At 37.4% G+C, this 69,072-nt stretch overlaps 4 protein-coding genes across 4 annotated transcripts in view; all 4 read right to left on the bottom strand.

The window, feature by feature from the left end:
- Positions 1-5,221: 5,221 nt before the first annotated feature.
- LOC131025690 (uncharacterized) lies at positions 5,222-8,164 on the bottom strand. Its single transcript, XM_057955481.1, has 3 exons — positions 6,898-8,164; positions 5,946-6,747; positions 5,222-5,549 (listed from the first exon to the last, which is right to left on the bottom strand). The coding sequence occupies exons 1-3, from the start codon at positions 8,162-8,164 to the stop codon at positions 5,222-5,224; spliced, it is 2,397 nt and encodes a 798-aa protein (XP_057811464.1).
- Positions 8,165-23,757: 15,593 nt separating this feature from the next.
- LOC131024166 (protein disulfide isomerase pTAC5, chloroplastic) lies at positions 23,758-27,752 on the bottom strand. Its single transcript, XM_057953667.1, has 7 exons — positions 27,261-27,752; positions 26,058-26,273; positions 25,229-25,324; positions 24,998-25,117; positions 24,418-24,658; positions 24,136-24,173; positions 23,758-23,991 (listed from the first exon to the last, which is right to left on the bottom strand). The coding sequence occupies exons 1-7, from the start codon at positions 27,591-27,593 to the stop codon at positions 23,890-23,892; spliced, it is 1,146 nt and encodes a 381-aa protein (XP_057809650.1). The 5' UTR covers positions 27,594-27,752; the 3' UTR covers positions 23,758-23,889.
- Positions 27,753-30,643: 2,891 nt separating this feature from the next.
- LOC131024165 (uncharacterized) lies at positions 30,644-36,746 on the bottom strand. The gene is made up of 12 exons (XM_057953666.1): positions 36,323-36,746; positions 35,117-35,328; positions 34,907-34,981; positions 33,557-33,652; positions 33,398-33,473; positions 33,214-33,309; positions 33,052-33,131; positions 32,868-32,975; positions 32,643-32,780; positions 31,948-32,053; positions 31,450-31,661; positions 30,644-31,056 (listed from the first exon to the last, which is right to left on the bottom strand). Exons 2-12 carry the CDS (start codon positions 35,183-35,185, stop codon positions 30,988-30,990), a joined length of 1,125 nt encoding a protein of 374 aa, XP_057809649.1. The 5' UTR covers positions 35,186-35,328; positions 36,323-36,746; the 3' UTR covers positions 30,644-30,987.
- A 26,843-nt stretch (positions 36,747-63,589) lies between these two features.
- The window catches only part of LOC131025689 (uncharacterized), a 12,336-nt gene continuing 6,853 nt past the window's right edge, over positions 63,590-69,072 (bottom strand). Inside the window, exons 3-4 of the mRNA XM_057955480.1 lie at positions 65,549-65,667; positions 63,590-63,821 (exon numbers count right to left, since the gene is read on the bottom strand). Of these exons, the coding sequence (XP_057811463.1) occupies positions 63,590-63,821; positions 65,549-65,667 (351 nt within the window). The remainder of the gene's footprint in view (positions 63,822-65,548; positions 65,668-69,072) is intronic.

The raw sequence follows: 69,072 nt of genomic DNA, 5'->3' as shown, positions 1-69,072 counted from the left end.
TTTTGAACTTTTACTTCCCACTATTCCTCTTCTCCAACTTTTTCGAACTCCTTCGTCTGCAATTTCCGGCGATCCTCCCTCCTGTTCCGGCGTGCTTCCAGCGACCCTTCCATTCCGGTATTTACAGTCAATCTTTCCTTGACCTAGGTAATTCGCGTACCTTCCTCTTCCAATATTTGTGATTAGTTATAGTGTAGTGATATAGTTGTTGGTGCTCTGATTGAGCGTGCTAGAAACCCTAGGATTAAAATTTTCGATAATGGCCTCTACTTCCGCTCCCCGACCTTCGCGATCGCCCTCTCCCCGAGATTCTTCGTCTTCCTCCCCCCAGCCTCAGGGTCTCGAAAACCTTCCTTCCCCCTCCGTCTCGCATGATTCTCAGGCTACTCCGAGTCCCTCTCAACCCAAAAAGAAAACTAAAAAAGCTCCCCAACCCCCTAAGCCTGTCCCCGAATCTCGCCTTAGCTTCGCGGCGATGGAAAAGATAAGGAGCAAATGTCGTTGCCCTGAAGGCTTAAGATTCGAGGCCTTCTCTAAAGCCTCGAAACCCCCGGAACAACTTCGTGACCACAAAACAATAGCCATCTGGCAAGCCCAGATAGACGTTGGCCTAAGGCTTCCTCCTCCTGCTCTCCTGGTTGACGTCTGCAACCATTTTCGCATTCCTTTTTATCAAGTTGCCCCTTCTGCCATCCGGAGGTTATATGCCTTCCATATTTTATGCCGAGCCCACGGTGTTGGGGACACCGCCAAACTATTCTGTCAGACCCAATCTCTCCGTATGCGGGGCAGTCCCTTGTATAGCTTTGCCGGTCTTCAGAAATATCCCACCTCCTTCCTTTCCTCCTTAAATTCTTTTGACAAGAATTTTTTGTTTAATTACTGTTACGTGCGCACCCTTGTTGGTTCCTGGCGCGATTACGGCGCCTTGGAGCTGGAGTGGCATAGTCCTCGGACCACCTATAAACCAGCCTCTCAGGCTGCTCCCTCCACTTTTGACCTGGGTGTTATAACTCACCTTAATGCCCTGAATGCCGTCGAGCCCCTCCCTTGTAGATATCTTGCCGAGAGCAATTCGGCTCTGGCGTATAATGGCCTATTTCCCCTATATCCAAAGAAATCAATAGGTAAAAAACATGAGTTAGAAAATATATTAACTTTTGTTACCCGGCTTCTAATAGTGTAGAATTTTTATTTGCAGACATGTCTTGGAGGAAACAGTGCGGGGTTAATTTGGATGACGCTGCTTCTCCCGCTCACAGCAGGGAACATGGCTCGGGAGGCTCTGCTTCCCGAACGGGCCCCTCAGAACAACCCACCGGGTCCGAGATGGTCACCACTTTCCCTATGGCAGAGGTCTCAGAGAGAAACGTGGAAGCCTCCCGCACATTCGATGCAGAGGAGGTTGATGCAGGTAGCCTTGTTCACAGGCGCAGACGCCCCAGTACTGGTGCTGCATCCGGTGCTGGTGAAGAAAATGTCCAGATTGTGGACATTACTGATGAAGTTCCTTCTCCCAACTCAGCCCAGGACATCGCCACTCCCGAGTTCTCGAAGAAGCGGAAGAGGGGCTCTCTGATCTCCGTGGGTGAGAAGGAAAGACAAGAAAGCCTGAAGAAGGCCAGCAAGTCCGCAGATCCAGCAAAGAAGTCTGCTGGTGGCTCGAAGGTCCTCCCTTCTGCTGGGGGAAAGGGCAAGGGCAAGGCTGTGGTCCCCCCTGTTGATGAGCCAGAGGATACTATTCCTGGCCAGATTTTGAGTTTGTCGGGGCAGGGGTTTATTGATGCCTTGTCATCTCGTGTCCACTCGAAGGACAAGGAGAAAGTAGAGAATTTGACACGAGGGGCTCTAGCAAGTCAGCTTGGCCAGTTGGCTCTTCAGGTATCTTGCAGCTTGTATTCTTATCTAAAAATTTAGGTTATTAACCTCTTGACTGTTCTGGTGGAACCCATTTCTCTGCAGAAAATTATTCCTTTGGTGAAGATTACTTCTTTGTTCTGACATGATCCATTCTATTTTCTTGCAGGTGGAGTCTCGGCTCTGGGGAGCTATCCAACGCATCCACGATTATGATTTGCTGGAGAAAGAGAGAGAGAAAGAGCAGGCTGCAGTAGCCAAGCGTGATGACGACGTCGCCGGGGTAGTGGAACGTCTGAGCGGAGCTGAGGCGGAAATTGCTGAGTTGAAGGCCAAGCTGGCCCAAGTAGAGGTGGAAAAGTCGTCCCTGGCCTCCGAACTGACAAGGGTGACGAGGGAGAGTCATGAGAGCCTTATCAGATTCAAGGCGGGGTACGAAAAAGACTACAGGGAGGCCAGGCGTGACTGGAGGAAAACACTCGTGGAGGCTCAGAACCGTGCCTATGTCCTGGGGGCACGAGACCAGCGTCTGGAGTACTTCTTGTCTCCTCAAGGCCAACACTTCCTGAGGGTGATGCTGGAGGACACCCTGGCGGCCTTCAAACAAACTCCGGAGTATTTGGAGGACTTCGGGCCCCTCTTTGTTTACGTGATAAAGCAATCCGCCATGAAGGCGTTAGAGATGGCGGGGGCGACCCCGGAGCAGCTTGCTACCCTGGATCTGCGAGCCTTGATGGAGAACCTCAAGGATGAAGACATAAACAAGCTGATGGGGATCCCTGCGAATGCCCCGGGGAAGCCGGGGTGGTGGTATCCGGTGCTGGAGAAGGCCCTTCCCTATTTTACCTTTGGGGTCGGGTCTGATTCACTGCCCTCTGCTCCAATGTATATGCCTGCTTTCTCTGTTTCCCTGGTGGGTTTCGTGAACCGGCTGCGGGATCCTACTGGCAACAGCACCCGAAAATTTTCTCAATACAGCATGGTGCCTCCCCTGCCTTCTGACTTGGCGGCCTCAACTTTTGAAGACTCTGCTTCCTCTTCCTCCGCAGTGGAGCAGCTTTTTATCCTGTATAGAAACGAAAAAACGTATGTACAAGAAGCTGTGAAGCTGCTGGACAAGGAGTCCCGTCTCCCGAAGGTGAAGGAAACTGGCATGCTGCCGGTGTTTACAGAGGGAGCCTCTGCTAGCCAGGTCCCCGCAATTGCCACCTCTGCTCCAGTCTCCTCTGCTCCTGCTGAAGATTCATCTGCTCCTCCCTCTTGATGTCCCCAATCTTCCCCCTCTGACTTTGACGGACATTTTTGTAATTCTTTAGTCTGTAAAAACTTGATACTTGTTTCTAATGTTTGATGTACAGCTCTGCCTCCTGTTGATGTTAAATTTGCATTCCCGGATCTCCAACTGTGGTGTATATTTTTGGTGTTGATGTTGATTTCTGTCTTTGTTGAAATCTAAATGACCTCTCTGCTGATTTTGACTGACTCCTCTGGCGAGTATTCTGGCTGACTCTTCTGGCGAGGATTTTGGCTGACTCTTCCGACGAGGATTTTGATGACTCCTCTGCCGAGGATTTTGATGACTCCTCTGGCGAGGATTTTTGATGACTCCTCTGCCGAGGATTTTGATAACTCCTCTGGCGAGGATTTTGGCTGACTCCTCTGGCGAGGATTTTGCTGACTCCTCTGGCGAGGATTTTGCTACTTCTCATCCAAGCATTCCTTTGCTGCTTCCCATCCAAGCATTCCTTTGCTGCTTCCCATCCAAGTTCTGAGCACTCTGCGCGGAGCATGGAAGACCCGGGGGGTGCAACCAACTTTCGCGGCTTACGATTAAAAGAACCCCCTGCACGGAGCATGGAAGACCCGGGGGTGCAACCAACTTTCGTGGCTTACGGTTAAGTGCAACCTCTGCACGGAGCATGGAGGACCCGAGGGGTGCAACCAACTTTCGTGGCTTACGATTATGTGCAACCTCTGCGCGGAGCATGGAAGGCCCGGGTGGCACGACCAACTTTCGCGGCTTACGATTAAAAGAACCCCCTGCACCGAGCATGGAAGACCCGGGGGGTGCAACCAACTTTCGTGGCTTACGGTTAAATGCAACCTCTGCACGGAGCATGGAGGACCCGGAGGGTGTAACCAACTTTCGTGGCTTACGATTATGTGCAACCTCTGCGCGGAGCATGGAGGGCCTGGCCGGCGCAACCAACTTTCGCGGCTTACGATTAAGTAGTAACCCTCTGCGCGGAGCATGGAAGGCCCGGATGGCACGACCAACTTTCGTGGCTTACGATTAAATAGTAACCCTCTGCGCGGAGCATGGAGGACCCGGGGGGTGCAACCAACTTTCGCGGCTTACGATTAAATAGTAACCCTCTGCGCGGAGCATGGAGGACCCGGGGGTGCAACCAACTTTTCCGGCTTACGATTAAATAGTAACCCTCTGTGCGGAGCATGGAGGACCCGGGGGGTGCAACCAACTTTCGCGGCTTACGATTAAATAGTAACCCTCTGCGCGGAGCATGGAGGACCCGGGGGGTGCAACCAACTTTCGCGGCTTACGATTAAATAGTAACCCTCTGCGCGGAGCATGGAGGGCCCGGGTGGCACAACCAACTTTCGCGGCTTACGATAGCTTCCTTCTGCGCGGAGCATGGAGGGCCCGGATGGTACAACCAACTTTCGCGGCTTACGATAGCTTCCCTCTGCGTGGAGCATGGAGGGCCCGGATGGCACAACCAACTTTCGCGGCTTACGATAGCTTCCCTCTGCTTTGACGGCAGCGTGATTCCTCTGCTTTTCCCTTGACTTGCTGAGGAGCAATTTTTGGATTTTTGAATTTGAAAATTGGGGACTATGGGTATACACCCTACTCTCCCCCTGGTGATATGTGCAATACTCTGTTATGAACATGTTGGCCCAATTACTCCTTATTCCATCTTCGGCCCATAAACTCGCGTGAGCCCGTTACCTCTTAGCCCTTTTCTTAAGCCCAAAACCATCTCTATATATACCCCCCACCCTTCATGACCTAGCTTAGAATCCCTTATCTTCTTTCTGCCGCCCCAATCTGATCTCCTCTCAAACCCTAGATCTCCTGACCCTTTGTCTCTCGTATCACGTATCCCTTCCTATCTTGGTTGTAAAGCACTCAGTCGGGGGAGTGAGTCCTGTTAAGAAAGTGCACAATGTTGGAGACTGAAAGGACAGGACTCTCCCCCGCCTGAGAGTTTTATCTCCAGGGTTCCTGAAGAAAACTTCCTCGTTACCCCCTTCTGACTTTAGTGTCCTACCCTCCTTCCCAATGGCCTCCCTGATTCATCCCTAGCTTGGTTATAAAGCACCCAATTGCGGGAAGTCATGTTCAGGGCACCCACATCTTTGAAGGCTCCGCCCTTCCCTTTGTGTTTCCGGGGTAGATCTCCGGTATTGTGGTTGCAAGGAGCAGGCTTCTGGCATTCGGGAGCATTATCATCAGCTTCCTGAGATCTGGATGTTGGTTGGTCTGTTCCTCTTCTGTACTCTTTCTTTTTGGCACTTTGACTTGTTTGTTTTTTCTTGGTGTTCTGCAGGCGTGGGGTAGATCTGGAGTAGATCTGAGAAGTGGGCATGTCTCAGCGGAGAAGAAGAGCTTGAAGTGTTGGCGCATGGAAGAGAAGTCGTCAATCCCTGATGTTTGCTTTCCCTTTGACCTGCTAAGAAGCAGTTTTTGTATTTGTTTCTCCCTTGTCCTGCTAAGAAGCAGTTTGTATTTTGAATTTGTAAATTATGGGCTAGGGGTATACACCCTACTCCCCCCTTTGGTGACATGTGCAATGCTCTGCATGAACATGTTAAGTAGCATATGTGATGTAAAAAAGCGATAATTTAAAGTAAATGAAACAACATCAGGGAATTCCCTAGAACCACATATTTGTTTTATTGATATTATGGCCCCGGACCTCGTTAAAACCCCTGTGGGGAAAAAGAGTATCCGGTCTACATTGGCATTAGTCCTGCTAAGTAGCAGTTATACATATAACTTTTTGAGATTGTTGATATTCCATGGTCTAGGAAGAGCTCTGCCGTCTGGATCCGATAATGTATACGCTCCACCACCTAGGACCTCTGTGATAATAAACGGGCCTTCCCAATTAACTTCGAACTTGCCCACTGCCTTCAATGCATCGGCTCTTTTGAGGACTAAGCCGCCCTTGGATAGCTTCCGTGCTCTGACCCTCTTGTCGTATCCTGCTTTGATAATGCTTTTGTATTTTACTGCTCTGACCCGGGCCTCATCCCTCTGTGCTTCCACCAAATCTAGCTCTGCTCGACGAAGTTCAGCATTGTGCTCAGTGTCGTAGGTTGTTATCCGATATGATTTCAATCTTGCCTCCGCTGGTATTACTGCATTAGATCCATACACCAGAGTAAACGGTGCTTCACCCGTGGCTGTCTTTGGGCTAGTGCGGTAGGCCCAAAGTACAATATCCAGCTCCTCAACCCATTTGCCTCTGCTCTGAGTCAGCCTCTTCTTGATCCCTTCGCATATTGTCCTGTTGGCCAACTCCACTTGGCCATTTGCTTGCGGATGAGCTACCGAGATGAATCTTTGAGTGATATCCATCCGATCACAGAAATCCGCGATCCTCTGCCCAGTGAACTGGGTTCCGTTGTCAGAAACGATGATCCTGGGCACGCCAAATCTGCAGCATATATTCCGCCAAATGAAGCGCTCCACAGTCACCTCATCGATTTTCCCCACAGCCTCAGCCTCGACCCACTTAGAGAAGTAGTCCACCGCTACAAGCAGAAAGCATTTACCCCCTGGTGCCGTTGGCAGCTTCCCGACTATGTCGATACCCCACTTGTCGAATGGACATGCAGCGTACATAACGCCCATAGGCTCCCCTGGAATGTTGATTCTCCCGGCGTGTCTCTGGCAAGCCTCACACTTGCGGACGAACTCTCTGGCGTCTTTGTTGATGTTAGGCCAGTAGAACCCTGCCCGAATGATTTTGCGTACAAGGTCCCGGAATCCCGTGTGATCACCACAGCAACCTGCATGAACTTCGTTTAAAGCAAAGTTAGCTTCCTCTGGAGATAAGCATTTTAGTAAAAGCTGAGTAAAGGATCGTTTGTAGAGTTGGTCATTAAGCAAGCAATAATTTTCATATCGGGCCCTCTGATTAGATTCCTTGTTCAACCGCTCTCCTGTCTTGAGAAAATGTATAATAGGAGCCCGCCAGTCGTCTCTGATCTCTACGGAGAAGACCTGTGAAGTCCCCATCTCTCTGGTATCACAGAGTAAAATAACTTCATCATTCCAGGTTTGTTCCACTGCACTAGCCATTCGCGCCAGTAGGTCTGCTTTCGTATTCTCTTCCCGGGAAATCTGCTCGATTTTGAATTCCATAAACTTGTTCTTCATCTCGCTGATCTTGCGGTGGTACGCCCTCATGCGTTCTTCTTTGACACTATAACCCCCTGAATATTGTTGGGCCACTAACTGGGAGTCTGTCTTGATGATGACACATTCGGCCTTGAGTTCTGACAAAATATGCGCCCCTCTGACCACAGCTTCATACTCCGCCTCATTGTTGGACAGTCGGCAAGTGAATTTGATTGCAAACTGATATGTACCATACCCCGGTGATGTGATGTATACCCCAATTCCGCATCCCTCTTTTGTCACTGATCCGTCCACAAAGGCAACCCAAAACTCCGGTACAGGACGGCGAGTTGTTTCTTGGATGAAATCTGCCAACGCTTGTGCTTTGATCGCTGTTCTTGGCTCATACTCCACATCATATTCCCCCAACTCCACAGCCCACTTCACCATTCTTCCCGACAAATCCGGGCGCCCCAGCACTTGTTTAAAAGGCAGGGCAGTGCGCACCACTACCCGATGTGATAAAAAATACAGCCTCAACTTTCTCGCCGTGACCATGACCGCCAGAGCAACCTTCTCAATCTCTGTGTAATTTAGCTCGGGACCTTGGATGATCCTGCTGACAAAATAAATCGGTCTCTGATGACTTCCCTCTTCTCTGATGAGCACAGAGCTCACTGATTCTTCCCCCACGGCTATATACAGATACAATGTTTCTCCCGGGACCGGCTTGGTCAGAGTCGGGAGCTTCGCTAAATATACTTTAAGATCCTCAAATGCCGCCCGGCATTCTTCTGTCCACAAGAATTTGGTTCCCTTCCTTAGGATTTTGAAAAACGGCATACTGCGCTCTGCCGACCGTGAAATAAACCTGCTCAGAGCAGTGATGCGCCCGTTCAATGTCTGCACTTCCTTGATCCCTCTGGGTGGTGTCATTTCCATAATGGCTTTGACCTTTTCTGCGTTGACCTCAATCCCTGCGGGCGTAATTTTGTAGCCCAAGAATTTCCCTGTTGTAACCCCAAAGGTGCATTTTGCTGGATTCAGCATGAGCCGATGCTTTCTAACCACAGTGAAGATCTCCTCGAGATCAGAGACATGGTCCTCTGCCCTTATACTCCGCACAAGCATGTCATCCACATACACCGAGATATTCTTGGAGAGCTGTTCTTTGAAGATTCTTTCCATCATCCGCTGATACGTGGCCCCCGCGTTTTTCAAACCGAATGGCATACTCTTCCAGCCATAAACCCCGCAACAGACGCCAAAAGCCATTTTAGCAATGTCTCTCTTGTTCATTTTGACTTGATGATACCCCTGATATGCATCCATCATGGATAATAAAGCACATCCCGAAGTGGAATCCACCAGCTGATCAATCCTCGGCAGAGGATAGTGGTCCTTTGGGTAAGCAGCGTTCAGATCTCTAAAATTGACACACATCCTCCAAGTATTTGTTTTCTTTGGTACCATCACCGCGTTTGAAATCCACTATGGGTATTGCACTTCTACAATGTGCCCTGCTTCCAACAATCCATAGACCTGCTCCCTTATTGCAGCGTCCTTCTCGGCCCCAAAATTCCTTGTTCGTTGCTTTACTGGCTTAATTTTAGGATCCACGTTAAGGCAATGCTCTGCCAACCCTCTGTCAATTCCTTTTAAATCGGCGGTGCTGAACGCGAACACATCCGCATTTCTGCGCAAGCAATTAACGAGCTCGTCCCTGACTTGATCACTCATGGAAGACCCAATTTTGGTCTGAAAACCCTCTTTCCCTGGGAACAATTCGATCATGTTGCAAACATCACTAGTAGACACCAGCGCGGTTTTTTCTGTACTATCCCTGTCTTTCAATATATCTGCCAATTCCTGGTGCTCCTCTGCCGAGGCATTCACTTCGCCCACCTTTCCCTTCTTCCGTGTATCCGATCCCTCTGTCACTCTTTCCCTTTTCTGTCCCGCTGAATGTGTAAGCATTTGTACATGGCAAGCTTTTGATGCTGTTTGATCACCACAAACTTCTCCCACTCTCCCCCCCTCGATGGGGAATTTCATTTTCAAGTGAAACATAGAGATCACCGCTCTGAATGCCATCAGGGCAGGCCGACCGAGTATTACATTGTAGGAGGGCTTTGGCATATCAACCACCAAGAACCGCACCATCCTAGTTTTGCTATTAGCAGTTGTAGTGCCGAAATTTAACGGTAACTCCACATAACCCAGAGGCATGACCATTTCTCCTCCGAACCCAAACAAAGGGGCATTCGTTGGCTCAATATGAACGTCGATTCCCATGTTTTGAAGGCACTCCCAATATAAGATATTCACTGCGCTGCCCGAGTCTACGAAGACACGGTGAATGATACAGCCGGCAATGTCTGCCATAATAACCAGTGCATCATCGTGCGGGTACATTAGTGTACGTAGATCCTCTGCCCCAAAGGTGATCGTCGGCTCTTCTGCCGCGCTTGTAATCTCCATAACCTGCTTATGGTAGTATCCTGACTTCACTGCTCTGACCACTTGTTTCTTAGCCCTATTTGATGTGGGCGTTCCATTCTCTCCACAAATCATATGAACTTCCCTCCGATACGGGGGAGGAGGTGCTTGTCTTTCTGGCCCTTCCCTACGATTATCCCGATTGTCATTTCTTTGATCCCTATTATTCCCCTGTTCTTATCGCTGATCCCGGTTATTTCTCTGATCCCTCTGATCTCTATGATCCCGCTGGTCCCTATGATCCCTCTGATCATTCCGCCTCTGGCCCTCGGTTCCTCTGTCAATGAACTGGTCGAGGTTTCCCTGGTGCACCAGTAGCTCTAACTGATGTTTAAGATGCCCGCAATATTTTGTATAATGTCCAAAAGAGTTGTGATACTCACACAGCTTATTATTAGGCCCCTCCTATGGCGGCCCATCCCGGTAGGTTCCCGGTGCCCGAAAGAATGGTTGATCCTTTACCAAATGAAAGATTTCCTCCTGTGGTTTATTTAAAGGCGTGTATTCAGTAAACCGTGTGACTTCGTTCACGGTACGTTGTTGTCGGGGCGGCATTTCTCCTTGGGGTGGCAGTACCCTCGGAGGTAACCCTCTGAATGGTGCTCTATCCTGGTGTCTCTGTCTCTCTGGTGCTTCCTCAGCTCTTTTAGCTTTATGTTTATCATTTTCCGCTTTTCTCGCCATCTTGGCGTCTTCCAACTGTAGATAGCCTGGAAACCTAGCCATAATATCGTCGAAATCCCTTGCTGGTCGGATCTGTAGCTCGTCAAAGAAGAGCCCCGGCTTGAGCCCTCTGACGTAGGCACAATTCTTGATCTGAGATTCTACCTCTGGCACCTCCAGAGCAGCGAGATTAAACCTTGCAGTGTACTCCCGCAATGTTTCACCCTGATCCTGTTTGATATCCATCAATGAAAGAGCTGACTTCCCTACCCTTCGCGAGCTTGCGAACTGTCGTAGAAAATGAGTTTGTAAATCTTCAAATGAGTGAATAGAATTTGGGGCAGCGTCCCAAACCACAACTGAGCTGGTCCAGTTAGAGTAGTGGAGAAGATGCGGCACTTGATGCCCTCAGTGTACATGTGCAGCGTGACCAATCCCTCGAACCGATTGAGGTGGACCTCTGGATCAGTGGTGCCATCATAATCCAGAGAAATGGGCTTGTAACTTCGGGGTAAAGTATCTGCCAGAATATCATCAGAGAAAGGACTACGGTTGCTGATGGAATGAAACCTTGAAGTCTTGGCCCTTTTGTCCTCCTTGTATCTTCCCTGCTCCCTTCTGTCCCTTGGCGCGTCATGGCCGTGACGCTTGTGAGCCCTGTGCCCTGGCCTGCCAGAGGAATACTCCAGCTCCCTTTCCTCTGATCTTTCGGTGTACCGTGATTTTTCTGGACGATGGGACTTCTCTGCTCTGTACGACCGCTCTGACCTCTGTCCCCTGTCGTCCCTCCGGGATTTCTCCCTCAACGATTCTTCTAGATTCTGGAGTTGGTGTTTCAGCTACGACACTTGGTTTTTCAACCGTGCCTTCTCCTTCGGTCTCTCTTCCTCAAACACAAGGGAGACGGATTAACTGTCAGACTCGTCAACCCTCTCCTTCCTAACAACACTGTTGAGCCTAACACGACTCCCCTCTGGTCTTCTTTCCACTTCCCTGTCAGCAGGGTCCCCTTGCATTTCCCCAGGCATCACAGCTTGTTTGTTGATTGCCAAGATGTTTGCCTCCTGAGCAGCGGGAGGTGGAGCCTCAGTGCCATGCGGGTTGGCCGCTCCAACCGAGGGAGCTACAGTGGGGATGACAGACATCAACGGAGTTCCCAGTGCCTGAAGCATATTAGCATAGCTGAGTAAAGCCATCATTTGCTCTGCCAGCCCGAAGTTAAGCGATCCCCCTCCAGACGTGGGGGCCAAGCTTGGCAGATCAGAGCCCGGTGTTACCAGAGCAAACCTCTAGGTGTTAACGTTCAACCCTGTTGTCGGAGTGGCTGAGATAGCCTGAAAACCCGGTGGCACAGTGAAGGTGGGGTTACCCTGAAGGCCATTGAACAGTGAGGTAGGCACCTCGGTAGTGATAGCAGCAGAATCGAACTCCTTCTCCAAGTTGCGGTGAGCATCAGAGGATCCCATAGTACCTGCACATAAACAAAGTGAGAAAGAATCCATATGGCCAATGAATAGATCCTCCCTTACTGATTGAAAACCCGATATGAGAAATTCCAAGCACCGGCGCAGAGGCCGTTAAAAAATTCCCTCAAAGTAACTCTATACACTGGGAAATAAACCCAGGGCATAGATTAAAATAGCAGAGCCCGAACAACAGAAATTTCCCCTGTAGATTCTTATCAAGATCCGACAGAAGAAATAGAGTGTCCAGAGAACCAAAGTAAGAGATCCGGAGATAGACATAAACAGAACAACCACCAAGAAGCTTGTTAGCACAAAATGTTAAGCATGATATACAGTAAGGAATTTGCAAGAAAATGAACATCATGACCCGAAATTAACACGATCGTGTGCTATTTTAACCGCGAAAACCCAAAAACAACAGAGTTATCATGGCAATCAGCCGGATTAGTAGTATAACGCGTTAAACAGGGCATAGAACGAGGATTAGTCGAAGAAAACATGGAGCACACCGATAATTATCATCCTCAGACGAAACACAACCGCAAATTAACAGTGCAAACCCAATCATAACAGAAACAGAGCATTACCCCATAATCCACCGATAGAAAACGAAGATTAGCCACAAAAACACGAAAAATATCGATAATTATTACCCTTAAACGAAAAACGTCCACAAATCAACAACACAAGCTCAATCGCAGCCAAAATGGAGTGTTAACCAACATTCTACCGATGTGAAACCCGTAAATCATCAGCAAAAACCCAATTCAAGCAGAAACAGAGCGATACTCCACAATTCACCGGTATAAACATCAGATCTATAAGTAAAATCCCGATTCTACGAAGAAACCTTGCATTCACCCATAATTAAACCGATCAATCGGTAAATAAACACATATCCCCCCAATTCATGATTTACGACTTTCGCCACCTTTCCCCATGCACCAAAAACGTAATTAAACACAGATCGTAAAGGACTAAAAGCACATCAACCCGAAAAAACGTAATTAACAACTCGCAATTATCTGGGTGTCCGAATTATTGGCTCAAAACGGTACCGACGCACGCAAACCCGATTGGAGTTTCAAATCTGCATGCGCCGGCGTCCACAAACTCACATCCTAACTCAGTAGCTTTCCCACAGACGGCGCCAGTTGGTGAATCAAGGACCAACACCTAATCTAAAACGATAAGCATAAATTATACCTAGTTTGATTAGCTGAAGAAGACGAAGAAAACAATTAGAATGCTAGAACACAAGGGAGAGTTTGCTGTTGTATTCGAAAATGAGAGATAACGTAGAGTACAAGAGAGCACGTATGTTCTATTTATAGGTTACAAATGAAGGGTAAAACGGTAAATTCGTCTGTGGTGCGTGCGCCTTGCGTGTTTGAGGGTAGAATGGTAACTTTGCCTTCACGCGGGAGACTTCCCCGCGCTTTCTAGTGACTCCGCTGTTGAAGAGTATTCCTCTGGCGAGAGCAGCTTCTCTGACGGATGTAGCTCCTCTGGTGGAGATGACTTCTGTGGCGAGGGTGATTCCTTTGGCGAACATGATTCCTCTGGCAAGAGCCATTCCTCTGGTGGGTGAGATGTCTCTGGTGAATGAGATTCCTCTGGTGGGAATGGTTCCTCTGGCACGTACGACTCCTCTGGTGAGGATGATTTCTCTGACGGGTGTGCTTCTTCTGCCATACTTGTTCCGCTGGTGGGGCCGATTCCTCTTATTTGCATCATTTCCCTACTCTGCATATATCACTCCTCATCAACTACATATACACCGCATGCAAGCGGGATTGAACCTAAGACCTGTCACAAAAGAGTCTTTGGATGTCTCACCTTTGTTATTTGAGCTAGGCCTTATTGGTGTCAATATGTTAGATCTAGATCGAATTTTGTTAGGTCCAAATTTTTATTCAAAAATTTTCACTTGTGTTTAAATTCGTCCAAAATCATCAGATTTTAAAATGAAATATAAATTCAAGGGTAATTTTATTCACAACCCTCAATTTTCTTTTTATAGCCTCTTATTAAATATTCACTCTGTCCCAATGAATGTGAAACTTCTTTTAGGCACGAGATTTAAGGAGCTAATGGTTAGTGAAAAAGTAAAATGAAAAAGTTATTGAAAAAGTAAAATAAAAGAGATAGTGAATGAAAAAGTAGCTTTAATTTATTCCAAAAAGGGAAACGACTCAATTTCATTGGGACGGTCCGAAAAAGAATACGACTCAACTTCGTTAGGACGGAGGGAGTAATATAATAAAAAAATTTTAATAAATGTTTATTTCACCCATATTAACTCTAAATTAAATTCAATAGCCTCCATAAATTTGTATGGAGCGTTATAATTCTAAATTAATTCCTTAACCTCTGTAAATTTGTATCGAGAAAGATCCTATAACTTTTCTCCATAACCTCTTTCTTTATAAATTTAAATTTGTACAAAGATAATTATTGTAGTCTTTCTGCTTTATTTCTTTATTTCTCCAAATTTAGTTTGAAAGTTATGATAATAATCATCAAATTAATCGAAATTCTTGAAGAAACACCAAATTTTGTGGATGCCTCTAAAGCTTCTGCGCCGATTCTCATCCCGTCGACGATGAGGCAGAGATGTTCAACGTCAAGTAGTCTTGAGAGGGAAGTGAGTGACAGAGGATTTTGGTTTGATGCAAAACAATCTCTTCTTACTTCTCCAAATTGCGGAACTCAACGCCAATAAAATCATCTTTTCCTCACACCATGAAAGCCACTTCTGTCGCTGTATCCAGAGTCTCCCTGCAATAGTCAAGCAACATATCTATCATGTTTTCTTCTTCAAATTTAAGGAAGCTATGCGTGTTCTTTTTCTGTTCTGTTATTTGGGCTATGGATAAAGTAATTTAATTTAGGGCTACAAAGGTGTAATAGCAAATTTACATATTTTTTTTTATAAATAAAATGCTACAAAGAGAAAATTGAGGGCTATAAATAAAATTACCGTAGATTCAAATTTTGAAATTTATAAGATTCACGTGGTTCACGGGTGTAGACTGGAATCCATATTTTGTTTCCTAAAACAATATTATAAATATATTAAAACCACAATAACACCATAAGGGAATTAAATTCTCCACTCCAAATTCAATTAGTAGATAAGAATGTTATGGTTAGGACATGAAGATAAATATTATGTATATTATAAAATTATGAAAGTGTTGCTTCGTTGGAACACGATGTTGTACAAAATGTGCCGACAACACTCCACAACACACAAAGTATAAAGCAACGAAAATTCAATGAAAAATGTGACACAAGAATGAATTTTTTCACAAGTTGTAATTATAAATTGTGGATGCCAATATGGCGAAATAATTCACTAAGAACACTCGGTGAATCTTTACAAAAAGATAACCTATCCTTGAGACTTATAAGATACGTCTCTAAATAGGTCTCTAAATAGGTACAAAGCTGACAATAAACAATGATGAAAATAAACTACAAAATATCTCTCACACCACTCGTGAACAACAACTCACAGCAAAGTGTTGTAAGGAATGTTATTAAAACAAGCTCAGCTTCAACGGAAAACTCTCAATCTTGATGCCCACCTTTTGATATGATCTAACTCCTATTTATATAGATTAGGAGCCTTGATAATTGATATGCACGACTATATCATCTATGTTTTAGCCCATATCCATAGTGAAAGTTGAGATATAGTTGTTCTTTGAAAATAGGAACCACTTTGTGATATGATTGTTCCTTGAAAATAGGAACTATTTCGAACAAACTTTAGTGCTATCTTCTTCAATGACTTGCAGCTCCAGATTCGTCCTTATATACATGAAATTCAGTTGGGGACCTTGGGGTTCCTTACTTAGTCATACCTGCAAAACAACCGTGAAAAAAGCGCAAACCAAAACGATAATGTTGAACCAAATGTCAACATAACACACACCAACAAATTAAATGAATCTATGGGTCGAATTTGGATCTCACAAATCATAGTCTAAATTTGTATTCAAAGTTCAACCCACCTGCAGAGTACTGAAACAAGACCAAACCAAACAAAATGTTGCAAAAACGCTATTCACACGTGATCACATGATTAAAAGCCACAAACATTAATGATGTAAAGATTAAAAAACATGATACATAAAAACGAACATACCCTCTATGGAGCCAAATACTTAAGACTCAAGTTATATAAAGTCATAGATATATAAATATAAAGATAGTCTCAGAAAACCTTATTTAATAAGGTTTGCAAACAAAGCAACGAATGCACACGCTATACATAGGCGCATGTCATATATATATTGGTTTTCAAACATATAAGAGAAGAAGTTATTTCTTCTTGTGCGCGAGCACGTCGGGATGATTTGATGCACGCATCCTTAGGGCAGTGTAGGCGGCTCCTCCCCTTCCACTGCTCTCGCCTCTCGCTCTTCCTCTCTGCCCACCACCTCGTGCTGGAGCCCCCAAACCCACTTGTTTTGCGCCTTCATCACTATCACAACAAAATTATTTTTTCAGTCTATAGATCTCAGATTTTGAGGGACTGCCAAATTTCATTTTTCTTTTAATGCAAATTCATTATTTTGTGCTATAAGGCTGCTTTCTATAACCCTATTACGTTAAACATTATGCTAAAGAGTTTAATTATATAGATTTTGTATGTTTAATATCATTGAAAATAATTGCTACCTCTCGTCATCGTCAGAGATAACAATAGTGTTGGAGGCAACCTCTTCCACTGGGTGTTCAGTACTTTTCTTCACCTGTGGATCATGAAAAACTTTAGTAAATAAGTAATAAATTATAAGTAATTTAAGAAAAAAAAAATGAGCAGTCCTATTGATTTGTAGCATCTAAATCGGGAGATTATGTTCTTCAAATATAACAAATTAAAGTCAAGACTTGCCTCATCGTTAGTTTTACCCTCTTCTGTTGCACCTGTGTGAAATAGTAAATCTGACTCAAAATGTGTAACATATATAAATATGTCAACAATGAAATGAAACAGTAATATAATTAAGAGATATCGATTCATAGGTTAAATACGTAGTAATAATATTACATACTAAAAAAAATAGCTTGTACTTGTACATATATGACATACTAGAAACAAGTATAGAGATTACGCATACAAAAAAAAAATTAATATTTAAGGTTAAACGTCTTACGTTCGAGTATATCGTCACGCAATCTTTAAAAATAACTTCTGGTGAATTTTGACTCCAACCTCGTATATTTTTTTTTTTTTTACCAAAATCAGTTTTCTTGGCATTGGTGGATTTTGACTCCAACCTCATATATTTTTTTTACCAAAATCAGTTTTCTTGGCATTGATGCTTAAGTAAAAAATGTTGGTCATCCAATTTTACAAATGGTTATATAAAAGAGTCTTATATATGTTAATATTACGAAATTTATTTTGTCTATGATATCCATTTTATGTACTTAATTTAATAACAATATTGTAATTTATTATTACTTATAATTAATCTAATCATACAATTTATAATATTTTATATTATTACAACTATCTAAGTAGTAGGTATATAATTATAATTCTTCATCGCACTATTTTTGTTGTTGTGTGAATTTAATTTTAGAATTGCAGTTCAAAGTATTTATTTAATATTCTCTTCGAAGTTTAAATTTCAATAATCCTGCCAAAATTATGTGTACGTAAAATCTAGCACATAAGTATTTCCATATCTATGTTATTTTCTCGTTGTTTTTTTTTTTTTCTAATGATGACAAAATAGGCAATCCTTAATTGATTAAATTCTATTTTTATTATTTTTTATTGTTTATAATTATAATGATGAGTTCTTTTCAAATTTATGAGCATTTAAATTAAAAGTTTATGGTTTTGAAAAATTATTTATACTAAACTGATAAATGTTACTATAAAAATGATATATATGTAAACTACACTTATCAAAACTTATTTATTAAATTAATTCATTTTGCATGCAGGGACAGATCCGAATTTTTTTATTATGGGGGCACAAAATAATTCTAAGGGTGTGATTGTTTTTTTATCCCTCTAAATAGAGGAATAATATAAATTTAATCACCACATTTTGTATATCTTGTTTGTTTGAATAATAATATAGTTATCCACTCACTCCTCGTAAGATTTTCTTATGTATAAAATTATTCCTCTTGAATGGAAAATATGATGTCCGAAAATTTATACCATCTACCCAATTTCTTTTATTACGTCAAAATAAACGATGTATAAGGTGGTAAATAAAGTGTATCTCTTCCTTATAGCGCAAAGCAAATACACCTTAAATATAAAATACGTTTAAAAAAGTTTCTACATATATAATAATCCAAGTCTATTGAGAATTGGGAGTTTAAAGATTTACTTATTTATTATATATTTTAATTATATATATATATATATATATATATATATATATATATATATATAGGGTAGGGTTAACATAGAAACCCCTCTTAAGATGAAAACTAGGAACCAATTTAAAGTCATTGATTTAAATAAAATAGAGGGCTGAGATTAAACTACATATGCACAATTTTGATTGCATAGATACTCAGTTTCAATTGCATAGATGCACAATTTTGATTTGCTTGAGTATTTTGCATTGTTGGTTTCAATTGCATAAATTGCATATTTTTTAAGTGCACAGTAAAATATAATAGATGCACAGTTTCTTTTGTTGACTAAATCCTAACCATTAGATCTAATATTTAAAAGGTCAAGATTAGGTTCGTAGTTCTCATTTTAATTAAAAAGTTGTGGGGCACGTGCCCCACCATGGGGCACGTGCGTCCGTCTCCTTTTGCATGCGAACGTACGTCATCTTTTGCGAGTAAAAATTAAATATCCATACATGCAAAATACTAAAAATAGTGTTACAACATCCTTACACAGTAAATTGTACAGATGCATGTCTTCGATTGATCGATCTGTCTTGTCATTTTCTTACTAAATAACGAGTAAATAAGGGTTTTTTTTTTTCTTTTTATCAAAATTTATAATCATCATGTGTCAGGAAATTTGCAACTTCTTGTCATTTGTTTATCTTCTTTTACTTTTCATGAACGTGCAAAATATGTTATTAGCTCTTCTATTTCGATCAACTAATTGATCCTCTCCAAAATGTTAAACGTACACCTCAATCCGTTCAATTTCAAATTAAAGTTGTATAAACTTATGATATATATTTATCGAGATTAAGGAAGGGCCATTCTTTCTTAATGAGCTAGCACATGATATATGTAAAGTACCAATGAAATTAAATTAATTAAAAAAAAAATTCAGTAGGATTTTTATTCACGAACATGAGTTGGAAACTCTTACCTTTCTTGCCGTTGTCACTCATTTTCAAACTGCAAACCTGAAATTAAACATTAAATCAATGATAATATTGTCATAACAAATTATGATAATATACTCCATCTATAAAAGTATAATGCAAATCGTACTTGACTGAAAACCTACCAAGGTCGATCAGTCTATATTTCTTTGTTTTTTTTTTTTGTGTGTTTTTTTGTGGAGTTGAGGTAGTCTATATATATACATTAATACATTTATTGCTTAGGGTTCATATTGGATTTTGTATATAACAATAGCTTTTGCTCTAGGTATAATCTTTCAAAATACATTAAATAATAGTTTCAACTTCACAAAGTGAGCATTGTTTAGTCTTCGGTCAAAGTTTAAATGTGCTAGAAATATTATTGTTTCTTGTCTTATATTTTGATAATGAAATCTCTAATGATGATGAAATTTTAATACTGCTTTGGAATTTAAAAAAATGCTAAAAATATAAGATACACATATTTGCTACAAAATAGCAACCAATACGGCACGTAAAGTCACTAAAAATGCTAACAATTGTAGAATTTCTATATACTAGGAAGGGAAAAATAAAAGAATATATATATATATATATATATATATATATATATATATATATATCAGTTTATCTATCTCTCTTTATGTTTGTTAACTGGTGAATAAAATTTTGATAACAAGCACATCATCAAACAAAAGGGAAACGGAGGGACACCTAATGTGTAAAATGATCTTCGTACATCTTACAAAAGAAGTTAATAACGTGCATCATACGAAAGAAGTATCAATTACTATATAAGAAAAATACAACTATACGTGTTTATATATTATTTGGTTAATGCACGTCTCAAAAATACGACTACGTGCCAACTGGTTTATATTAGTCGCTAAATCATGTTTTTGAAGCTTAACGCTTGGATACTTAATGTGTAAATGATCTTCGTAATTACTAAAAACATATATATACCGGCCACGTTTCGATATATAAATGCACAACTCGGAGGCTTAACACATGGATTCTTAATGGGTAAAACGATCTTCATGCATCGTACGGAAGAAATAGTACTAGTTGCTATTTGGAAAAATATATATAATATTTGTTAATGCAGGTTCGAAGACTAAACACGTGGATACTTAATGTGTAAAATGATCTTCATGCATTGTACGAAAGAATTAGTACTAGTTGCTATTTGGAAAAATATATATAATATTTGTTAATGCAGGTTCGAAGACTGAACACGTGGATACTTAATGTGTAAAATGATCTTCATGCATTGTACGAAAGAATTAGTACTAGTTGCTATTTGAAAAAATATATATATAATATTTGTTAATGCAGGTTCGAAGACTGAACAAGTAGATACTTAATGTGTAAAATGATCTTCATGCATTGTACGAAAGAATTAGTACTAGTTGCTATTTGAAAAAATATATATAATACTCCCTCCGTCCGCCAAAAGTGGACCACTTTGGCTAGGCACGGGAATTAATAAAATTGATGATAATTTTGATGTAGTGGAGAAAGGGTCCCACCACTTTATGAGATGTATGGTTGAGATTGAATTTGGGGTGGTTTTTTTGTAAATAAAGAGTGTTTGTAAGGATAAAAGATTAAAGTGAATGGTGGGACCATTTCTATAAAAGGAAAGTGGTATACTCTTTGCGGACGCCCGATATAGTAAAAGTGGTCCACTTTTGGCGGACGGAGGGAGTATTTGTTAATGCATGTTCGAAGGCTTAACACGTGGATACTTAATGTTTAAAATGATCTTCATGCACCGTACAAAAGAATTAGTACTAGTTGATATTTGAAAAAATATATACAATACTCACTCCGTCCACAAAGATTATGTATTTATTACTATTTTCGTCCGTCCACAAAGATTGTGTGTTTTTCTTTTTTAGAAACCTCATTCGCATTCAATATTTACAACATACCCTCCCTTTACTTTTACAATTTGGTGGGCCCAATACTACCCTTTTAACACTAAAATCACATCTCCCAACTTTTTTATTAAAACTCGTGCCCTCCACTCCACCACACACTATAGGTGGACGGAGGGAGTGTTTATTAATGCAGGTTCAAATGTTTAACACGTGGATACTTAATGTGTAAAATAATCTTTTTAGATCATAAAATGATCTTCGTACATCATACGAAAAAAGTATCGGTTACCATAAAAAATTACAACCACGTGTTGATATTTAACTATAGTTGTTAATGCACGTCATCAAAGGCTTAACACATAGATATTTAATGTGTACGATAATCTTCGTACATTGCACGAAAGAAGAACTAATTAGTATAAAAAAAAATACAACCACGTGTTGATATTTGACAATAGTTGTTAATGCACGCCATCAAAGGCTTAACACATGAATATTTAATGTGTACGATAATTTCCGTACATCGCACGAAAGAAGTACTAATTAATTAGTATAAACAAATACAATCATGTGTCGATATAAAAAGTCATTAATGCACAACTTAGAGACTTACCACATGGACACATAACGTAGCAGTATGCTAATATCCATGCATCGTACGGTAGAAATACTAGTTATTATGAAAATTACTAGGGATGTCAATTTAGCTCGAAACCCGTGGACTGGCCTGATTAACCCGCCATTCGAGAGGGATAGGGTTGAATATTTTCAACCCGATAAAAATTACAACCCGATTAGCCCGTAACCGAATAACCCGTCACCTGATAGGGTCGGCCCAACTAATCCGATGGGCTAGCCCGAAACCCGAATACTTAATATTAAATATTTAGATATAAAAAAAAGGACAAAATATTATAAAATCTCATTATTTCACTTTTCTGTATTTTTGAGATGCTTTGACTCTATGAATTCAAACTATTGTTGGATATTTTATTATTTTTTCGTTAACAAAGTTGAACATTTTATTGTTACCAACTTATTTTATATACTCCCTCCGTCCACGAAAAAGAGTCTCATTTCCCCTCTTTTTTTTGTCCACGAAAAAGAGTCTCATTTCACTTTTTATACAATTTTACCCTTTCTTGACTTATCTATTTACTTGATTTGCCACTCATGGACCCACAACAATAAATGCTAAAGACCCTACTTAAATTCTAATCTATTGCTTAATTAAATCCAAATTCAGTCAAATTAAAATCATTTCTCCCCTTTTTGGGTGAAACCCTAAAAGTCTTCTCGCACATATTTGCACCCCCTCCCTCTGGTGTTACCATCTCCGAAGCGCCGCCTCCCTTCTTCATCGTCCAAAAAGCGTCGCTCCCCTCAAAGCGCCGCCTCCATCTGAGCCTGAAACCCCAATCGCCGCCTCCCTCTGAGCCTAAAACTCTTAATCGCCATCTTTCTGCCTTCTTCATTTTTCATCTTCGATGAACCCTAAATCTTCCCTCTAAATCGCCTCCCTCAGGCGCCGCCTCTCTTCTTAATCACCGCCTCTGTAAAGGTGTGTCGCCTCCCTTAAACTTTCACTGACGCTTCGCTTCGCTCCTTCTTATTCACCCTAAAATGATGCCTCCTTCAAGGTGAGGAGCCACATGCACAGAAGGACCCGCTGCCGCCTCTCTTCTCCGGCGAGAAGCGCCACCACCGACTGCCTCTCTCTGCGACGCATCAATCAGCAACCGCAGGAGGACCCGCTGCCGCCGCCATCGCCCTTCACGCCTCATTCCAGGCCTAGAAATCACCCATTTCATTCTCAGGTAACAACGACAACCCCTCGTTGTCTCTAAAATTCCGGCAACCATTTCCGCCCCCAGCCTTGACTCTCTGTCACCGTTCAGAGAGACGACAACCCCAACCTCAGATCTTTTTCCTAGATGTTCATTTACTGATTTTGTCCTGAATTTGAGTGGTAAAACTGAATTTTCATTTGAAATGTAGCTATAGCAAATCTGAATAGTGAATCAAATTTAGTTCTTGAATTTGTTGATTTTGGTCTTGAATTTCGTTCTTGGATATCTGAATTTGGTTCTTGAATTTGTTGATTTTAATGAATTTGTTCTTGAATTTTGTTCTGAAATTTGTTGATTTTTGTTGAATTGTGGTTCTGTAATTTTCGTTGAATTTGGTTTGGAATGTTGGTTTTAAATTATGAATTGTCATCAAAAGTTAATTGAGAATTAGGGACTTTAAAAGTCATATTAACACTACCCCTATAAATTTATTTCTCTCTCCACTTACACCTACTTTAACAACTTTCTTGAAACCCGTGCCGAGTCCCAAATGGGACTCTTTTCATGGACGGAGGGAGTATTATTTTATTGATTTTGCATTTAATGATTGCTATATAATTTATATCTTTGATTTCTATGTATATTTTATACATTATACTACATTATACATTAGATCATTAAAAATAATAAAATACAAATGATTATTTTATTTTTACGCATTTAAGCTGACTAGCCCGATGGGCTAGCCCGAAACCCGACAAAATCTCCAGCCCGATTAGCCCGCACCCGATTAACCCGAAACCCGATAGAGCTGACCCGAAATCCAGTGGGCTGACCCGATTGACATCCCTAAAAATTACAACCACATGTCTATATACAATATTCATCAACATTGTGTTTCAAATGGAAAGTAACACTATCTTTCATATTAAACAAAGGGCAACACGTTGTACATACGTCCTGTTTCCGTAGATATATATAAATGGTATATATATTTACATGTCAAAGTTGTATGTGAAAATGGAAGCATCAAGTGGTGGTCTTCTTCCCCTCACATAGATCGCACACTGTGTATCCGAGTCCTTCACAATACGGACACTTGGCTTCTCCTTCATCAACCCATTCTATAAACTGCACCACACATCATTTCATTACTACTACATCAGTCTATAACAAATCTATACAAATCAAAGTAGATAAAGATCCATCTGGAATTAGAAACCACCATATATATGTGAGTCGAAAATATGAACAATTAATAGTTATAATTCTAACCTGTGGCTCAATATTTGGCTCCCCAGTTCCATCGCATTCTGCAACAAAACCAAAATATATTAGCACAATTAATAGAAATCATTGTAACTTACGTGTAATCACTGTTCAGCCCCCCTTGAAGCCTACTTGAATCAACCTAAGTCCAGGTAAAGCCTGCCAATAGGTCTAGAGTTTCTTCTTTAGGCCCTCATATTATGTGGTAGTTGTAGCATAATTTTATGAACGTAAAGCTAATGTTCCAATGCAGATTTAAAAATATGTAGAGATTGAGTAGAGTTTTACCCATGCACAATAAACGGCCTTCTCCACGACAGGTAAGGCACTTGGTAGTTGGATTTTCTTTTGTGTTTTTCGCTGACCTTTTGCTACCACCAGAGAGCCTTGAAGGTTCTTCCCACCGATTCTCTCCAAGAAGAAAGACTCTAGCTCGAGAAGCCCCACCTTCTGTTACACTTTCGTCTGTTACAATAGTCTGCTCAATTTCATTTACATCTGTTGAAGCAACTGGGGCTCCATTGGCTCCCTATGGAAAAAAGCAAAAAGCAAAAATACAATTATTAAGTCAAGTCACACAACTAAAGATGAATGTCCAGTACCAGGAAAATATGCTTAATTGGATAAAGACATTGTATCAACATTTTATTTCATTTCATTGCAGAAAATGTTCAAACATTTACAATGAGATAGTTATGCTGTATAGGGGTGCATTCTTGAGAAGCAACAGAAAATCATGTAAAATGGAACCAAAATCAATCCTTTGCAATCAAGAAAGAATGTGTAACGGCATAGTATTATGGAGAAATAGATTCCTAAAACTAGCTGCATAGAAGTGGTCAAACAAAAGGTTCGAAATGAGAAGTACTTTCTGTGGATCAGTTGATTTACGTTCTTCATTTTTGCTCAATCCCGATTCAGAACTTCCAAATAACCTGTGCAGAAGATCTGCAGTCATAATGCCATCTTCACGTAAGCCTAATGTGGCCTGCCAAGAATAGAGAACATAATAAGGTCTCAATTTATCAATCAACTCTCAATTGCTTATGAATTGAGTTGAAAAGGTTTCGAGTCCTATGTATCTTTATACGCTACATACTTGCCAGGTTTTTACAGCACGCTCAGTTCCACTTGAGAAGCTAGTAAACTCCATGTCCTCTTCACCAGAGTAAAACCCGAGTTTCTGCAAGGCTTCCTATCAAAGACAACGTGAAAAGCAACAAACAGTAGTGAGTTCAACAAGAAACTTTCAACAACATATATCAATCACAGGAACTAGATGTTCCCTAATAGAACAGAAAGTATCCAGAATTAAATACATGAGATAATGAATGATGGAACCTTGAGCTTATTCATGTATCTTAACAGTGAAATAAGTTATAAGATTACAAGGTAAATCCCACCTAGAAACTTGACTTCACTAACAGATGAAGGAGTGCAAACCCAACCAATCTGTTAATAAAATATTTGCACTATATGTGTCCGCGGCATTACAGACCAATAGTAACAAAGATTTTACCTTTTGCTTAACTACATAAGAGAAACAAGTATCATAGTAAAACCAACATTTGAGAATAAGTAATTTGGTTCGGGGATTAACCAAGATCTCTCCGTCTACAAAAGAGAGTTCCACCAGTTGGATGTCCACGAAGGGACAGTTCCAGTCTTCTAAAGCCATTACAACTAGCATTTGCTGTTCCCTTCTCTAAAAACCAGTAAATCGAGATACTTCTAAATTGAATAATTTTAAGTTTCCTATAAGTGTGTACTTTATGGTGATACCAGTGATGCTCACACAAGGATCACCAACGGCGACTCTCAAAAGCTTAATGTGATACAGGCGAAAATACATAAGTTGGGGATGGGGATGTGAAACATACAACAAGTTGCCTTATAGAACTTCAAAATGCTCGTAGCTACAACCATACCTGCATTGCCCCGACTTCATCTCCTTCTGATCCTATTCTCAATGTTACCCTGCTTAACACATTTTCCTTCTTTTCTGGAATACTGATTACTTCCTTTACGACTATTTCCTCCTCCTTTGTAGCTGTCTCAAAACTCTCAACCACTAACGGCACAGCACTAGTTCCGCTCTCAGCAATTCTGTTCACATTCTTTGTTACATCACTCTCCTTCAGAGCCTAAAATGAAAACTGGACATTTTAAACCATCAAAATGATTCTGTAATCGTTATCACACCAAGACTTGTTGTCTTGATGTGTATAAAAACATCACACACTCACAAATGCAAAGCACGGAAAGCTTTATCACCATGTGAAAGATGCATATTTTACAGCAGCCAGCTATTACGGATAAACAATATCGAATGCATGAACATTCCCTTCCGCAGCTCGTAAACACGAAAAAATAAAATAAGCAGTCCTAAGTACGATTGAAATGAAAATGATTGTTCTAAGCCTCCCAATATAACCATCAATGAGAATATATCAATTGGTTTCTAAGTGCAAGAAACTACTAGCACGAGAAACCACTTTCATGCATCTCAGTAAGGGATAGTTACAGTTTAGTACCCAAACTATTGGCCTTTTAACCGAAATGTCCCAAACTATACAGGATTACAATTACAATTAAATACCCCATCTATTGTCCTTTTAAAAAAAATGTCTACAAGTATACATAATAACGATTAAATACCCAAAATATCACAAACTAACAAAAATATTTTACGAAATTCAATTTCCAGTCACGAAAAGGTTTGTGGTTTGTCAAAAGTTGACGTGGATTTTAACACAAATATATTGCAAATAAGCAAGCATCAAAGAAACCATTCGCTGCCTAAAATTTAAAAAGCAATACTAATATTTTTTGACAAGATATGTAATCTTTCAATGACCGAAAATATAACACTTGGACATTTGTGTTAGTTTTATAGTTTAAGTAGTTAATTATAAATATGTATAGTTGAGGATATTTCCATCAAAATGTCAATAGTTGGAGTATTTAATTGTGATTATATATAGTTCAAGAAATTTCTGTTAAAAAATCGTGTATTAAACTACTTGATAATTTTACTTTGAGATGAAATGAGACAGAACTTGAAATCCACCGAGCACACTAATAAACTCAGTGAGAGCAGAATTAAGATGATGAGAAATAGAGCAGCATACCTGCAGCAATTTGGCAATATTTCCGACAGTTTCGGAACCCTGCAGAGAATTAAGGCGCTCAAGGTCTTGAATTCTGAGTTTAAGGCTGTTTATCTGTTGCAGCAGAGCATGGCGCTCGGCGTTCCAGCGGGACTCCTCCCTCAGCCAGCGCTGCTCCTCCCTCAACCAGCGCTGCTCCTCCCTCAGCCAGCGCGCCTCCTCGCCGTTGGATGGCGGAAATGCGAAGCATACGTGGGGTTTGGATAAGGGTCTGAAGTAAAGTGTATTGAAATGCGGTTTGTGAAGAAGGAGGAGTGTAGGGTTTGGAGTGAGAGGCAGCGTGGAAGCCAACATTTTCTATGATTTTGTGGAGATTGTTGAACAAGGGTTCATGCTGCTGATATTTCTCAACTTCAACAAGGCTCAAATATTAGCTACCTCATCCCGTCTTCTTCAATCGCTTAATTTTACTCAGCTGCGTTTGGTTTAGTCAAATACGATTCATTGGAAAATGATCGGATAAGAAATAATAGGAAAATAGTACTCCCTCCGTCCCGCTATTCATGGCACGTATTCCATTTCGGGTTGTCCCATTAATAATGGCACGTTTCTATTTTAGGAAAATAATAAGGGATAGATAATCTTAATTAAAGCACTAATTAAATACATAATAAAACCTACTTTAATTAAAAACTAACACTCTCACTTTAACTCTCTCTCCCTGTTTCAAAAAACTCTCTCTCACTCCCGTTTGCTCTCTCTCTCTCTCTCTCTCTCTCACACACACACACATGCTGCACCATCGCCGCCTCTCCTCATCCACGGCGACGGCGCGACGACTCCACATCCACCCACCGCCTCCGCATCCAACCACTCTCCTCCGCGACTTCTCTCTTTCTCCTCTGCGTGTCACCTTCACTTCCGCCGGATCTCTCTGTCACAGTCGTCTCGCCTCTCTCTCGCTCCAGCCGCCTCCACCATCACCTCCTCCACCGTAGCGCCACCTCCTGTACTGCGTCGGCCCCCATCCACCCCCCTCTGCCTCCACCCTCGCGTTGCCTAAGCGCCTCCGCCCGAGTAACTTCACTGGTGGCTTCTCTGTGTCGACCAGATCCGAGAGAGAGAATAGAGGCTTGAGTTGGGGATCTGAAATCGGCCGTGGTGGCGGCCTTATGGCCGTGCAGTCGCCGGAAATCTAAGAGGAATTCAACCACAATTTGAAGCCTAGGGTTTTAATTGCGTATGACTATTTCTTGAGTTTCTTGAATTTTAGGCGGCTGAATTTCTTTTTTGTTGTTGATGACGATTTCTTAGTTTTTTTTAAAATTTCAGGCAGCTGAATTTCTTTGTTCGTTGAAGATGCGGATTTCTTGGGTTTTTTAAAACACTGTTGGATTTGAATGATGGTGTATTGAGGGGAGCCGGCGCCGACGTTGGACTGTCCGGTGTTGAGTCAGCCTTAGGGTGTGTTACTTTATTAAGATTAATTAAATCAATTAACATGTGGGCCATACAACCTTTCTACTAATATAGCTCTCCTAAATACCCGTGCCGAAAAAAAACGAGCCATAAATAGCGGGACGGAGGGAGTACTATTTTTTTTTATCATATACTTCCTCCGTCCCCAAAATAAGTTCCTCTTTGGGGACGGCACGGGTTTTAAGGAAAATGGTAAAGTGTATTGATAGTGGAAAAAAATATGTTATAATTAGTATTGGGAGTGGTGAAAAGATGAAAAAGTGTTATAATTAGTATTGGGAGTGGTGAAAAAGTGAAAAGTAAGAATAAATAAAGTATTATTAGTGGTGGGGTAGTTGTCCAAAAATAGAAAGAAAGAAAGAGGAACTTATTTGGGGGACGTCCCAAAATGGAAAAAGAGGAACTTATTTCAGGGACGGAGGGAGTATTTATTAAAAATAAGAAAACATATCATCTAACATTGAACAGGAAATGAGCGAAAATAAGTTGTACAAGAAAATCTTCTATCTTGTCCGAATTTTTTTTTTTCATCATAATAAACATGTAAAATTGGTGAAAAAATGAGAGAAAATATATATTTTCTCTCATTTTCTATCAAAATAAACGCACCTTCAATTGTATACTTCTTCTCTTCCAACAAATATGACTCACTTATCATTTCGGATTATTTTATTTCAGACGACTCATTTTTATAAAAAAAATGTACTTCCTTCGTCTCGTTGATAATATATCATTACTTTTGAGCACGATTATTAAAAAAAAAGAGTAATTTAAGGGTAAAAGTGATATAGCTCACAACTTTTTATGAGATGAAGTGATTTTCTTTTATGAAATAGGCTATTATCAATGAGATAGACTAAAAAGAAAAGTGAGACGGAGGAAGTAATATTCAATAGGACAGATGAAATAGTAGTATATTATAGTAGAATTTTTTCTAATCTAGTCACAATTTTATATTGCACTCTATAATAAAATATTTTATTTGTATACTAATTAGTATATATCATATCTTTAGATACATTTATATTTGTAATTAAATATGATAAAATTAAAATAAATTATTTATATGAAGAGCTATATTTAATTCATTGAGAAAAGGATCAATACTTTTGCTAACTATATAAGTAAAATGATAATACCATGATATTTAAGAATTGGCTTTAGAATTAATTTTACACATTACTTAAGATAGCAATACTCCTTTCGTTCCCTAAAGTTATGAAATACTTTTAATAGTACGAAATTTAAGAAATGTTAAACAAGTGTGTAGTGTACGAGTAGAGAAGAACTCTTATTTTACTAATGATGTTTAAAACATACTAAAACAATAAATTACGCATATTTTTAGGAGTCGGAGAAAATAACTTTTATTCGTATAGAAATAAAACAATAAAGTAATATTTCATTCGTGCATAATATTATTATCACTTTATAGATGGCACGAGTTTTAAGAAATTGATGAATAGTAGTTGATAGTAGTAATTATTGTTGTAAGTAGAGTTTGTGGACCCTACTGCAAAGTGACAAGAATATAATGGACGGACCAAAACGGCAAAAGTAGCAACGATATTATAGACTGAAGAAGTAAAAGAGAAAGAGAGAAGAAAATGTAGCTTGTTAATAGCACTTGCTCCATGTAGCGATAAGGCCATAAATAAACAAAGTTATTCGCAAACTATTCGAAATTCGATTTAAAAAAAGCTCGTTTGGAGCTCGATTAAATAGTAAATGAATTGAATTCGAGCCTAATTTTATGCTTGATAATTTTTCAAGCCAAGCTCGAGCTCATTCGAATTTGATTGTTCACGAACATGTTTGCAAGCTTGCTCTTGAACCCTGCGACCATTGCCGTTCCTAATGTTCTAAACGTCATTCGCGGTAACCACAAGGCGTATGCAGAATTTCAAGGCGAAACTCAAACGTCATACAAGAATATTCAAGTAGAGCATGAGATTCATGCATTTATTGTCTACAGATATAAATATAATTACAAAACAGAGTGGTTCTCCAAAAAACCGTACCAGTCGATAAATACGCTCTTCTCCGTTTTGTCCATACGTCTAGGTTTTGAGCTTTTCAAGGACACATACATTTATGACAAATTTGAGCTACCCACTAAATAATCAATCAAAAAAGAAGCTTGTGAAGCTGCATAACATAAAAATAAATCACAAGCAAAACGACTGATCCGCACAGATAGCATCAGGTTTCATCGCAGGCGGCGCCTCCCATATTTCAGTTATAAACGCGGATTGCTACTGTGCTGACTTTAGTCGAGCTTGACATTCGAATATAAAAGGGTGTCCTTGGTGATTGGCATGTTCACAAGAAAGTAGATCTGCAACCAATATAGAAGATATTATCAGCTCATCTTTCATACGGAGCTAGCAAAATCACCCTAAAAAGGCTTAATAATTGAGAGGTTGAACTCTCTGTTACTATACCAAATAGGCAAATTCCAATGTTATTTATAGTGAATAATCCCAGTTGTTCCCATATTTGGTTGACAATATCTTGTCCTTTTTTTTTGGATAATTTAACAGTATTAATTAAATAAAGAAATTTAAAGGTCGCGCCACAGGGGACTCGAACCCAAAACCTTTGGCCTTAGGCATTAACCTCTTACCGTTTGGCCAACACACGCACGACAATATCTTATCCTTGATTGCACGTAGAGTGGATCAACTGAACAAAAATAAATAGTGTATGCATTTATCAAAAGAAATCTTACCCCCAACAGAGTGGCAATAAGAAGGATGATCCCTGTTATCCAGGCCAAGGTGATTCTGACGAAGGCTACTTCTGCGATTATGATCGTCTCAGGTGAGAGTTTTGTTTGCTGCAGCGAACGAGCAGATGGTCGAGTATTTACTGTGAAATGGAACATGTTCTCTTGCTCTGAATCAACCCAGCCCCTGTGTGCAATGACTCCAACAATTTTCCCTGCCAAGAGGCCAATATCAGTTTCTAATATCAACAATAAACAGGAGACACGAACAAATATATTCAGGCAAGAATCATATTCAAACAGCTCAATATCCAGCCAAACATTCACCACTACTCAAGATGAATATAACTTTACTCCTTCACACAAAATGTTCGGGGCATGAGATGTGTCTACTGGCAGGCAGATAAAAAACATACAAGCTAATTATGCTCGTTAAGACCATCAACAATAAAAGCTTAGGTTCGCACGTAGTTTGTTCCAATAATTAAAAATAGGGCATACCTTGGTATGCTGCCTGCAAGGAGTCGAGCATCTTCGACATGGAATTAACAAATACCTCCATTCCACTTTGAGCAATTCCTTCCTTTCCATAGCGATCTTGCAAAGCCTGCCATAATAAAACATCAAACAAGGCTTGGAATCATGAATTGCCACAATTATGTTTTGTTTGACTAGACAAGGATATCGCAATCAGCACTTTAAATAAGATGAAATCAGCAGATTCATGGACGACTTCGTTGTTTTACAACCAAAAAGATGCAATTTGCCATAATTGGAGGACTTAATAATCTTGTCCATTACATAACATCTGCGGAAGTACAATAAGATCAGTCAACTGTTTCAAGTGATGGTAACTTCCTTAAGCTTATCCTTTATTCAACACATACATCAACCTAAAAACAATAGACTGGTCAAAAATATTAGATACAAGACACTTCAGGTTATATTTTTCTGCACATTTACACTTGTTCTACTCCAGAAGAATAAAAGAGATGGAGTTATTGGGCTAAACCGACCCCTATCCAGCAAAAAATAATGATAAAGTTCCAGGAGTCTCCTGTTCGGGCCAGCTTATAAATAATTTAGCAGAATTAAACCAATCAGAAGAATACACTTCTGTTGAATTACTGGGCTTCAGAATTATTATAAGATTTAAACACTTATGAATCAGATGGTTTCAGTAAATTATGGATGACCTTGATTCCATCAAATCTGCCCGTCATAAGCTCTGCAGGACTGTGCTCGCTTTTTGTCAATACTTGATGCAACTCCATAGCCTTTTTCATATTACTTGTAAGCATTACAAGACTTGTTGCGAATTCTCTGTCAGCTCTCTGTCAAATTCAATAGAGATTCTTTGAGATATTTACAGGAACAAAGTAGCTACTAGTAACCACTGGAAAAACTAAAGAAGCAAGAACCTCTGACATATGAAGTCTCATAAAGGCACCATTAGCGATGGGAATGAGTAACTCCCCATTCAGTGACTGGGATGCATCTTCAACATATGATCCACCAAACCAGGAGGCCTGATTACCAAAAACCTCATTTATTAAGTTCACGAAACTGTAGGATTTGGTGGGTAGGGGGAAAGAGAGAACTAACAAAATCACTTAGTTCTTTGTCTAAACATTCAGCATTGCTCGAGGCTTCATTCAGTGAGACCATTGAAAGTTCAGCTTCATCTGATCATATAACACAGTAAATCCATAAAATATTCTAAGATTTCCACTGTTGAGGTATATGAAAACCACAAAGGTCCGTTACCTGGAAGCTGAATGTCCACTCTTTGGTTACCTTCAACCTTGATCCTGAGGGTGTTACCAGATGGAGATTTATCTGAGCGACCGACAAGTTGAGAATCTGTATGCATAACAGCATTGAGTGTACTTTACCACACAGAAGAACAATTGGAAAGCAGCTTCTTAGCAACCAATTTTAAGAAGCATACCTTCAGCTCCTGTAACTTCAACCATCAACAAGGCACGGGGCCTATCAAATGGGTTTGGTGCAAGAACCTCATTCAGCTATAAATTAGAAGTTAGTAAACATTGACAGCATAGCAACGGCTGGTATAGGCACAAGAAGTATTAATCATACTGGACTGTACCTTGGATGAGCTAGCGGCAGAGAGGGTAGAAGGGGGTGCAAAGCCAAGCAACACAGATGCAGTAGCACCAATTTCAGATGTGGAAAGTGAAACAGTCTGCACAAACAACAAGAACTCATCTCTCACAATCAATAACATTGATTCAAAACCAGGTAATGAAAAGTGCAGCATGAAAGTTAATCAGGTTGTCAAATTATATGCATCCAGCATCAAGAATATAAGAGTTTAAACTGTATAGCAGGTAAATATGATTGCATATTTTAGTTGAGAGCTGAACCCTCTAGCATACTAGAAAAATATTTCACTGTAAATTTCAACAGAGTACTTCAAGATACTTCTGAGGAATAGATCCACTAAATATAACTAAGGTTCGTGTAGCATTACAAATTTCCAAAGCAGGTGGCCTTTGGAAGCATCAAGTATTAAAATTAATGATCAGCGTACATGAAGCTGTAGATATTGTAAAATAAATGAACAGTGTACATGAAGCTGTAGATATTAAAATTAATAATCAGTGTACATCAAGCCAATAACTTATAAGCTCCCCAAAAAATATGTTTCTCAACCCCAACTTATTTTTTCGTAATCTTGTAAGCAACAATCATTTTACAAAAATAACTCTAATATGGTTTGTTATTTCCACCGTATACCCTTCCAATTTCATCTATCTTCAATTTCCTATCTCTAACTATGATTTTCTTTCTCTAACTCACAATCCTCTCTCAAGCTTATACTTATAAGCTCAATTATCCAAACACTTTGACAACTTATAAGCACTTGAAACATCTTATAAGTTGTTGAAGCTTATAAGCAGTCTAGAATAAGCTTATCCAAACACTCTCTAAGTACCACACTAACCCGGAAAGACGAAGGGAAAATCTAATAAAGGAGGCAACTGATTATCTGGATCCATATTTATAATAATAAAAACACAATTCGGTCATTAAAGAAAAATCTCAATGGGCTTATTAGTCTTCCAGCATGGAAAATTCAAAAAGCCAATCTCAGCAACCTAGTGAAGCTTAATGCAGTATCATATCGACCAAAGGAACTTTTTTTCAAGTATTCTCTATGGTCAATGACTCGACTTGGTACCACTGCAGAATTGAATCCATCCATCAAACAATCGCCAGGAAATTACATCATTCAGGACATAAATTTACAAACTTGATAACTGTAATCGCATCAGAACCCTTCCGAGCATTAACCTCTATGCTAATGATTCTCACCAGACTTGGGACGCTATATCAAATACATAGCATACATAAAATTGAATTCCAGACTCAATGGTGCACTCAAACATCATGTGCATACGAAATCCAGAGTTCACTCTTTAATCAGAAAACCTACCTGATCTAATGAAAGTCGAAGATATTGGCGAGTAGGACTATCGAGGAAGAGAACCGAGGAATCCCCATAAATTACCTGAAATAAATCAAAACAATTCAAATTCGACTTCAATCTATAGACAATCAGCATTTACGATCAGAAGATCCAACAAATTGATCAAACAAGCGTGCGTGCGTGCATATTGGAGGGGGGAAGGGTGAGAGAGCAGACCTTGGAGTGGAGAGAGAGAAGAGAGATGATGAACAGAAGTAAAAGAGAGAAAGCTCTCTGAGGATCCATGAGAGAGAGAAGAGAGAGATGCGCGATTGATCTGTGTGGTGTGTAACACGAAGATCTGGAACATGAAGAAGAACTCAACTCTCTACGACAACGTTTTGATGAATTCCTTCGATTTTTTATTTTCCTTTTTCACGTCTCTTGCTCTGTATAATAATTTGGAATTAGTGCTTTTTATTTTAAAAAATAGAAAATTTGTGTTTTCGATTTCGAGTAGAGTTATACTATCCCGTTGGATAACCTTCATCCAATTTATTACTCCCTCCGTCCATGATTCAGTGCCCTGTTTGGCCTTTAAAAAGTATCCACAATTGAATGCCTTGTTTTGCTTTTTGTACCCTTTTACTCTCTTACTTTTTCTATATTTACTACCATTTGCCACTAATGGACCCACCTTCAAACACCTTTTTCACTTTTATATTCTATATTTACTACACTTTATCACTTTATCACTTTAGTCAACTACCTTTATCACTTTAGTCAACTACCCTTATATTTCACCACAACACTTTTTTCAGCTTTCTTAAGCTCCGTGCCCACACCCAAATGGGGCACTGAATTGTGGACGGAAGGAGTATTAAAAAAAACCTTCATCCGATTCAACTTAATCCAATTTTTTAATAAAATACTTCATTATTGTTTTCTTTTTTGGGACGTTTGTAAAAAAAAAGTTCAACTATTTTGTACTATACTCTATCATGTATAAATATCTCATTTATTTTTATTTTTCATATTTTCTCTTTTTTACTTTTTTCATATATCTCAATACTAATTAAAACAAATTTTCATCAATCTCAATACCCCCGACAACATTTTCTCCACTCTTAAACTCTAACAACTTTTTTTTCTTTCCTAAAAAGTTCTTTTGGGACGGATGAAGTATTTATTTATTTCTCGTACGCATACATAACTTTTAGGCTGCGTTTGATAGGTCAATTTAGGGTAAATTGAATATGTATCATGGGTTATTCAAGCGTTTGGTAGCCTTGTTTGTTAAGGGCGGAAGCCCGAGTTTACACGATGCCTGACCTAAAAATATTGTTCCACTATAGTAATTAACCATAACCCACCAATATGGTCAGTTTATTTTAATAAGCTTCTACAGTAACCAATGTTAGAAGTTAAAATTAGTGATTTAACCTTGTAATATTCCATCACCACCGTCTGCCATCATTGACCTTGCTGCTCCCGCCCTTGCCGACCTTTGCCCATCCCTTGTGCAAACCCAGATTCCTTTCTCCAATTTTTCTACCTGCCATCATTTACCTTATTTTTTAGATTTCCCTTCTATAATCCGCGCAATTTCCTTTGAAGTTTACTTGTTTGCGATGGCAGTGACGACGATTAGATTGTGCGATTGGGAGACAGTGTTGAGGGACGACAGAGTCGACAGGTGACGTGAATTTTGGTGGAGGGAAGGGGAGGAAGGCTGAGTCGTTGGCAAGAATTGGTTTGTGGGGCGAGGTGTTCAGAGCGGGGAGAGGAGGGTGAAGGGTGGTTGACGTCTATGAGGAAGAAAGGGCTGAGAGGTGTCCGTGGGGGGAGGGGACGACTTAATAGGGTGGAGGAAGAAAAGGGGTAGGGGTTTCTTTTTCAATAAAGAAATAGGTGGGAGGCGGAACACCTATTGTTATTTTTTGTTTTGAGAATACGACATATATTGCTTGTTGTTGACTTTTTTTATATATATCAGTACACTCATTTTTTATATATATTAAACATAGTTCATAAATAGTTTTTTCACCTTAATGCACAACAACGATTTGAAAATTAAAATAATATTATAATTATTACTAATTTTACTATATATTATACATATACCATGTATACATAAAATGATATAATATTATGAAATTTCAAAAAGTATTAACATAACTCCAACATAAAATTTTATAATTGTATTACAAAAATATATAACTTTTAATAAAATTTATTAATAAATTGAATATAGTACTATTATAATTACATACTTGTAAAGAAGATGAAGACTTGAAAACATTTAAAACTAAACCTTGTGTGAATAGATAACAGTTCAAATTTCTATCACCATACGTTCAAGTGAAATAAATTTATATTAGTATAGATTTGAAAGTTACAAATATGGTTTTGTTAAAATTTACTGGGTTAAATACCAAATTCAATCTCAAGGTTGTACCACCTTGTGTAAAAATAACCTTAAAGCAACGTTAGTTGCATTTAACCCCTTACTGTATTATTTATTAAAAGAATTCGACCACTCTTTGAATGACTGTTACCTTCCATCAAGATTTTTTTTTATATATTACATGGGGCCCACTTCACCTTCCTCTCCACCACCTCTGAGTACCACACCCATTTTTCCTTCTCTCTCTCTCAGCCACCATGGCCACGCGTCACCGCAGCCTCCACCTCCTTTCCTTCCTGAGCCTCATTCTCCTCTCCACAGCCATGTCAAAGCTGTCCCTCTCTGGGGCCCCTCAGCTGATCCTCATCCGCCTACTTCTGCACCTAGAACAACGTCAAGCGCGACTCCACCAACGCCTTCGTCACCAGCATCAACCTCGACTTCCCAGTCATCTCAGACACTCTGCCTTTCGAAACCAACCAGCTCTCCCAACTCCATTACCTCGTAGTCCAGCAAAACTCCCTCATTGGAGCCCTACCTTCCTTCCAAAATATGACCTCTGTCGAGCAACTCAACCTCGACAACAACAATTTCACTTCAATCCCAACAACTTCCTCGCAGGCCTCACCAATCTCCAAGTTTTCAGCATAAGTGAAAACAACAAGCTCGCTTCCTGGAAAATCCAACTTATTTGACCGATAGTTCAAATCTCGTCAAGTTCTACGCCAGCAATGCTAGCATTAATGGCGTCGACATTCCAGACATTTTTTATTCCTTTCCTAATTTGCAGGATTTGAGGTTGTCCTACAACAACTTGAACGGATCTCTGCCAGGATCTTTCTCCGGATTAGAGATTCGGAATCTCTGGCTCAACAACCAGGACCAAGGCTTATCTGAAATTCAACAATCTCTGGTGGGAATCAGTGACGGGGGCGTACATCTCATTCGATGGGAACTGGCAGCGGAGACTGAGGAATTTGGGCTTTTAAGGCTTAGATAGTCTAGATTTACGAGCTCTGGGGCATCGTTTCTTGTTCATTGAGATAGGAGTTCTGCTGTTGCACATATAAAATTTATAAAAAAAAAAATCATAGATGGAAGGTAACGGTCGTGAGCAAGGGTGGACATATTATTTTAATAAATGGTACAATAAGCGATTAAATGCATAGTTTCCTTAGGGTTATTTTTGCGCAAGGTGGTACAACCATGAGGTTGTATTTGGTATTTAACCCAAATTTACTTTGAGTTTTGCTTCGAGATCCACATTTGGTTCATTGTCATCTCAGTACTCTAATCAATTACATATATTGAAATGATTAAAAAAAAAAATCCACAGCTCAACCTATGCTACTTAAGACTTGAGGAACCCATAATTGTACAAATTTAAACTCTAACGAGATGTTTGGCTTGAGTGAGTGCTAAACATGATTGATAAAATAATTCAACTTAATCAAATATTTTGTTTGCATGATTGGACAAATTGTAGAAATTTAAACTCTAAGGAGACGTTTGGTTTGAGTTCTAAACCTGATTGATAAAATAATTCAACTTAATCAAATATTTAGTTTGTATGATTGGACACATGATGGATAAATTTAGCCAGCATCTAATCATCCAAATAAATAATTATTATATCATCCCAAAGTTCATTGAATTATTTAATCTTATTTATCACATTAATTGAATTATTTAATCACACAGAGTTAAGGGAAGAGTTCAGAGCAGAGCATAACTTTTCTTTGCAGAGATCTGAGCTTTTGGTAGGCAGGGGGGTGTTTGCGGCGACGGCGTATAACCGGCCGTGTAGCTACCCTTGCTGCTTACCTGTGGTTTATGTCTTCTTGGTTTGTGAGTTTGAGGATGGTTTGTTTTTGGCAACGGAGTCTCACCGGCCAAAACTTTTTGCCTCAGGTTTTACCGTGTCTTGGGTTCACGGCAGTGGGGTGCTTACGGCGACGGCGTATAACCGGCCGGGTAGCTATCCTTTCTGTTTTTTGTGGGGTTGGCTGGGTGGTTGGTTGTGGGGATGCTTACGGCGACGGCGTATAACTGGTCGTGTACCTTTCCCTTCTTTTGGTTTGGGTTCGTTTGAGGTTGGCATTGGCGACGGCGTCTAACCGGCCTTTTTGCCTTCCGTTCTGTTTGGGTTTTGGTTTTCGTTGGGTTAGAGCCGAGATTGTTTGGGGACGATGGTTAGGCCGGAGTTCCGGAAACTTTCTCTTCCGCTCTTTCCAGCGTTCTTTTTTTGTCTTGTAGACGAGTACTTTTTTCCTTTTTACGGTTTTTCCCTTTAGGTTTTCCGTAAAAATGTTTTAATGAGGCTCGGCCCTTAGTCTGCTTTTCATGTGCTTTCAAGGGTTCTTTTAGGTTTTTCCTTTTCTTTTTTATATAAAATCGCAGTTTAATATAATAATTTATCACATTCATTAAATCGAACAAATCCTAAGGTAACCAAAAATACTCCAAACTAATCAAATACAACCACCGAGTCAGGTAGTGTACAAATGACCGTATGAGCATAGTCCAACAATTATTTTTTATTTGCAATATATCCGTACCAACAAACACAATGATGTTGTGATGCAAGGGATTGAGATATTGGTCGCCAATAATGTGAAAAAATATATATATATATATATAAAAATAAAAAAAATCCTTGCTTTGCTTCTCCATCATCATGGATAGCTTGCAAGTAGTACATTCAAATGTTTTTCCTACATTTTTCAATAAAACGATATGAGGTTTTATTGAATGAGTTAAGATATCCACACAATCATTGAATTACTTTTCATTAGGATGTGGATGATTTATGTTTAATGATATTAATTCTTCATCCACTTCCTTCCTACAAGAAATTGAGTTTTTACCCACACATACATAATAATGTGTGGGAGAAAAACAATACCTACACATAACCATACCTTTAGCCACATTTACGTGTGTGGGTGAAAACTCAATTTCTTGTAGCTCTGCCATTTACTCGTCACCTAAACCTTTAACATGACTGTTCCCAAACATCCCATAAACATCACATTGTCAAAACCATAGGCCACCTCCCATAGCATTTCAACTAAGTGTCTGAATGAATTGAATGTTGCTATATTGAGGATTTTCCGCTAATTGGAAGTAGAAAAATCCATACTATATCATTCAAAATCTGCAAGAATATTGCACATTTAAGTAAACATTGGACCAACTTTATCCGTCAAAATTCTAGTCTTTTCAATTACTTAATTCTTAAAAAGTAAAAACTCATAATGAAATGTACAAAACCAAGTAGTGATTACACTTCATACAAATAAAATTACATAAAACACAATTAAGCAAAGATTAGAGGAAAAAATGAAGAACACTTTTTGAAATCACCTTTTATTATTGTCACTATGTGTAACAAAATTGACGGAGGCATGTCCAAAGAAGTCTTCCCAATTGTGCAAGCCCATGGTTTTCAAATGAATTAATCAAAGTAGTAAAAACAATATTTTTTAGAATATTATATTTAGAAGACAAAATTCTATAAATTTCTTATATTATTATATAAAATAGCTTTAATAAAGATAATAGCTTTAAAATAAAGATGAAACCATCTTATAGTTGAAGGCGTATCAAATGAATGACCAAGATCTTGACAAAATATTTTTATCTAATGATTATTATTATCTATTTAAAAACTCCACCTAAATATCTAAATATTTTTTCTTTAAAATTTTCTATTAGTGTTGAAAGAGTTTTTAAACTATTAATTACTTTTTACTGATCTGCATTTCAAAACATATTTTTTTGAGGCATTAATTGTCTGTAAATCCACAAACTATTTGTGAATATTGGTAAAAAAAATTGAACTATATAAAGTTGTAATATAAATACATAAACTTTAGCCAATTTCGAAATTTGCCCTGAATTTTAATTTCGTCCAAATCAAAATATATATGACAAAATTAAAGCCGATATAATATGAGTCCCATTTCGAGATAGCCATTTTGAATAGTAAAAACAATATTTGGTCACCCATCTAAAAAACACAAATTTTGACCTTTTTTTTTACGTTTTAACACTCTTTTGCCCTTAATTAGGGCGGATCAGATTCGGGTTTGCGCGCAGGTTAGGTACACTTGGCACTATTAGTGCCAAAAGTACCAACAAGAAAAAAAAAACTAAGTGAATTGGTACTTTTGACACAAATGACAATATTAGTGCCAAAAGTACCAACAAAAATTTAAAAAAAAATCAAGTAAATTGGTACTTTTTGGCACAAATGGTAATATTAGTGCCAAAAGTAGGGCTGGTAATCGGGTCGGGTTCGGGTACCCTACCCGAAAAAATCGGGTACCCGAACCCGAAAATCCCCTAAACCCTATACCCGACCCCGACCCCGAAATTGAAATAGGGTACCCTAATACCCGACTCGGGTATCCGAGTCGGGTATTCGGGTACCCTAAATTACCCGATCTGTAGGAACTTTCAGATCTGTACAGAATTTTGGAGGAGGAAGAATCTGGGCAGATTTCGGAGAAGAAAAGGAGACTGGGCGTGGATCAAGTGAAGGCTTTGGTTTCAGAACCGCCGTGCGCGGTGGAAGACCAAGCAGTTGGAGAGAGATTACGGCCTCCTCAAAGCCAACCACGAAGGCCTCAAGCATAAATACGAGTCCCTCCACGACGACAACAACAGCCCCATCACCTCCTCTGGCTGGATCCTCCACCACAGCCCTCACCGCTTCGGCGGCGGATTCTCGGAGGCGAAGCGAGTGTCGTTGTAGACGCCAGCAAGATTTACCAAACGCGGTTCGTGAAGATCGATCTGTCGCGGACTGGGGAGGCTGGGAACGACGGCGACGCGCCGACGCTGGGCTGGCGAGGGGCGACGGCGAGTGGGGCGGCCGGCCGGGGCTGGACGTGAGAGCCGAGACAGCTAGGGCTGGGAGTTCACAGTTCAGTTTGGGAATTGGGATTTGGGAGGGATGAATTGAAACAGGGGGCGCGGGACGGGAGGGATAAATTGCTAGGGCTGGGAGTTTTTACTTTTTAGTTTTAGATTTCATATCATATGTAATTTAATTAAATAATTTAAATAGTTTAAAATTTATTAATTAAAAAAATCGGGTAATTCGGGTATACCCGATACCCGATCGGGTATACCCGATACCCGATTATTTCAACCCCTAACTACCCGATCCCGTACCCGATCCTGAAAAAATCGGGTATCGGGTACCCTATACCCGATTTTTTCGGGTCGGGTATCGGGTACCCGATTACCCGAACCCGAAATTCCCAGCCCTAGCCAAAAGTATCATTCGATGATTAAACCCTAAATGAGGAAACTAAACCCTAAATGAAGAATGTAAACCCTAAATGGAGAATCTAAATCCTGAATGGAGAATCTAAACCCTAAGTGGAGAATTTAAACCCTACGGGGAAGTGTTCAAAATAGTCATATAACTACACTCATTTATATAAGACAAGACAATGTATCAACGCAAGTATACGACACTATTGGCACTAATATGGTCACTAGTACCATTCGTGCATGACTCTATTGGCACTAATAATGCCAAGTTTACCAATTTACTTGAATTTTCTTTTTCTTTTTTTTTTTCTGTTCTACTTTTGGCACTAATAGTACCAAGTGTACCTAACCCGCGCGCAAACTCGAATCCGGTCCACCCTAATTAAGGGCAAAATAATCCTAAAACATAAAAAAAAATGATCAGATTTTGTGTTTTTCAAATCAGTGGCCAAAATTTGTGTTGCCTTCTTCAAAATGACCACACGGATGTATTGTTTCTATAATATATACTCCCTCCGTCCCATTGGCACGGGAATCAACGAGCTATTGTTTAGTTATTTAAATATGTTTTTAAATTTATGATTAAATAGTTAATTATATAAGAGTGGATTTTTAAAATGGCCACTTTCATATTGTAAAAGTAAAAATTGTCCACTAAGATAAAAATATTAAAAAAATGGCCACTGTTACCAAAATACCCTTCACATTAAAAATTAAAAAAATTTCCACTTCATTTTATCCTTTAAACACCACCCCTTTAAAAAATCCCGCATTTCACAACCAGTCGAATTCACAACCAAAATTTGGTTGTGAATTAGACTGAATTCACAACTAGTCGAATTCACAACCAGAATTTAATTCACAACCAGAATTTTTTGGTTGTGAATTCACAACCAGTCAAATTCACAATCAGAATTTAATTCACAATAAGAATTTTTTGGTTGTGAATTCACAACCAGTCAAATTCATAACCAAAATTTAATTCACAATCAGAAGTTTTTGGTTGTGAATTCACTGATTGTGAATTTACAACCAGTCGAATTCACAATCAGAATTTAATTCACAACCAAAACTTTTTGGTTGTGAACTCACAACTAGTCGAACTCACAACCAAAATTTAATTCACAACCAGAATTTTTTTATTGTGAAGTCACAACTAGTCGAATTCACAACCAAAATTTAATTCACAATTATAAGTTATTTTGGTTGTGAATTCAAGTAGTTGTGAATTTGTGTTTTTAAAGTTTGAATTCACAAATAAAACTATAATTTATTTTTAATTGTGAATTCATAGATCTGGTTGTGAATTCATGAATATTATGTTGTGAATTTATCGAGCTGGTTGTGAATTCAAGAACATTAAATTGTGAATTCATAGATTTGATTGTAAATTCAAGAACTTTAATCAATTATCAAAAATCTCTTTATCTTTCAATCAATCTATACACTCTCAAAATATCAGCTAAATATATTAATTAATTGTCAATACAATACAATGATACTTAAGCATAATACAACGAAATCACGTTACGCAACCCAAAAATGGTTGAATTTTCCTAAATCCACAATCGAGCACTAATGAATCTCATTATCAATTTTTAACTCCATAAAGAAAACAGAAGCCAAAGTTCAATTAACCATCACACAATTATAGCACCTGATAGCCTTATTGGAGATTATTGAGTGGAATCTCAAGTCGCAACAATTATAGCAGTAACCTCCAAATTTCTAGATCTGTAGCTGAAAACAACTCTCAAGGAACCGATTTTCATAGATTACTGGAGTTGAGGAAGTTAATGAAAGAACGGGCGATGCGGGTGGAGAGAGGGGAATCGATTTTCAGAGCTCGTCGCAGGCGAAGAAGTCGGCGTTGAAGCTTGTATCAGAGCTCTGCTCGTGGGGACGGAACCGGGCGAAGGTGGTGGAAGGCGGCGTGACCCGGTGGCGAACCAGCTCTGTCGCTACGTGGAGGGGCTAGCGGAGCTTAGATCTGAATTGGAGATCGAGCATGAGAAAGAGAGAGTTTGGTAAGAGAGGCCATTTTTTCCGGCGATGGACTGCTCGACCTCAGGCGGCCGAGAATCGCGGTGGTGGCAGCCTTGTAACCGCTGCTCGCCGAGAATCAGGGGCGGCGACGGGCGGCAGAGAGCTGAGAGAGAAGAGAGAGAAAGAGAGTGGAGAGAGAGAGAGAGTATGGACAGATTGAGATAAATTTTTATTTTTAGGGGAGGGGTATTTCCGTCTTTTTGTTCAAAAACTGGCTACTTTTTATTATTTTTATCTTAGTGGACAATTTTTAAGTTTACAATATGAAAGTGGATAGTTTTATATATTAACTCATTATATAATTAATTTTTTTTAAATGATTTTTAATATAAAATTTAAATGAATTAAATCTGTATATTTTTTTTAATTCAAAAATACACCCCCCAGCCGCCGCCTACCTGAACCCTAGATCCCCAAAAGTCGCAGTCTTACCCCATTATCGGAGTACGCTGCCGCCACGCCTTTCCCCGACCACTGCCTCGAAGAACGACACTGCGGTCCCCGGGAATCGAGCGGGAAAAATTTGGGGCTTAGGGTTTCAAACGAATAGGGTGGCGACAGGGCTGACCCTTATGTGTTGGAAGTGGGGCAATAGCCCAGGGCCCCTAATTTTTGTAGACCCCAAAATATAGGCCCAATACTGATATCATACCCTATTAAAAATGTCAGATGGAAGGCAAGGGGTGACCCGCGGTAGGCGTGTCACCGAAGAAGAAAAGAAAAGGCGAGTATGCGTTGAGTTTTTGTGTGTGCATGATTTCTCAACTGTGGAAGAAGGACAAATGGGTTGAAGAAGGACAACTGGGGGTTGAAAATGAGTTTTTAAAAATAAGGGTGTAATTAATAGCTTTAATTAGAGTATTAAAATAACTTATACAAAATTTCTACTGAAATATATACAATACTAAAATATGTACATATATATGCATACATATACAGGGAGAGGTTCAAGAAAGAACCACTAAATAAAAAAAGAACGGAGAACCATTTTCAGCCATTCGATCATCAAGATCTACGGTGGATGCATCATCTTGTTGGATGAATGCAGATCCTGAGTTCGAATCCTGAAGGGAGCAATTTTTTTTTATTTTTTGAGTGAATTAATTTTAACAGCGAATGCATTAATTTTCACAGTGGATGCATTAGATTTGATGGTTCTTACGTTCTCACAAATGATGTAGTTCTCTCTAGAACCACACCCTACATATATATATATATATATATATATATATATATATGTGGATGAGTGTGTGTTGTGAATGTTAATATTATATATATATATATATATATATATATATATTATATTTAATGAAGATATAGTTTGATTTTAAAATTTATTTTTTGATAAATTAATAACAAATACAACCTAGCAACAATTATCCTAAAATAGATGATCGAGGATCATGACATTTTTTTATTATAAGGATCGTGACATTTTAAATAAGAACTACACAGTAAAACTATGAAAATGTGATAAATTTTATCAATAGAAAAAATTATAACAAAAAAATATATGTATAATCTAGAGTAGACAAAATGATTAAAAAAATAAAAATAAAAAATTATTTCCAAAAATAATAAGGCGATTTTTGATTGAAAAATATAACTTACTATTTTTGGAAGTGGTTGTGCTTTTATATAAATATATAGATATATAGATATAGATTTTTGAATTTATTAATTTAAGGTTAAAATGGGAAGAGTGTTCACATTGGTGCTGGCTCATCGTCGGCTCGAGTCGATTTGAGCGATGAGCCACCCGATGTAGACGGGTGAGGCTCGAATCTTGGCTAATCCGCTCTTCTAGATGAATGCGTGTCTCAAAAGCATACATGTTTTGTAAAGTGAAGGAGAGGAAGGCGGAATTCGGTGAGCTTAACGAAGAACAAGGCGAAATTGGGGTTATGATCCTTTCTTAAATTTTAAAACTAGTGTACCTCCCGAGGTGATTATGATTTTAGACTCGCGTGAGCTATGCATATGCTTTACAATTATTAATTTAAATTAATAAAAATAAAATTTGATATCAAATTTATTATTTGCAAAATGATTTAATTTTTTAATATAGCTAGCTAATGTAATTTATACAATAATATAAAATAAATTGACTAAGAATTCATATGTAACATTTAAATTTATTGTGAAAGATGATGAATTACAAATAAGTAATAGTAAATTTTTGCACCCTATGACATTTGAATCCTCGACCAATAATTAATTCAGCAAAGCCATGAATTTACCCGGTTGATCCCAAACCATAGCTCAACACATATTTTGAAATTTTAATTAACACATAATAATATTTGAACTTACTTTAATACTTTAATACCTATCAAAGATAATTGTATGGATAAAAAACACATTAATAGAAAATAAAAGAGTTGTCATATTTAGAAATCAACAATAATTTTGAACAAATTCAATTATGCATTATTTTCTTTATCTCTTCTAACTTTTTATTCAATAAAAATGGATTATTTAATATCGAATTGATTATTCATTCATTTAATGATGAAATAAATATTTAAAATTAAAATTAAAATTAAAATTAATGAAATAATAATATCTAATAACATATTTTTAAATTTTTTTATGTAATTAATTTACACGACCTTCTTTATTTTACTTCAAATTTAACCGATTTTCAACTTACTTTGAAAAATTAAATTCTAAATAATTAATCACTACTCTTTATTTTTAAAAATTAAATGCTCGTAATTAATTTTTGTTGACTTATTAACTTAAACTAATTATTTTAATATTTATTGAGTTAATGAAATGATTCTTCAATTCAACAAAAATAGATCCACATATTATTATCATAAAAACATTTGCAAACATTTTTTTGTGACATGACAATGTTATACTTTCTTTCTTGACAGAAATTATAATATATAATATTATCTTTTTATAATATTGACATTGTATTTTATTACCAAAATTTTCAATATAAAATAAATAGAACTACGTAATATGAAAATTCCAAATGTCACAACTAAGAAAATAACGAAGAAAAAAATAACAAAATGTTAAGAAGATGTTTAAGTGTGTCAGTAGTCTCAACTTTCAAAAACAATAATTAAAAAGCTAATAAATAAATAAAATGTATTTAATATATAGAAATTTTAAACGGTCATAACTTGCTCTTTTTAAATTGATTTATACATTTCATGCATCAAATTGACGATTTGAGACAGATTTATAAAAATCAATTAATTGAATAAGAGTTTGCGAAAGTACGCATGCATGAATTGTAATTCATAATTTTTAAATTGATTTAATATTAAATTAATTGGATGAGGTTATTGAGTTATCATTTTTTTAATATAAATTGTAATATATAAGAATTGCATAGTGTAATATTAATAAATTATTTGAAATATAAAATAAATGTAAAATTCATAATTTGAATGATTAAAATATTAGAAATAAGACAAAAAAGAAAATTATAAAAGTGAAATTGCGGTTCTTCATTTTAAGGAAAACTCTACTTCCTAAAATATAAATTGTTAATTTGTTAAATTATGGGATAAATTACAAATTGATTTGTACTGTCTTCTCGAAAGAGGTAAACATTAAATTTTGTTAAAATTGAATTAGTTTTTTTTTTTTTTTAACCAATTAGTTTTGTTTTATGGAATATTGAATTAGCTTATTTTGTTTAGAGAAGCTAACTGGCGGCGGTTTTCAAGATAATCAACTAATAGGTGGTTTAGTGGTGGTTATAATTTTTTCCACAAATTCCAATTATATCCTTGTAATTGAATTAAATTACATTTACTTTGCTTTTTATATATATAAAGATTATAGTTTGAGCTTGGGCTTCTGTTAAGAAAAAGAGAGAAAATTTATAGTTGGGTTTCTTTTATTGATACAAATTTTAAAATCATAGTTGAGCTTCTTTTATTGATATTAATTTTTTACTTATTTTTATTTTTATTTTTTATAATTACTGTAATTTTCAATTAAATTACAAATTTTAGGATTATTGTAATTTTTTGAATTTTCAGTTTTTCATTACTATTGTTTGGGCTATATTACTAATTTAAGTTTAAGTAATTTAAACTAATGCAATTTTAAATCAAGTAATTCTATTATTTAAATTTGTGTCATTTAAATTTAAAAAAAAGGCAAAAATCAAAACTAATTCATATGAGTCAGACCAATGTAGACCTTGACTCTAACTGGTCACGAAGCATGGATGAGTAAGTAACTGATTCAACCAATGTGGATGCTCTAAATGTTAATTTAATCTAAGGGTGCATTTTCTTTGATTGTAAATTTATCATGAAAAAATGAGGGATAAACAAAATTTCACCCTTTAAATCATTCATTTCGTACAAAATATTAGAATTTAACCCTTACCTATTCTCCTTTTCATTACAAATGAGCGATAATATTATCTTCTATTTTTGATGTGATAATATTTTTTCATAAATCGAAATTAATGACTTTTTGAAAAATATTAAATAGAAAAAAAAAATTGAAGGTAAAAAAACTCTACTTTTATATTCCCTTAGTCAAGTGGCACAAATTTTTTGCGCACACAGATTAAGAAGAATGTGTAAATTGATTAAAAATTATAGGATCTATATTTTTTTAAGGATTAAATTTTATTATTTATATAAACTTATAACGGAACAACTTAAAATAGAATATAGGCACTGTTAATGGACTAAGCGAATATTAATATTTAAATTATATATTAGAATAATCATTTCATGACAACTGTAGATAGTGGAAAGATCAATAATCTAAATCGGATCCTAGTTCCTAGCCACACTAAAAAAACTATACATGATCACTTCCTATAAATATATTCACTTCTTTTTGTATTTAAAAGAAATATGACACAACGTGCAATTGTAAAGTTATAGTAGTATAAATTATAAAGTTTTTTATTGGAAAAAAATACTAACAAAATTATGTTTTTATTTCACTGAGATTTCAAATTTTTGTTTCCATGAGTCTCAGCACTCTGAATATAATATGTCCTTTTCAACGGCATTTTTGTTCAAGTCCACTAAAAAATGATTCATTGAGATAAAATATAATTGTCTATCAATTAATATATACTCCCTCCATCCCCAAAATAAGTTACTCTTTGGGGACGGCACGGGTTTTAAGGAAAATGGTAAAGTGTATTGATAGTGGAAAAAAATATGTTATACTAATTAGTATTGGGAGTGATGAAAAGATGAAAAAGTGTTATAATTAGTATTGGGAGTGGTGAAAAAGTGAAAAGTAAGAATAAATAAAGTATTATTAGTGGTGGTGGGGTAGTTGTCCAAAAATAGAAAGAAAGAAAGATGAACTTATTTGGGGGACGTCCCAAAATGGAAAAAGAGGAACTTATTTCAGGGACGGAGGGAGTAAAATATATTTAAATTTTGATGTTGGGTATCATAGGGTCACTGAACAGGTGTATGGGGAGGGAGGAATACATCTGTGTGGCAATTCTTCGCGAAAACTGAAGTTTGAACAAGTAAGAGAACTTAACTGATACTGAAAGGCTTTTGAAAATAATATCAATTGAAAGTTAAGTTAAGTCTTAAAACAGTTTTCAATTGAAGTGAGGCTAGCGGCTGATACTGATAGTAATATCAGTGGATGATTTTAGGTAACTAAATCAGTCAGATAACTCCAGTCCAGATAGGGCTTCAGTCGAGTTTGAACGTAAACAGATGAGTGTTATGAATCTTACTGATTATCCAAATATTTATCAGTTAGACTAATAACACTAGCAGCGGAAATTAAATTTAGTTCAAGTAGCCCTAGAAAAGTTTGTCACTTAATAAAATCCTTAGTTTCTCTTTTCAGTTAATTAGTTTCAGTTGTACGCTATTTGTTGTGCAAGTAAAGAATAACTAAAAGCAAATAAAGAACACAAGGATTTTTACATGGTTTGGAAAACAAGTTCCTACGTCCACAGCCAGATGATTAGTCTGACAAACACTCTGGGCTTGTGCTTATGGGTGCACAACAAACCTTAGTCTAAAAATTAAATTTCCAGTACCAACACACTAGGTTGGATTTCTCGTTCTTTCTTACCACGTTAAGACACAAAAGCCTTTTCCAGCGGGTGGCTAAGAACTTTGGAGTCATGGCACTGGTCTGAACTCCTCTCTACTCAAACACTCTTTTCGCTCGGTAGAAAAGGGGTTCGAAATACCAACTAGATTACAGAGAACAGACTCTCTATAATCGGGGACTTAGGCTTTGAATAAATTAAGGATTTGCCTAAGAAACTAAGAGAATATTTGTAATCAGTGAACTGATTTAGACTTTGATGATTCTCTTATTCGATTCAAACTTTTGAAGGCAGTGGAAGGTGAGTTGCGAATTTGGCAGAGGTTTAGCTTGTGCGTTTGAATCGATGAAAATTGTGGTGTTCCTCGAGCTCTATTTATAGGTGAAGTCTTGAATAGATCCGTTGGCTTAGATAGTCTTCAAGAATCCGTCCGTTGTGAGAGAGATTTGAAATTGGCTAAGGCTTCAATCTTCGAGGTTCCTAATTTGGTGAAAAACGACGTCTCAGGTACAGCAGGTAGGGCGCTTATGAAAATCTTGCACCAAAAAGGAATGCTATGCAGAGAAATGACGATCTTCAATATCTCTGCATTTAATACGGCTGTACTTGAAAGTGCGTGGCTTCCTTTTTAACGTTGAAACTTCAGTCCAAGGAAGAATGTCAACTGATACTTGACTTGATGTAGTAGCCCCACCGTATTTATTCTATTGTTGATTATATAATTAAGTTCATATATTAGATTCTAATATAGATAGTCGTCAAATAGAGGACTGTAGTAATCCAATTTCTATGTGGGATTAGTTGATTAAGTAAGAAATATAGATTCAATTATTTATATTATTATATAGGCAGCCCAATCTCTATATAAATTTAGCTTCAGCCCAATAGTGTTATTGTAAGGGCCTATAACTTTATTTGAAACCTAAACCCAGTTATTGTTTATAAATTCAGTTTTAGATTAGCCCAATAACTATTATTGGCCCAATGCGTAATGAAAAGCCCAAATCCATATATTATTTCAATAGGAATATCACCTTAAGACCCACATAAATATTCTTTAAATCAAATCCATATTATTTTCTCACTATTTATTTAGTTAGTTATTTTTTTTACACTGAAGGTCATATATCAAAGAAGAGAAGGCAATAGTTCAAAATCACCTATATCGTCGGACCACGATCAGGTGGGCTTTCTTATATAAAAATCAAAGTTTAGATTATGCTGCAGTTGAACAAAATCTTGCGAACTATTATCATTGCCTATCAATTTTAAGATTTATGTATAATACCTATCTGGCACCAGCAGTTAATCGAATTCAGATCTTGCTCTATCTAGATGTTAGATAGGATTAGTGTACACAAGGGACCGTGAGCCGTTTAGCGTATCGACCGGTTTAGGACCGTGAGCCGGTTTAACATATCGGCCGGTCAGTGACCGTAGAAGGTGGCCACCTTCTCGGCACACAGTTATCATTGCAGCTATGGTAGAGTACAAAGAAACATAGTCTGATCAGACGAACTTTAGTATAAGTAAATGACTAGTGGGTGCAGACTTTTTACTAAAATCTCTGTATTCCATGAGAAAAGGCATGATAATTTACAGTTTTAGTATGCATGTATGTAGATTTGGCTCGTGCCCACTGAGTATTCTGTACTCAGTCCTGTATGTATTTATAAACATGTAGGTTGAGCAGAGACGATGTAAAGATGATGTCGAGCGGTCTTTTGTTTCGATTGAATGTATATATAATGAGACGCGTGCCTTCAACATGCCTCTCCAGTCAGTCTTCCGCTACGAACACTTATTTTGTGTAAAGATCACAATAGGTCTTCTCTATTGTGATTCTCATATATAAATTACATCTTTGGCTTGTGAAATCCTTTCAAGTTTATAAAGAGTGACTTCTTTATACATTAGAATTTTCTTTCGGTTCAATGCAACTTTCGATCCGCTTCTACAGATTAATCCCTTTCTTTATTCCCGCTTCTTAATTCCCTCCCTTGGCCATGATTCCCCGGATTAACTATCCTTAGTTAAGCCCGGTCGTGACACTTGAGTATCAGTCTGCTAATTCTACGTGGTCCGCATTAATACTTCAGTCATCACTGATAGTTCAATGAAACTCTCGTCCAGTCAATACTTCAGTATTTGACTTTGTCTTTTCACAGCTATCTTCAGTTGAGGTCTTCAGTCTTCAGAACTGCAGTCCTCCGATCTTCAGTCTTCAGAACTGCAGTCTAACTAGAAAACATGAACTCTAACACTTGAGTTCGAAAGATTCTAGTCTATTACAAGAAGATCTTGGAATTTAGGTATCATCAAAATTAGGGATATGATATTTCATTAAGTTCTCAATATTTGATTTTTAATTAAAGGTGATATTAATTTTTTGATAAAAAAAATACATGTATTTTTACTTTTTTTAAAATTTAGTCGAATCAAATTAAAATTTCTGTAGTAATTAACTATAATTAATTATTTTTTTGACTTCTTTAGCATCAGGTAATCGTATGGTCATACTATTAAGTTTCAACGCAATTCTATTTCGAGTCGAATTCTAAAAATTTAAAAGTTCATGTACTATTTCTATCAAGAAAATCATGTACTATTTCTATCAAGAAAATTGTGTTGATTAAAAACTCAAAAACTTAAAAGTTCAAGTATTATTTCTCAAGAAAATTGTGTTGATTAAAAACTAGAATTAAGATATGTTTAGTGTCTTTATGCACAGTTAACCTGAAACTTAAAGATATATAAATTTTGTGTATAAACATTTTAAAATAAACTGAAAAGGAACAAAATATGATGATATGTTTAGATCAAACAACTACATGTAATGTATGATAAGTAGCGATGTCAGTCAAGTCAGTTGATTTGAGTTCCGATCAATTCGGTTGGATTGTTGGTCTATCCAATTACGAGTCATTCGGATTGTAATTTTTTTCAGTTAAAAATTCTCGATCATAATTCTAAACTTTTGAGTTTCGGGCTAACCTGTCGGAACAATCAGACTAAAAATTTATTAAAAAAATTAATTAATATATTTTTCATAATAATTCTACATTTGTAATAAACGAATACCACGTTAAATTAAAGGAATGACATTTTAACATCAACTTACAAAATAACTAATATGAAACTCTTAAATAGATAAGGATATACATATTTTTTTCTAAATAATTACCATTTTATAATATTTACATCCAAATATTTTATGTCAACCCTTAGAATATAAACATAGAGAATTGATATGATGAATATAACTTTTGAATATTAAATCAAAATATATTCCACAAGCATTCTTAAAAAAAATATTACTTTACCTAGCTTTTAAATGTAAATTAATAAGTTTAGAAACCAAATTACGAGAAAATTTTCAATTAATCAGATCAACTCATTCCTTTTTAGGTCAGTTCTATCAAGCTCGAGTTATTTACGTATCAATCTTATCGAGTGTTTTTGGGGCCAATTCAATTGAATTACAGGCCGTTCAAAGTGTATTTTTTTTTTTTTTAATTTGAAATTTTTACCATAACTCAGACTATTTAGATCAACCCATAAATTTCTGATTAGATTTAAATAAAGTACTTGTCACGTACTGTTGACATATAGCAACCTACAAATTCACCGTCACAAATTAATTAATCATTTTCAAAAATCGGAAATATTTTTTTGGTAAAAGAATAGCCCAACGAATTGCTAATTAAATCCAACTGCGAACAGTGCAAGTATTCCCTTCGCTTGCACCGAAGCAACAGGTAACGTCAGGAATATTAGACGCTTTTTAAGTTTTAATTCTATCAACTTTTTAGACTAAAAAAAAAAAAAAAAACTTTCAACTTTTGATTTGGGTCTCAAATTGGATTTAAAGTTTACTCCATCTGGGAACATGATTATTACTATTAATCACTTGTAAGGTCCCTCTTTCTAACTAGTGGATAAACTAATGATTATATATCTTATTAATAATTGAAGCGAAAATGAGGAGTATCCTTATATAGTAAATGGAATCTTCTTCACAACAAGGGTTAATAATTTAGTAATAATGAAGCAATATAAGTAAACCATGGACTTATATGTATAATTGTTAAATTTGGAGGGTCTCGAATAGGTATATGGGGGGAATACACTTATGGGCTATTTTTCTCCTCTACAACAGAGGGATCTCAAGATAGAGATCAATACGAAACTTTACAAGCAAACTGTGACACCTATTAACTGAAAAGAGTTTTGACCAAACAGGGATGACGACTGATATTGAAAACTCTTCAGTAAGGAGTTATCAGTTAAGTTACTGGAACTAAACTGATGCACGTAAGGGCTTCAGTCGAGTTTGCTAAAACAGAGATGATAACACTCTTCCTGACTATCAGAGGATAGATCAGTCAGACTGATATCATACGCAGCGAAAATAACTTTGTTTCGTAATAGCCTCGGTTGAGCACGTTGTTAGTCTTATGTTTCTCTTTGCAGTTATTCAGTATTCAGTTAATCAAATGAAACAACACAAGTAAGAATGTAAAACTAAAAGTTGTAAATAACACAGAGATTTTTACGTGGTTCGGAAAACACTTCCTACATTCACGGTCGGTTGATCAGACCAACAATCCACTCCGCAGGTGCTTAACTGGTGCACTGCAAACCGAACCGTGTGCTTGCCGGGTGCACACAACCGTACCACTGAAGATTCCACTCTTCAGTACCCACACTTCACTCGTGTCGGATTTCTCACTCCTAGCACAACCCGTGCTAAGATCTCTCAGAGTCAGAGTACCTTCCTGAACTCCGAAACACTCAAACACTCGATTCTATCTCTCGAAAGTAGGTTTGAAAACTGGCCAACTATACTTCAAAGAACAAGTTCTTTGGAGCAAGTTTGACCTAGGCTTCTGGGTAAACAGAGGTTTGCCTAAGGTCTAAGAGAATGTGTGTAATCAGCAGTGACTGATTTTAGGCTTTGGAATTCTCTTCTTCGATTCAAGCTTTGGGGAGGTTTAGCTTTTGGCTGAGAAACTATTTTGGCAGAGTTTCAGCTTATGTCGTTGAATCGGTGAAGATTGAAGTGATCCTCGAACGCTATTTATAGGAGAGGTCTTGAATAGATCCGTTGGCGGAGACCGTCTTCAAGATTTCTTCCGTTGGAGAGCATTTCGAATTTAGGCTGAGGCTTCAATCTTCGAGGTTCCTTGTTTGGTGGGAACGACTATGTTGAAGAGCAGGAGATGTGACGTCTCTGATAAAGTAGCCACCAAATAGGAATGACCTCTGCAGAGAGGGATGATCCTGAGATCTTTGCATTTAATGCGGCTGTACTTTTGTGAGTACATGGCTTCCTTTGAACGTTGGAAGTTCAGTCCGAGGAAGAATGTTTAACTGATACTTGACTTTAGTATCAATCCGCTGAGTCCACGCGGCACGCATTAAGTAATCAGTTCCGAACTGATTCTTCAACTGATACTTCAGTTGGTATCTTCAGTCTTCAGTCCTTCGTCCTTCAGTCTTCAGTCTTCAGTCTTCAGAACCGCAAGCTAAACTAGAAACGAACTCTAACACTTGAGTTCAAACAGTTCTAGTCTATTACAATTAAGACCTATGGATTTTGGTATCATCAAAACAAGGATTAGGATATTCCACAAGGTTCCTAACAATTATATATTATATATATTAAATTATATTTATATGTATTCTGATTTATATTATTATAATATAATAATGTAATATAAATATATTTTTTTATTTCCAGTATTCTGAATTATATATTCTGATAGTCAAGAAGAGTGTTATCATCTATGTTTTAGCAAACACGACTGAAGCCCTTACGTGCATCAGTTAAGTTCCAGTAACTTAACTGATAACTCCTTATCAGTTGTCAACCATGTTGGTCAAAACTCTTTTCAATTAACATGTGTCATAGTTTGCGTGTAAAGTTTCGTTTTGATCTCTATCTTGAGATCCCTCTGTTTTAGAGGAGAAAAATAGCCCATAGGTGTATTCCTTCCCCCCCATACACCTATTCGAGACCCTCCGAACCTAACAACAATAACTATATAAAAATATTAATTTAATAATAATTGAAAGTATCAAAATAGAATATTCCATTGTAGAGTAAAATATAGAGTTGATTGTTGGAGAGCAAAACTAAATTACTCTACATTTCACTCTACAATAGAGTAAAGTTCACTCTAATGTAGAGTGAACCATTGGAGTTGCTCTAAGTATGGCTCCCTACTCATGCTCTAAAAAAAAGTATGGCTCCCTACTTTTGGGCACGATAATTAAGAAGAAAAGTAATTAAAGGATAAAAGAAAATAGTTTTCTTTTATAGAAGGAGCCATTATTAATGGGATAGATAAAAAAAGGAAAAGAGGTAATGAGATTGATAAAGTACTACTCCATATAATAACACGAATCTATAGGCTAGATCCAAATTTTAAAAAATCAATTTTCAAATTCAAATCCGAAATTGAAAAGAATGGTCCTGCTAGCTCTGATGATCTAGACCCAGCTGATCCTCCAAATTTCCAAATCCAAAAACTTGGATGTGGATTGGATCGAAACCTAGCTACTCTTATTCTTATGAAGGTTAAGCCTAAGCTTTGTTTCTCAAGTATAAAAAGAGATGAAATTTTTTCTTCATATATTTTTTTATTGAAATTAGGGTTCAATCATAAACAACATGCTCAATTTTGTTAACAAATCTAAAATACGACATAATTTCATGTAATAATTAAAGTGCAACCTCACCTCTCTATTTTTTTTTTTATAAAAACCAGCGAATTACCCAATTTTTCCACACAATTTCTTAAGATTGTGATGACAAATACATGTCAGTTTTTGGCGATACACATCAGATTACCAATTATAGGCAAGTAGATAATCTGCTAAGGCATATATTATGATTAAAATTTTAACAGATGGGGTATTATATTCCACATAGTTCATAATTAATATTTCTAAACGCATAGCTGCCTGAATATAATTACAATAATATAATAAAAAAGTTTATTTATTTGCAAAAATCCATCGCGATAATATAAAAGGGCCTTTGGAGCAAAATCTACACCTAGCTTGTTTTATTTAGTTGGACTGATGGTCCATCCCATGAATCTTGAGTCACTTTCCTTTTTCGGTCGTTCCACGAATCTTGAGTCATTTCCTTATATGGCAAAAAAATCCCCTTTATTCACTTTTTCACATATCAAACTTCACGCACTAAATACTACTCTTGTGCCGAAAAGAATTGACTGAAGATTCGTGGGATGGTGGGAATAATATATCCAAACTTCATACTCAATTGGCTTATCACGATGGACGTAAGATAAAATCATGCAAATTGCAGTTTGATACACATGAATATGATAATGGTAGCGTTGATAAAAATCAAAATAGTGGGGGACCTATATGCATCCAATCAAGCAGACATGCAAGTGATGAAATTTTCACAAGCAAACCCTCTCGCTTTGTGTGCACACGATATCATATGGAAAAACACATTTTTATTTGGAAAAATGCTCAAATACACTTTTTATATGTTTATCTCAAGCTACAAATTCTTTCAAGTTTCTTAGGATACAAATTAATACACTATTAATGTAAATGCTCTTTCTAACTCTTACCATTAACTATAGTTATAAGTTCTGAATTTCTGTCATTATTCCAGTTTTTTTTTTTCATGGGCAACATACTAATATGATGCTTACTTTTAGTATTTTATTACAAATTTACCTCTATCACCTAATAAAACATTTATATAAACCCCAAAAGAAGCTACTCATCACCTCAATGTGGAAAAGTAAATGAAACATCAATTTTTTTTGGACAGTTAAACATCAATCTTACTCCTTCAAAACGTCAACTCTATATCATGCGTGTGATTTTCTACACAATTATATAATTATGCATTGTTGAGTATTGATACTCAAGTTTGATTGTTGTCATTATATAGACAAATTTGCTAGTTTTGCTCTCATAGTATCTGTCAGTGTTGATACTTCGGCTGGTATTGTCCAATACGGGTTTGCAGCTATATATTCGTTTTTGAAGTATATCTCGTGGGTTTTAGATATACTTGCTTCCTGAGTCCAGAGCATGCACGTCTCCTTGGTTTTTCGAAGATAAGGAGTGATCTACAAGAGTCTTTGGTTCATCACATCTCTTCTAGGGTTTACATCTGCCTGCATCTATAAAAGGGTGAAGAGATCATCACATGAAGGGGGCTGCATTTTATGACTCTACTTCAGTTCGTATAGAGTGTTTTGTTGAGTGCTTAGCTTGTTCGTTTGTGTGAGAACAGGCTCTTCGTTTACCTTGTTGGTTGTTAGCAAGCAAGATCGTGGGTGTGCTTCTTTTGTGTTGTTTCATTTTCACCAGGCTATTGGTGAAGATTTAGATTGTGGGTGTTGGTGGTGAATAAGGTTTATTCACGCTTAGAGAGTAGATCGTTGTTCTTCTCTCAATTATTTATCGTTGTGAGGGTTTGGAAAGATATTGAGGCTAGAAGGCTAGAGAGTCTGTCGAGTAAGTCCTGTATATATTATTTACCTTGGGCGTGGCCGCCCCCTAACCGAACTGGGTGAACAACTCTTGTGTTCAGTCTTTTCTAGCGTATTTTGTCCTCATTCGCACGCTCCCTGAGAAACTTCCCAGGGGGTCACCCATCCTGGAATTGCTCAAAGCCAAGCACGCTTAACCTTGGAGTTTCTTCCACGTGGGTACCAGAAAAGAAGATGCATCTTGTTGATATGAGTAGCACCTATCAAATCATTTAAGCTCTCCTCGAATATGCAGTCTCATACCTGCATATTCTTGGAATCCCTCTCGTTCGGGTGTGTTCTAGTTCATCCCTGCGCCCCTCCGCTTGGAAGTCTTAACCGGAGCCGTTTCTTGTCCGTGCCTCTTTGCATCTGCGATCACTCCGTACTTCGTCCCCGAGCGTCACAGGCCCACCAGCTTCCGCTTGGTTCATCCCCGGACCACACCGTACTGGAAGAGGTTCGACTCTGATACCACTTGTAACAGCTCGGCTCCAAACTTGACGGCTATCCCCACAAACCAACACGAGTCTTTTCTAGCGTGTTTTGTCCTCACTCGCACGCTCCTTGAGAAACTTCCCAGGGGGTCACCCATCCTGGAATTGCTCCAAGCCAAGCACGCTTAACCTTGGAGTTTCTTCCACGTGGGCACCAGAAAAGAAGATGCATCTTGTTGATATGAGTAGCACCTATCAAATCATTTAAGCTCTCCTCGAATATGCAGTCCTCTTCTCGAATATGCAGTCCCATACCTGCATATTCTCGGAATCCCTCTCGTTCGGGTGTGTTCCGGTTCATCCTTGCGCCCCTTCACTTGGAAGTCTTAACCGGAGCCGCTCCTTGTCCATGCCTCTTTGCACTGGCGATCACTCCGTGCTTCGTCCCCGGGCGTCACATCAAGAAGGCTGAGTGGACGAACAAACAGAACAAAGGAAATGATGATGTTGATACTTTGTTGAAATATGGGCCAATCAATCAGCCTAAACCAACTTCATACAAAAATCTTCCACCGCAGAGAAATAATCCTCCACCACAAAGGAATGCTTCTTTAAATCAGTGGAACAATAATTACAGATTTTTTTCTACTTGCTATTATTGTGGTAGACGAGGACACATTCGACCAAGGTGCCGATTTCATTTTGGTGACATGAGGATGAATTCAAGGAATTTTCACAGGAGCTCTCATGTGAATCATAGAGGATTTGTTGGTCACAATTCACTATGGTCTGGAGTTCAATATAAATGGTATTTGGACAGTTGATGCTCTAGGCATATGACTGGAAATAAGAGTTTTTTTTATAAATATCAAGACTGTATCTGGGGAATGAGTTACTTTCGGTGATGGAGTTCAGGGTAAAGTCATTGGAACAGGTACGTTGAGTGTTCCATGATTACCTAAGCTTGATAATGTCATGCTTGTTGATGGTTTAAAGGCAAATCTTATAAGTATCAGCCAACTGTGTGATAATAAGATGGATGTTCGTTTTGACAAGGATCAGTGTTTGGTTAAGGATGGAGAAAATGATTTCATTACATGAAAGCGTTCGAATGATAATTGCTTTGTTATTGTTCCTGATGCATATTCTGATATAGACGATGAGGCTGATATGGGTGGCAAAGGTGCTGTTAGTATCTCTCATTTTTTTGATACTTTGTTATTTTTTTTTTAAAAAAAAGGTGAGATAAGTGATTTTTGTTGTGGAGTGGTATTCGACGTAGTGTTGTTTTGGTGTGAACTGCTTTTGGTTTTCATGGCAATGGTCTTCTAATTGCTTGGTCTATATGCTCTTGATGTGAGGGAGAGAAGTAGCGTTTGGTACACTACTGCTGATGATGATCTCCTTTGTCCTTGATGTCTGACAAAAAGAGGGAGTAAATGGATTGCTAGCTGGTTCGTCTTGGTGTGTTTTGCTGGTTGATGGAGGTTTGTTTATCTGATGCTATCTTTTGGTTTATGTTTTATGATTAAGAGGGAGCTATTGATGATTTAAGGGATAGCTTATGATTAAGGGGGAGATTCTGATTTTATGATGCTACTGCTGCTGCTGCTTTTGTTGAGTATTGGTGATACTCATATTTTTGCAATTTGGTGTTTTGGTGTTTTGTCTACATCAATGACAAAGGGGGAGTTTGTTGAGTATTGATACTCAAGTTTGATTGTTGTCATTATGTAGATAAATTTGCTAGTTTTGCTCTCATAGTATCTGTCAGTGTTGTTATTTCGGCTAGTACTGTCCAATACGGGTTTGCAGCTATATATTCATTTTTGAAGTATATCTCATAGTATATCTCGTGGGTTTTAGATATACTTGCATCATGAGTCCAAAACATGCACGTCTCCTTGGTTTTTCGAAGATAAGGAGTGATCTACAAGAGTCCTTGGTTCATCACATCTCTTCTACGGTTTACATATGCCTGCATCTATAAAAGGCTTAAGAGATCATTACATGAGAGGGTTTGCATTTTATAACTCTACTTAAGTTCATATAGAGTGTTTTGATGAGTGCTTAGCTTGTTCGTTTGTGTGAGAACAGGCTCGTCATTTATCTTGCTAGTTGTTAGCAAGCAAGATCGTGGGTGTGCTTCTTTTGTGTTGTTTCATCTTCACCAGGCTGTTGGTGAAGATTTAGATTGTGGGTGTTGGTGGTGAATAAAGTTTATTCACGCTTAGAGAGTAGATCGTTGTTCTTCTCTCAATTATTCATCGTTGTGAGGGTTTGGAAAGATATTGAGGCTAGAAGGCTAGAGAGTCTGTCGAGTAAGTCCTGTATATATCTTATCTTCACTAGTGGATAATTTACCCTGGGCGTGGCCGCCCCCCAGACATAGGTTGTTTAACCGAACTGGGTGAACAACTCTTGTGTTCAGTGTTCACTACTAAAAAAAGCGCTCATACATAACGGTAATTTTCCGTTATCTATGTACCAAAAAAGCGTTGTATATAGTGGTGTTATGTATGAGGGCGCTCATACATAACGATAATATACCGTTATCTATACTATGTATACATAACGGTACTAAGAGGATACATAACATATAAAATACCGTTGTTACTTTCTGTGATACTTTTGTTGTTTTGTGTGTGCGAAGTATATACGATTGGATAGGCGATTCTTTCAATTGGTACCAAAGCGGGTCACCTAAGTTATCAGTGTTAGATTTTGGTGTTTTACGCAATCTGTTTCCTTGCCGTGCTCGATGGCCTCACAGAAAGACAGTGGGTCAATTGTTAGACCACCACTACTGGATGGAACGAATTATGTTTACTGGAAGCATCGAATGGCCTCATTCATTCTAGCTGTGGATGAAAACTCATGGACCTCTGTTGAAGAGGGCTGGACTTCTCCTGTGGATGATGAAGGAAAAGAGAAGCCTAGAATAAAGTGGACGACCAAAGAACTGACTGCATCGAATGCAAATCAAAAGGCGATAAATTCTATTCAGAACCACTTCCATCTACGAAATTTTTCATTTTCATCCATTCATAAAAATATGTTCTAACTCGTTTTGTCATTCATGGATTGACCACTTTTTTATTTATGGGGACCTTTCTCCATTCCCTAAATAAACAACTAACTTTTCTTAGAATCTTAGGACATATTTTTGTGAGCTGAGGAAGTATGTTTTACTGTGTTACAAGATTTTTCTTGCTCCTATTAATTTTTGAATTGCATTGAACGCGAGTAAAAATAAAATTTAAGTGATCAACGAAACAAAAAGTTTTCATTAGGTTGAAATATAAAAGTTCGGTTTTTTAATTAAGTGTTAATATATATTAGTAGCCTAAAATATAAAAACAATTTAAAAAAAAGCCACAACTATAAAACTATAGTAAAAGTAGCCATTTTGTAGTGAAAAGACAAGTATATCCTCAGTGGGGCCCACAAATCCCTCTCTCTCTCCTCTCCTCTCTCTCTCTCTCTCGATTTTTCCTTGCTTTCAACTTTATTTTGTTCCTCAACTGACATCACAATTAATATGTAACTTATTTTGCAGAAAATAAGAAAATAGAAGACGTTTCTCTTCTCTCTCCGCTCCTCTCTCTCCGGCGCGACTCTGGCGCTTCTCTCTCCGGCGCGGCCAGGACCCTTCTCTCGCTCATGGGTTGGGAGACGACGACCGCCTGAAGCCCCGCAGACAGTCTGCATGAATCGGTGGAGACCCTCGGCTTACCCACTCCATCTCGCACTCACCCCATGCAGCACACCCCCTTCCCTCACGGCTCCATCCCCCTCAAGTTTCACTCCCACACTCCTCATATACATATATATATAGGTATATAAGCTCTCTCTCTCATCTACTATATCTCTCACTCTCGCTCAGCTCTCTCTCGCCCAAACTCTCTCAATCGCCAAGCTCCAGCCGCCGCCGCCAACTTCCACCGCTGCTGTCGAACTCGCCGATCACCATCAGCCGCCTCTTGCCGGCACAACAGCAGCTCCTTCAAGACAGCAGCAGCCGAGCAGCAGCAGGAGCTGGGAGTCGTAGCAGCTGCTGTCAGCAGAACACGAGAGCAGTAGCCGCGCGCAGCTTGGCCGCGCAGCCCCCGTCGCGCCGCCGCCTCGCCTATTCGCGCCATCACCGTGGAACACCACCACCCCTCCCTCCTTTTCCAGCTCCAAGCTCCCTCTCCGATCATATCTTAACAGCAACCGTTAAAGCAGGATAGCAGATGTTCTGCTTAATCACGTCGCCACTCCAAACTCGCCAATAGAGCTCCGCCGGCCACCGTCGTCGCCGCCATCCTCGCACAATCCGTCGTCGCCGGCCAATATGAAGACAAACGTGACGGGATATTTGATGATTTATAATTATAGATATTCGGCGATTAAGCGAAACTCGTGGAATCATACGAGTTGGAGACGATCGGAATTCGTCGTTTGCTTACGAGGCTAGGTAAGCATGGAAATGAAATATATTTTTTATTTTATTTTATTTTATTTTGCAAAGTTATTTGAATGGTAAACTTTGCATGGGAGTAAAGAAATGATTATTATATATTTATATGCTATTTATATGCATATAATTATTATTGAAATTTGTAAAATGGTGGTGAGACGATTTTCAAATTATAATTGTTAAGTCATTTAAGAATTATTGATTTCTAAGTTTTCAATAACGATTTCTTAAACAAAATTTGGTTAAAACGGTTTAATTGAGTAAACATTTAATTCATTGATTTTATTACGTGGATTGATGGATTGTTGGAGCTTTTGTTGGTTGTAGGATGATGTCAGGTTTCGTGTACGTCTTTGTGTTCTAATTTATAGATTTCGTGTAGTATTCGTGTACTGAAGAAATAGGTTTTGTGTATGACTTCGTGTACTTGATATTAATAAATAATAACAGCTTTCGTGTACTGTTTCGTGTTATGTTTATAGGTTTCGTGTAGTGTTTCGTGTATATATTTACAGGTATTGTGTACTATTTTGTGCACTTGGGATAACCAGGTTTCGTGTACTATGTCGTGTATTGAAGAACATGTTCAAGTGTGCACGAGATATTGTATACGGCTATGATCTTTTAGACACGACACTAGACACGAAATCAAATAACATACTTTTAAATGATTTGGCATCGATATGGATGTTAACATTTTCATTTTCATTGAGAATTATGCTTCAAATCTCAAAATAAACTTACTTAACACGATTTTATTGAATTCTCTATTGAATTAGTGAAACTTAAAACTTATTATTTTGTAAGAGAATGCACATAAATATTAATGAAGTAACTTAAGATTTATACGAATAATAAGTCATATTGTTGTTTTAAAGACATTCTTAGTAAAGATTATAAAAACTACTCAATTGGCTCAATGCACCAATTTATAATGATCGATCAATTCAAAATTCGATCTAAAATCAGTCATCCTATACGGTGCACGAGATTAGGGTACACGAATCATTCGTGCAGTGCAGTGGTTCGTGTTGTGTTTCGTGTACCCTAAGGATTCGTGTACCCTAATCTCGTGCACCGTATAGGATGATTGATTTTAGATCGATTTTTGAATCGATCGATCATTATAAATTGGTGCAATGAGCCAATTGAGTAGTTTTTATAATCTTTACTAAGAATGTCTTTAAAACAACAATATAACTTATTATTCGTATAGATATTAAGTTACTTCATTAATATTTATGTGCATTCTCTTACAAAGTTGTAAGTTTTAAGTTTCACTAATTTAATAGAGAATTCAATAAAATCGTGTTAAGTAAGTTTATTTTGATATTTGAAGCATAATTCTCAATGAAAATGAAAATGTTAACATCCATATCGATGCCAAATCATTTAAAAGTATGTTATTTGATTTCGTGTCTAGTGTCGTGTCCAAAAGATCATAGTCGTGTACAATATCTCGTGCACACTTGAACATGTTCTTCGATACACGACACAGTACACGAAACAGTACACGAAAGCTGTTATTATTTATTGATATCAAGTGCACGAAGTCATACACGAAACCTATTTCTTCAGTACACGAAATCTATAAATTAGAACACAAAGTCGTACACGAAACCTAACATCATCCATAGTTATCAAGTACACAAAACCTGGTTCTTCAATACACAAATAGTACACGATTACATAATTTAATCACAATTTCATCCAACATCCAACAATTATGTGACATTATTCTCAGAATTATAATGAATCCTTACAATTTTTCTAATTTGTTCAAATTTCAATTTTACTAATGTCTGATACTCACTACATCTTGATAAAAGTGACCTGTTTTCTATTCTGATCCGTCCTGCAGTTCCTGCTAAAAGTGACCCTTTTCTATTTTGATATGTCCTGCTAAAACTTTTCTATTTTGGACAACGTTAACATTATTCAATCATTCCTTAAAAGTTTTAATTAATTTTACTAATATCTTATAACTTTTTTTGTACTATCTAATAATTTTTGTGAAATAATCAACAATGTTGTCTATGTGTGCCACTATTATCACAATTATATTAATTTCTTTTGATTTTTTATTTTTTAATTTCAATTTTTTACTAATAAGTTATTATAGTTTTTATTATACAATAGTAATATAATATAATTTCATTTTATTATGAGTGATTTATGATTTTTAGCAAATGATATTATTAAGTAATATTACCTTTTATCATCATCGATCAAGGCTATTAGATCTACTTAGAACAAAATTCGTGTAAATTAATTGTAACTAATCATTTATGAATGCATGCCAAATTCTATTTATTTAATTCATAAAAAACACTATTTTTCACTATCTAATAAGTAACTAATTTTTACCTTAGAGCATCCACAATGGTGAGCCAAGATGGGTGCACAATTATGGCCCCCACTACTATTGCACCCACTCTCCACAATGGGAGAGCCCACTCTTGGCTCTCTAAATTTACTTTTCATTTTCTATTTACTTTTATTCTTGTTTTTAATTAAATTTCACATTAAATTGGAAAACTAAAATTTCATTAAATTTAAAAATTAATTCTACATTGATTGAAAATTAAAATTGTAATACAATTAAATAAAATCCTAAATTACTTAAAATTTTTAAAAAAACATAAAAAAAACACCCTAAAATCTATGGAATATTGTTGTGTTGTTTGATTTCCGCCACCTTGGTCAAGTGAAACGCCAACTCGTCGGGATTCATTTGAGAGGTGTCCCTACTCATCAACATGCTATTGGCGAGGTCGCGTTGAGTTTGGGAGAATACTCCCATAGCCTTCACCATCTTTGTCAGTTTTTGTTCGATTTTTGATTTATTTATTTTTTTAATGTAAAACACCGAAAATAGGGTGGTGGCGACACGCGCTCCCCTTTGCACCCGGCGCACTGGAGTGCATCGATGCTCTGCACCGGCGGTGCAACAACGGGAGACGATGCAAAGTAAGGGGACTCGAGCCGAGTATTGAGCCCCATTGTTGATACTCTTACTACACATACAGTAAAAAAAATAAGAAAAAGTTGAATAAAATTTCAAAAAAATATTTAATTGGTTATTTAATTTCCCTATTTTGTACTCATATTGGTTAATCGATGAAATTACAAATACTATGGACGACAAGAATGTATAATGTTGAATGTTTAATGCACCATTTCTATCTTATCTCCAAAAAAAATATGCACGATTAGATCTGCTGCAATTTTGATGAATATCATGTTATGATGGTAGCTATTTTAAAAGAATCAAATAATTGTTTTACTTTCTAAAATATTTGAGTAGAAAAAGGAAAACACAACAAATAAGCATATCTAACTACACATCCGTCAAATTAGTCTAGGGTTAAATTAGTCAAGCTCTTAAATATTAATTATCGGACTAAATATAAAAAATTAACTTTAAAATTTAAGGGTATTATGTATATACATAATATGTATACATAGATTAATTGAAAAAAAAAACGAGAGAGGGACAGGAGAGATGAGAGAGAGAGTGATTTGCTGAATTTAGAGATACTAAATTGAGAGAGAGTAAGCTTTAAACAAAAAAATCGAGAGACAAGAGAGAGAGAAGAGAGAGAGAGGGATTTTTGTTGATTTTATTTAATATATTATAGTTATATTATTTGTGGTCCCCATTGAGGGTATGTTTGTCTTTTTACTACAAAATGGCTACTTTTATTATAGTTTTATACTTGTGGCTCTATTGAATATATTATTTATTTTATAGGCTAAATATAAATTTCCCCCTTTAATTAATATGACAAATAACAAGTTTGAATAACTCACAAATAATAACAATTTAAGAACTCGATAAAAAAAAAATGGACATGAATAAACCAAATAGGTCCTAGTTCAAATTATTTCAAGTGCATGCATGGCGATTGGCTAAGTCAAAGAGCAGAGATATTTTTAGCAACGCAAGCAAAGTATCCAGTAATTAAATAATTAAGAATAAAAGATAAAAATCTCAACAGAGAAAGATACTCTGCTACCTTTGTCACTTTATTTCCTGGCAACTTTACTTTCTATATCTTTTTTACCAACTCAATTGTTGACCCATTTAGTTTTGCATAGGCTTTGTTTGCTATAACGAGGATACACTGTATGCATGGCAAAAGGCTAACATAATTCTTTTTTTTTTATTAAAGAAAGAGTGTTGATAATTATGCAATAAGTGCATGACATAATCTTCAAGAAAATCTGTCTCACAGATAAATTTTTTTGGGGGGGCGAGGGGAGGGGACACCAATAAATTATAATATATCACTAGATATGAATTAAAATTATAAATATATGAGCACATAAATTTGAATCTGAATGTTGATAGCTAGTATTTTTGTTTAAGGAAAATCATTCGCCTTACATAATATATATATATATATATATATATAGGTATATATATATCACTATTTTCTCATTCATGAACACGCCCTCAAAATTAAAGGAAGAGTGAACCCATGCTCCCACGCAAGAAGAAAGATGATGCTAAACTACTCTCTTAGGAAAAGAAAATGATGTTAAAAACCGAAGGGATAAAGAATTAAAGAAATTACAGAAACTGCAAACATAAGCATTAAAGTCTAGAGAGCGAAAGAATGGGGAGAAAGCTGAAAGGTTACAACATGTTTGCCTAAAAGTAGAGCTGGCAAAATGGGCGGGCCGGGTTGGCCCGGCCCGACCCAGCGGGCTTTTGAGATTGATCGGGTCGGGCTGGCCCGGCTTGAATTCGACCGGGCTGCCAATTTTCAAGCCCAGCCCAGCCTTGACTGGGCTATCGGGCGGTCGGGCCAAACCCGTCCAATGATTTTTTTTTTCACTAAATTCTATTTTTATTTTTACACAAAATTAAATAAACTAAGATAAATCTAAATAATAATTATAAACAATATAGAAATATAAAATCATATTAGTCTACTACAATCAACAACTCATATCACATTAATTACAACATTTCTTTTGTATAACT

Source organism: Salvia miltiorrhiza, chromosome 5 (assembly GCF_028751815.1).
Source record: "Salvia miltiorrhiza cultivar Shanhuang (shh) chromosome 5, IMPLAD_Smil_shh, whole genome shotgun sequence".
NCBI classification, from domain to species: Eukaryota; Viridiplantae; Streptophyta; class Magnoliopsida; order Lamiales; family Lamiaceae; genus Salvia; species Salvia miltiorrhiza.
This window is presented reverse-complemented; position numbering and strand designations above follow the sequence as displayed.

Excerpts from the sequence above, each read along its gene's own strand:
- LOC131025690 (XM_057955481.1), bottom strand. The coding sequence starts at position 8,164 with ATGACACCACCCAGAGGGATCAAGGAAGTGCAGACATTGAACGGGCGC. Across the intron at positions 6,748-6,897 it reads TTTAAACGAAGTTCATGCAG|GGGAGCCTATGGGCGTTATG; the intron begins GTTGCTGTGGTG and ends TCAACATTCCAG. Across the intron at positions 5,550-5,945 it reads GAGGTCCTAGGTGGTGGAGC|GTCAAAGGGAAAGCAAACAT; the intron begins GTATACATTATC and ends GCTTCTTAGCAG.
- LOC131024166 (XM_057953667.1), bottom strand. The coding sequence starts at position 27,593 with ATGTTGGCTTCCACGCTGCCTCTCACTCCAAACCCTACACTCCTCCTT. Across the intron at positions 25,325-26,057 it reads ATGAAGTCGGGGCAATGCAG|GAAGCCTTGCAGAAACTCGG; the intron begins GTATGGTTGTAG and ends TGTCTTTGATAG. Across the intron at positions 24,659-24,997 it reads AATCAACTGATCCACAGAAA|GGAGCCAATGGAGCCCCAGT; the intron begins GTACTTCTCATT and ends TTTTTTCCATAG.
- LOC131024165 (XM_057953666.1), bottom strand. The coding sequence starts at position 35,185 with ATGGATCCTCAGAGAGCTTTCTCTCTTTTACTTCTGTTCATCATCTCT. Across the intron at positions 33,653-34,906 it reads TTCGACTTTCATTAGATCAG|ACTGTTTCACTTTCCACATC; the intron begins GTAGGTTTTCTG and ends TTGTTTGTGCAG. Across the intron at positions 32,054-32,642 it reads GCAGATTTGATGGAATCAAG|GCTTTGCAAGATCGCTATGG; the intron begins GTCATCCATAAT and ends TTATTATGGCAG.